Genomic DNA, 70,334 nt, shown 5'->3' on the forward strand with positions numbered 1-70,334 from the left:
CCCAATGCCTCTGAATAGTGTAATTCTATATCAGGTTCTTCACAAGGTTACTGAAGTAGTCAGTCATCCAAAACACCATATCAAGACCTTTCTGATTCCCTTCTAGTGTATGTTGATCAAGAAGGACCCCTGAATCTGTACACAACAACAACTGAAGCATCAGAAATCACAACAACTGATGAAACCTAAGGTGACTTTTCAGTTCTAGATACACAATGTGGCTTCGAAAAACTGATGGAACAAATTGAGGGAGAACAACGATACCTTGTAGATGGTGTGGTACGGCGACCATGCCTCGGTCAGCTGTTCGTACGAGTCGAACATCGTATCGGGATACGTCGAGAGGTAGCCTGTGCTCATTTTCTTCCGGCAGTGGTAGAGGACGTCCACCACCCTCGTCATCCTCTCCCCGAGGGTGTCGTTGTGCTCAGGTGGTGGACAATGGAGAATTGGAGATCGAAGCAGAGGGAAAGAAAGAACGATTGATCGCCGGACGAGACGGCTGTCACACCCATGTTCTCAGGAAAAATAAATAAATAAATTATTTTTTCTCTCTCCCTCTCCTTCTCTCCCCCCTTGACCTGACGCTGCCCCTGCCTTGCACCGCGCCGCACCACCGCGCGTCGTAGGCGGACTTCGCGCCCCGCGCCTCGGCTCGCGCCCCGCACAGCGCTGACGCCCCTATAAAAAGGTGAATAATGCCCTATCTTCTTCCCCGTCCGCACTGTACCACCCTCCCTCTCCTTCACCCTTCGTCGTCTCCCTCTCTTCCTCTCCAAGTGCCACCGCCACCGCTAGTGAGCTCCATCATCTCTCTCTCTTCCTTTCCCCCAGAGGAGCGTACCTTAGCTTTCTTCTTCGTTGCCGGCCACCGCTTTTTCGTCGCCGGCCGACGACCTCGCCCCCCTCTCCACCGGCTAGATCCACCTCACCGAGCTGGATTCAGCCACCGTCGCCTCGATCCGTCGGTCGGCGGAGCCCGCCACTGACCTCCGTCTGCGTGCCGCTGCCCCGTCACCTCTCTCTCTCCCTCCCTCTCGCCCTCTCGCTCTCCCCGACAAAATCCAGGCCAGCTCCCCTCTCCCCTTCTGTTTCTCTCTCGCCACTGCTGAGCCGAGCCATCGAGCCGAGCCGCTGAGCCGAGGTGCCGAGCTGATTCAAAAATTGGAATATTACAGGAATATTCTCTCTTTGCTTTTTTTTTATTTTCTCTCCCGGCAAAACTTACGAAGCCCGTTTCTCCTCCGTCCTAACTCCGTTTTCAACGATTATTCCACCGATATTCATCTAAATTCGGGATCTACCCAATCATGTCGATTTCATAATTTTTGTAATTTATTTAGTTTTTAATATAATCATTTGATTGATTATTTATGTGTGCGCTTTGGTTGTATGTTGCGATTGTTAGAGGAAGACGCGTTCGAGGAAGACCCAGAGGATCCGGAGCTTGAAGGAGTGGACGAGGACTTCAACGAAGGCAAGTCCTACACCATTGATCATATGTTTCTAAATACAACCCGTAGAGCCATTGTTTCAAACTATGTGCTTTGAGTATCCTGGACTGTGTGTCCACTGACAAAAGAAGTGTGAGAACTGGTGGGATGGAAGTATCTCCCCCAGGGCCGACAACCCCTATAAGCTCGACTTATGTGTTACCCTAAGAAATGCTTTTAAGATAGTCATTGCAAATTGAACCTTGCATTAAAAACTAGCTTTCTGCAAAACCTAAAGACTCTACAGTCTTATCCTTGGTCTACCTATATGCATCTAATGTCTCCCCTTGAGGTAGGGCTTGCTGAGTACCTTATGTACTCACACTTGCTATTTGTGGACCCAGATGATTCAGAGGCCGACTTCATTGAAGGAGAAGATGAAGAATAGAGAAGCTGGTTTCGTCTGCACTCAAGTTGCCGGAAGGGCATGAGCCGCTTTTGCGTTATTTCTGTTGGGCTGTGAGGGTTTATTTAATTATGCCTACGGGCCCTTATTGTAATGACTATGTGTTGTCACATAATATCGTACTTAATCGTTGTATGCTGTGATGTCTACTTCTGTTGGAAATATGTGCGTATCAGCTACTGATCCAAGGACTGGTATGAGTTGCACAAGGTGACCTGAAGGAGGGGTACGACAACGACCAGGTCTGGACCCACCTACGAAATGGCCGCAGAGTTGACCACCCGGTGCCTCCCACCTGTCGTAGGGATCCCAGACGGTCTGAGGGCCGTCATGTTGCCAGAAGGTCCACGTGAGGCGGTCAGGGTCGAGGTACAGCTGGTACTCGAGGTTGGCCTGCTACGCCTGCCAGTACATGGAGGACCCGCCGGGGACGTCGTCGTCGAGGTGGACATCGTGCATGGACACCGGTGCTGATGCAGCGTAGGCGCATGCGCGACTGGTGGCTGAGGCGATGGCGGTGGATTCGGCTAGACAGGAGGGTGGCTCACGACCGGTGCCGCAACGGGAAGGGCGTGGATATTCTGCTGCGGAGACGACGCAAGGGCGTGGGGTGGTGGCTGCTGCTGTGGCGGTGGTGGCGGGGGCTGCTACCGGTGGTGGTGGTGGTGCTGCGGGGGCGGGGGATGCTGAGGCGGCGGCAGTGCGTGGGAGGAGCTAAGGAAGCTTTCCTACGCATAGGGTTTGGGGAGGGGCGCGGGATCGGGATTGGATGGATGGTTGGGACACTGTTAGGGACAAAGGGGGAGGAGGAGTTGCAGGATGTTTGTCTGGTCTGGCGATCGCTATATTCTCTTAAGTAGTTGATAAGTAGAGATAGAGATAAAAAAATTCTTACTGCTTGCTCTACGCTTAAAAAAAGTTTTAATTTAAAGTAAATTTTATAGACCATATTTAAAAACAATATTACAAGACCTCATCTATATTATTTATCTTGTGATTTAATAGCTGAGTTAAAAAAAAAGAAAGTGAACATATATTATCACATAAAAATGGTCTTCTTCCGGTATAAATAGTGGCGAAACGATGGTGTCGTTGTGCAGAGGTCCCTTACCAATTTACCATCAGTGAGCACTGAGCACTGTGCAGCAGCGCTCGGTTTGCATCGTACGGTTTAGATCACAGGCCAATGCACTGACGACGCCGTCCAGCTCCTCCCTGACAAAGTGACAGTGCCAGGTACGTAGATCAACTATAGGCGCCTGCTGTTTATTGTGAAAGTTTTTTAAACAAGAAACAAGACGTCTGCATCAGTTCTTTGCCCGCCGGCTTGGCTGGTAATTTGCAAGAACATTCTGTTGAATTGGCCCCGTCAAGGATTTACCCGGCGCCGGCGTGAGATATCACATTATTGGAGAAACCTAGATGCTGTCGCATTAAAGAATTGTAACAATGGTGTTCTAGTGCGTTCCTTGTAGCCATCGAGATTAGTGCTTTGTTATCAACGCAGCATTACAGCCGTTATCCCACATGACACCCAGGTTAAGGCTCTAAAAACAGCACACGTCTTGCTTTGCTAATTGCTCCAGCACCTCGCTCCGGTTTGGACTTTGGAGGACTCCTCCCGAAAAACTACCGGCAGACAATAATTAGGACAGGGACACAGGGTACACGCTGCCAGTCTCCTTGCACGAGACGCCGCTGCGCTACGGCCTCGCCTCAACTTACATCTCGAGCTCTGCCTCGCCTTCTGTGTCCACCAGCCAGCCACCGACCCCCTCGTCCCCTGCCCGTACGCCACCGGCCGGGGGGCGAATGCGGGACGCCCGGGCGGCGCCGTCCAACCCATGAGGAAGCTGTCGCCGGCGCACCGCCTCAGGTGGATGCGCGCGCTGCTCCTCGCGCTCCCGCTCCTCTTGCTCCCCGTCCTCTACGCGGCGCTCGGTGCGTCGCGCTCCTCGTCCTCGACGGCCTCTGCGCCGCGCCAGCGGGGAAGGCTCGGGGGCAGGCCGCCCGAGCCGCCGCCAAGGCTGGCGTACCTCATATCGGGCGCCGGCCCCGGCGACGGCCCGCGGATCCGGAGGTTGCTGCGGGCGCTCTACCACCCCTGGAACTGCTACCTCGTCAGGGTCGCGGGGGAGGAGGACCGCGCGGATCTTGAGGCCTTCGTGCGCGGCCAGGAGGCGCCGCGCCGGTACGGCAACGTGCGAGTGGCCGCGGCGGGGGAGTGGGGCGCCGTCACGCGGAGGGGGCCCACCGAGCTGGCCGCCACGCTCCACGCCGCCGCCGTGCTGCTCCGGGAGTTCGACGGGTGGAGCTGGTTCATCAATCTCAGCGCCTCCGATTACCCGCTCATGCCCCAAGATGGTAAATTCAGCCCCCAAGATTGTTTTGGTACTTGCAACTACATATGCGTTTATGTTTCAGCATATAGCATCGTAGCGTCATGCTAAATTAGCTATATCACTCATTTTTAGTTGACGTAGGCTACAAAACGGACAATTTTAGTTTCCTTATGTTTTTTATGTGCCATCTGATTTAGAGTACGTTATCAAGTTGTTCTCATATCCTATGATGGTAATTTGATATATTTGAGTGCCATAAATTTTGTTACATGCTCTGTCAAAAAAGGCTGTTGAATACTTGCCGAAGTGTTTACTATGTAAGTTCTAGTTGAAGGAGTTTACTGTCAAAAAAGGAGTTCTGTTCATTTTAGGAACTTTTGGGTTGTGCAATTTCATAGTGAACTATACACTTTAATTTATGTGTTCTCTCTATTACCTATCTGTCCACCATGGCTGGGGTCTGTTAGCTGGTTCTCTATGGTAATCTGTTGCAATTTATGTTATGTTAGTGGCCTCAAACGTATCTCTGCAAGGTGGCAGGTTTTGAATTGCTATACGTCAGATTATTGTGGGGTATTGAACTGTGCTTATGATTCCTCCTTTAATGTGACCCAGATATATTGAGAACAAGTTCAGACTAGAGAGATAGGATAAAATACGGACAGTGCTGGGGTTGCCAGCTTTTCTAGTTCCCATACAGGTTCTTTATGCAACAGACAACATAAATATACAGATAAACTGAAAATAAGCTGTTCTCTGAATTCTGGAAATATCTTATCTAACAAGCAGATTTAGCATCATCAAATTCAGCTCCTTTTTGTCATTTTAACAGTTCCGTGAACCCTCTTCACATCGCTTATTCAATATTGAATATTATCCCTTATAATCCTGCAACAGTGCTTACAACTATGTCAAGTAAATCAACTGATACTTCATAAGACGAATGCAGCAGTTTGTTTCTAAAACCGTACTATTCTTAGCACACCACAGCTATGCCAAACTTAATAATCAGTAAGGTACATAATAATCCATCTAATGTGGAACATGATTCAAGTCAAAGTCATTTCCTTCATCAAATCTAGAACAGTAAATGCTTGATCTCATATATTATTAATACCATTGTGAGTTTGTAGGACTGGATGCTAAAAGGAAAGTTGTTTAAGCTTCTGGATTTGCTTAAAATTCTTGAGGTCTCTCATCTCTATGCATAATTATTCCAAAAAATTACTGATGTGTGCCTAATATGTTGATTGGTAGCACTAGTACAATAATTTTTTGAGTGGTCCACTGAAATATCTGATTCTGTCTAATCCTTGAAACTAATGTTCATGTGGTTGTCCGCATATTGACAGACATCCTTCATATCTTCTCATATATTCCAAGAGATCTGAATTTTATTGAGCACACAAGCAATATTGGTTGGAAAGAGTAAGCATATGCTTTCTCTGTTCATTTGTGATTCTTAATTCTTAACCTGATTTCTGTTCTTTATTGTGATTCTTGGGTTGCATGTGCAGGTATCAAAGGGCAAGACCAATCATTGTAGATCCAGCATTGCAGGTCCCAAATAAAACTGAGGTTGTAACAACAAAGGAGAAAAGGAGTATGCCATCAGCTTTCAAAATATTTGTAGGTATTGTCTGATGTCTGTACCGAATCTTTATTTGACTGATCATATGGACACGGTCCATTCCAAAGCCCTGCAACTGCAACATTTCGCTGTTGCAATGTTGCCTAGTTGCCTTTTGTGCACTCCAGAAGAATCTCTTTGAGCAAACGTTTTTTAGAGATGCTGTTCATGTTACTATGATGCTGCCAAAAACATAAATAAGCCTCCAGCCCCTCAAATTGTGTTCCATCTATTAGACAATATGGATGGCATGGCAATGTTTACTTAGGTGGTCGTGAAATTATCAGTTATAAGTCTGCCTAATTCTTACAGAGAAGTTATTAAGTAGTTGTGGATTAGTTTTATAATAGAAATACCATAAAGTCGGACATAAAAAAAGATGCTTCTAAAAGCTTTTAAAAAGAAATAACTGCTTGGAGCCAGGTTGGTAGCAAAAGACTTGACCAAATCACCTAGCTCAGTGTCTATCAAGGAAAACTGCATCCTTCAGCTAGATGATTTTTGGTGTAACATGTATAGCTTTTGTAGCTTCCTTCCTTTAGAATGCCTGATGATCTTTACAACGTTGATTGGATGTCCAGTCTTTGTTTTACCTGCAATTTTGACACCTGACATCATCAGTGCTCTGTCAGGTACTAGTTTGTGGTTGAGGAAAAGAAAGGGATAATTAGATGGTTTTATTTGTTGGGTATTTTCCTCCTTTGTAGAATTATAGAATTTCTCCTCAGTGCATGTATTCTCTTGATCAAAATTTAGTTAAGATCCTTTCTAGTGTGAATAGCCCAGTGCTCTTTTATTGTCTGTAAATTTTACTTCTAATGAAGATCTTATGCCCTTGATGCAGGTTCTTCTTGGGTAGTACTTAGCCGATCATTCCTGGAGTTTTGCTTATTGGGATGGGACAACCTTCCTCGCACATTACTAATGTATTTCACCAACTTCCTCTCGTCCTCAGAAGGCTACTTCCACACAGTGATCTGCAACTCGAAATACTACCAGAACACCACCATCAACAATGATCTGCGTTTCATGGCATGGGATAACCCCCCTCGGACGCACCCTGTTAACCTGACAACAGAGCATTTCGACGCAATGGCAAACAGCGGGGCACCATTTGCACACTCCTTTGCAAATGACAATCATGTCCTGGATATGATCGACGCCAAGCTGTTGGGGCGAGCACCGGACCGCTTCACACCGGGTGGATGGTGCTTGGGTAGCTCGGTAGGCGGGAAAGACCCGTGTACCTTCTTGGGAAGGTCCTTTGTTCTCCAGCCAACAAAAGGCTCGACAAAGCTAGAGAAATTGTTGTTGAAACTTTTGGAACCTGATAACTTCAGGCCTAAACAGTGTAAATAACACTCATCTTACATGTAGCCAGTTTTATAGTTTTTGGTAGTGATCAGAGGCCAAAATGCTGATGAAATAGTTCTGATTGTTGCGGCAGTAGGCACACAGGCGTTGTTATTGTATGCTTGCAACTGGAAAGCTCAACTCAAAAGCTATCGAAATCATACATGTACACTTGCTGTTCCGTTTCTTCCATGATGTGCAAGAACTGACTATAGTCGACAACCAGAGAATTCTGCAGTGGGCAGGAAGACCGACTGTCTGATAGGGAGCTTGCCCGTGTTATACTGAGAAGTGATACCAGGTTGAGGCCCTGCCCTGTCTGGGGCGTAGCTAGGATGCAAGTTTTAAACTTTTTGGGTTATTAGGTCTATTTAAAACTAAAAAATAAATTAAGATCTACTTCCACCTAATTAAGTTAAAAAAACTAAATAATAACTCATAACTATCTCTTAGGTACCCACTTTGCATCCCTACTTCCCTGGGCCTAGCCATATTTCGATTGATTCGGGGAAATTCTTGCAAAAATTATGTAAAATTCTGCAAAATACCTGGATACTGAAACAGCATTTTTACCCGTTTCACTGCTAATAATCTGCATGTTTTTATGCCTGACGGCTGACGCCCTGATCGGTGATCACGCTAACGATCTCGAATCCGGGCTTCTTGTTCGGGAGACAGCTTGTTCCTGCGATGGATGGGCCGTAGAAATAGCTTCCCCGTACGCACTTCAGCCCTGCTCCTAAAGGAAGGCCCACTTGAGTTACGCCGGTTAAAATGGCCCAACTGCACACCCACCCGCTTTCCGGAAACTACCCGTACGATCTCAGGGCACCCCTTCCCATCGGCGCGCCGGCTGCGCCCCCGTCCGCCCGTCGGCGTCTCCATCTCAAGGTACGCGTCTCCGTCCCTTCACCTCCCATCCCTCCCTCCCTCACGGCTTGCCCCTCCAGCCCGGTGCGGGCTTCCCCGCTGCGGTAAGAACCCCCCCCCCCCCCCACCCACGGGTTGCGGTTGCCACTCGATAGATCTGACCCGCCTGTCAACCTTAGCCTGCCGTGAGCCAGGAGTCACCTCTGCGCCAGGGGGTTATTCCTCCCCGCCGCTCGGCCGCCGCGTTGATGTGTTGTCGCCCGTCGGGACAGCTTTGCCAGCGCCCGCAACCTGTTCGAGCGAATGCTTCTGCGAAGGAGATTAGGCTCACCTAGCCGTATCGAAGCTGCGTGCTATCGTTCAGTTTAATGCTCGCGTTTCTCTTCAACTGTTCCCCGATTGGGAGTTGCTACTTACATCTTAGACATACCTCAGTAGGAAAAGTGTCTCTGTGAGAATCACGTTGCCCTGATGCTTTGATTGCTTTCTGCTTCACATTAGTATGCTTAAACTGGATAATATAAGGTGTGCCATTTCTTTCAGAGATTTTTTGTGTGCATTTGACAGATATTCAAGGCTGATACATGAAGGTTATAGCCCATAGCTAGTAAACACCTATTTACCACAAATGTCTTAAAGCACCATTGTTGTACTATCAACCAGGTGTTTTGTTCGAACATTTCATTTCCTACATTGATTTATTGCTCTTTTGTGTGTGTTTGTGGTGTTGTGGGATTGGGGGCTATTGCATTACTCGATGCGGAGCTAATCTGACATATTGATCACATATGAAGGTGAAGCAGCAGAATGGGTCGGAAGGCTGGCACGTTGTACATAAACCCAAAGAAGTTTGGTGCTGTTGCGAAGCCTTGCATGCCAGAAATGTTGGCCTTCCTCAACTGCCTGGCCTTAAACAAACAGAACGATGACAAGTGTGTGAGGCAGAAAGATCTCTTGGTTGCTTGTACTCAGACTCAGGTTATGATCTACATCACTATTTGGCTTTTTGCATATTTCGGCATTGTTTATTCAAAGCATTAAGCCAGCAATTATTCTGCTCCTGACGCCTGCTTGTGATGTGATCTCAGAAAGGGAGGCCAAAGAATGCAGCAAAGACCATCAATTACCATCTTCAGCGACTTGGGCGAGACAAGTTCCTCTAGATACAATGATTTTGAGACCATTTTCCCATCAAGCTTCCTACCTTGTATTGAGGGTTGTAAGACAACTATTTTTTCTAAGTAGCTTTGCTGAAATGGGGGCAGTAATGTGGTGTTTAGCTTGGACAATGATCAGCTAATAATTCTATGTCAAACAGTAAGATATCAGCAGTATATGGACATGGTTTTGTTCTCATGGTATAAAGGCACTTTGCTGCTGTGTGTTTTCGGTATACTGCCAGTTTGGAACTGTTTTGACTGTTGTCTCAGTTGTACTGCTGCTTGCCAGTTTCTGAATTGTGGTTTGGGTCCAGTTCCAGTTCTGGTTGTTTGATGGGTTTCGGCCATGTAATGAGCATTATCCTTTTTTAATGATGTAACAATCACTTTAGGTGCGCCATTTTGACATCAGATAAACTGTACGCGGAACACTGAAACTATTGCCAACCAAAAATTAGTTTGTCAGATGCTGAGATGCAAGACATCCAACAGAATGGCCAGCTTCGCGTTTCTTGATACGATCCCCTTGTACTTCTCAGCCTCCAGCATCACAAAGGCACATTGCTGCTATGTGCTTGCCGTATACTGCCAGTTTGGTTTCAGTGGTTTTGACTGTTGTGCCAGTTGCAGTCCTGCTTATGGATTGCGGTTTGAGTTCAGTTCGACTACTTCTGGTTGCATAATGGGTTTCAGCCATGTAATAAGCATTTTCCTTTTTCAAATGATGCAATAATCATTTTTGGTGCGCCGTATTTTGACAACAGAAAGTTCGATGTCGAAGGTGACAGCGATAAGCAGATTGTTGGATGCCTTCTAGCTCGAACTTGCCGAGCAAATTGTTGTCCTTCGTGCTCGCGCTCTCGCCCTCGCCCTCGTACACCTGGATGAACACGCTGACCTGGTTGCCGTACATGGTGGTAAAGCCCTCCTTCTTCCTGGTGGGAATGGCTGTGTTCCGCAGGATCACCACGCTCATCACATCATATATCCTCCTCTCCATCTCAACCGTCATGGAGTTGATCCCAAGCGAGAGCGTCGTGACGTTGAGCAGAAGCATATCACCCATCGTACCATCGCCGGTTTCGCCGCTGAGGATGGAGGCCTGGATGGCGGTGCCGTACGCGACGGCCTCATCAGGGTTGATGCTCCGGCAGAGCTCCTTCCTGTCGAAGAAGTCCCGGAGCATGCTCTGCACCTTGGGGATGCAGGTGGAGCCGCCCACGAGGACGACGTCGTGGACGCTGCTCTTGTCCACCTTGGCGTCGTGGAGGCACTCCATGCACTTGCTGAAAAGGTCTTTGTTTGCTCCTCAAAGCTGCAACGAGTGATGGTCGCGTAGAAGTCGATGCCGTCATGTACCGAGTCAACCTCAATGGTTCGTGCCGTGGAAGACAAGAAGCCTCTTCGCCCTCTCGCAGGCAGTCAGCCGCCGGAGCGCCCTCCGGTTGCTTCTGATGTCTATCTTCCTGTGTTTCCTTATGAACTCACGCAGAAAGAATTTCACCATCTCGTTGTCAAAATCCGTCCCGCCAAGGCGAGTGTCACCGGCGACAGCCTTCACCTCGAAGAGACCCATATCTATGTCGATGCCCGGATCAATGTTGAGGAGGGAGACATCAAAGGTACCACCGCCAAGATCAAAGACAAGCACCGTCCTCCCTTCGCTGCTGACGGGCATCTTGTCAAGACTGTAGGCGATGGCGGCTGCGGTGGGCTCGTTGATGATGCGCATGACATTGAGGCCGGCAATGGCGCCGGCGTCAATGGTGGCCTGGCGCTGGGAGTTGTTGAAGTAGACAGGGACGGTGACGACGGCCTTCTTGACCGTAGTGGCGAGATAGACCTCGGCGGTCTCCTTCATCTTGGCGAGCACGGAGCACCATGGAGGAGATCTCCTGAGCCGTGAACTGCCTCTCGTTGCCTTCATACTGCGCCACGATTTGAAAGGCCACAACTTATCTTCTTGTACAGACTCGTCACTGAATCGGAGACCGATCAGTCGCTTCACTTCTGTAAGAATTTAGTCATGTAATCAATTGAGTGAACCATAAATAGCTTAGTTCCAGTAAATTGATTTGCAACTCCTGCCATTTCCGTTAAAAAAATTCTTGTAAAAGAATAATAATTTGATTTGCTACAAGTGACTGTTTAAACCGATTCGCATATAGCCTTTGACATTTGGTTAATTGATATATATTCCAGTTAAAAAATGATTTCGAGACTGGAAATTAGCTAGTTCGAATCTGTTCCACTTGTTCCTTTTTTTTTTTCATTCTGAACTTTGAAGGCTACATACTCTTAATTGTCAAATTTTGGCCTTGGTAGTTGCTCCCGTTTGCATGCAAGGATTCAATGGGTCATTGAACGAGGGGTTTGCATGGATGGAGTATTTACTAGGAGTGCTTAGGAGAAGTAAACAGCAGCGTAGAAGACGAAAAGGTACTCCACTAAAACAAAGGCACGCAGTAAAAAATGGCAGAAATATGAACAGGCAGCTAGAGAAATTCATGAGACCTTTAGCATGCAACGGTACGAACGTGCTAGTGCTGAAATGATCGATCGACATTGCGAGAGTTGGTGGCGGAGAGGCAAACAGCCACTACGTAAAAACCAGATAAAGAAAGTATAAAATAAGTGATAATAAGTTATATATAATATGATCTGTTATTAATAATAAAAGTGAAGGATATATATATATAATAAATGGTGGATCATTCTAGGTTAATCATAAGTAATAAATCATAGTTGTGACGACCCGTCACCTATTATGATTTATAAATGACGGATTATCCTAGCCAGTCATTGATGACGGGTTATAACTGGATCCGTCACCAATAACTAACTCATCAGTGACGGATCATCCTACTCAAGTGTTAATAATAAGTAAAATTGTGACCCATCATCAATGACTTGATCAATACATAGAACTATCATTTAATGTATTGTGTATATATACCCTAGGTATTCATATACTTAGGTTTATGTATATATATACATAAAATTTATGGTTGTTTTTATAGATATACATGATCGATATATAGAGCTGTCATTTCATGTTGTGCAAAAGTGCATGTACTCTTGGTTTATGCATGTGTGTGTATATATATGTATAGTAGTATAAATATATACTCAGATATATGTGTATTCTATGTTATTTTTCCCTATTTATCAAGTGTGTGTGTATATATATATAATACAACTTTGGATATATATATATATATGTATATGATACTAAAAAATTTTATTTTTTATTTTTTCTCACCTCAACAGCACTAGAATATAAATTATTATACAATTTTACTCAAGTTTGATGTAATGGATTGCGGCTATGGATACAAACACACGTTTCGAAAACGGTGTAGAAACTTTCAGGGGCGAGAACTCAATCTTCCAAGCCGTTTTTGGTCTCAAAAAATTCTCTAAACCCGATAAAGTTAGGGAGAAACGGATGTAACTTTTTTATGCAAAAGTTATACCCTTTTTTACTAAAAGCACTCCGGATCAATATTTTGGGAAAAATATCATCGGTGATGGGTTATAACTATGACCTGTCACTTATATAAGTCATAAAAATCGGTTATGTTATCCTTTTAACCTTCGTTGTCGAATGTCGAATGTCATCATTCGACAACGAAGGTTAAAAATTCGACAACGAAGGTTAAAAGGATAACATAACCGATTTCTATCACAAGCACGTGATATCTGAGGTGGTAAGAGAGTCGTGTGCGAGGTCTTGAGCGTGGATTCGAGTCCCATGAAATGCAAAAACCGAAATTTGTTTAAAAATAATGTGGATTGGGCATATGTGATGTGCACTGTATTAGGGTGGCTCTCGAGTAAAAAAAATATTTTTTAAACTTTTTTCGTATCTAAAAAACATGAAACAAATTCATCAGTCATAAATAACGGGTCATTGTTAAGACCCGTATGCTACGTAAGAAACTATCAAATGAGACAAGTTATTAGTGAGAGTTGCTCAGTACGCGTCACTAATGCACGTGATTGTCCCATCAAGAAACGGGCTAAGGTTGACACAGATATCCATTATGTATATCATGATGATTTATGTTGTGATTTTTTAGAACATCTATTCCAACCTGTTCAATTTTAGGTTCAGTTTTTCTGTTGTCCTTTGAGACCCAGTAGAAAGGCATTGGCGATGGTTCTTAATTATTTTGATTACATTTCTATTGTTTTTAATTTTGTTTCTTTCATTTTAATTTGGTGAACCAGTTAGCCACTACCTTGTGCTCCATTATAAATTGATCTCATGTGTCAATATATTTACTACAAATAAGTTGCTGTTTTGAATCAAAAAATTTCTCTTTGCCCTGTAACAATTTAACTAAAAATAGTCAACTATCTGGTTCAGGCTAGGAACTGGGGACAATAGAAGAGTAGATTGAGAGGACAATAGGATGGTGGACAAACAAGAAAGAATGCATAACTAGGGAGACAGTCTAAAACCTCATGGGATTTTTCCTTTTATTTAACTGCACTAGGTCACTATTATTGCGGTGTAGATTGCAATGAACAGTAGACAATAGAGATATATAGTGAAAATATTGTATTCATTGATGTCATGAAGTGTACTATATATAGAATCCAAAGGGACAGGTTTTCAACCATTGGAGTGTCAACGAGTGCCTCTTCAGGATGCAACTGCCTAATGCAGTTATTGGTTAATTATAGACAGTTACATGATAATTGAGCACATACTATTATTTACAACACCCCCCCTTAATCAATTATCCTTAATTGTAAATTTCTTGTTGAAACTCCTTCAAAAACCTTGTGGAAAAATATGAGAAAATAATATGTTGATATACCATTAAAACTCCTTTAAAACCCAATGAGAAAGGAGAAAATTATATGGCATATATTGGTTATTACCTCATTGTAATCTCATATGAGAAACCTAGGTAGGAATATCTCATTGGTGAGCTTAGAGAACAACAATTATGATCTATGAATCGTATTAAAACCTCTAGAAAACCACTTGGAAAAATAGGAGGAATAAGGTAGATATTGCCTCATTAAAAATCTAATATGAAAAACCGTATAGAAAAAACTCATAAAGGAAAAGAGTGCAATATAATACGAATAGTTTATTAATTAGGGATCAACTTCCCTTAAACCTTGCAAATCCTATAGTCGTCACATATTAATTTTGTGAATACATTTTTAGAATGCGGAATTTGGTAAGGACTTAGTGAATAAATATATAAGATTATCACATGTTTGTCTCTCTACAATTACTTGCAATTCATGATGATAGAACAATTTAGGGACAATATGTTTGATTATATTGCTCTTTATATAACCTGTTTGCATCTGAGCAACACAAGTAGTATTATTTTTGTACATAATGGTTGATGATTCAATGGAACAAATATCATATGACTATTGTATGTGATTGATCATTCTGCGAAGCCATACACATGTATGTGAATTTTCAAAATGATAGGTGCAAGTAGCCAATAGAATCTATTTTGATGACTCCTATGAGAATGTTATATCACCATGAAATCAATCCGTGACCTTGCGTTATAGGGATTAATTATATAAACAGAATCTGGATATCACACTACGATCATATCTTGATTTTTCTGATAGAAAAACCTAGATCTTTGGTGCTATAAAGATATCTGTGGATATCCTCTTTGACTCCTGGCTAATGACATTGTTAGAGCCGCGCTACTAAAGATAGCAAGTTATCTACAAATGCAATATCATGCCTGTTACGATTTGCAAGATACAGGAGCGCTTTGATGGCATTAAGATAGAACTTTAGGTTCAATATCTTTTCATTGTCAACCCAAGATATGAGTGGATCTTGATTCATATTTAGGGACTGAATGACCATAAGTGTTTTGATGGATATTATCGGAGGATTAACTCCTGTCGGAGGGATCCCGAGAGACCCCTTTTTAGAGATTCGGCCGGGGGGATGATCCTGAATAAGTTCGTAGGAGAAATAAATGGGAATGAATGCAACGGCCAGTAGTGGGGGTGATCGACCTAGTGCAAGGAGAAGTAAATGCACCGGAATTTAGACAGGTTCGGACCGCACGGGGGCGTAATACCCTACTCCTGTATGGATGCTATAACTATCCTGAGGAAGTCTCTCAAGGATGTTGCTGGTTACAAGAATGTTGGCCTAACTAAGAGCTTAAGGCTCCTTGTTCTTCGGATGGAACTATGCTCTACCTTGATCACAGTGTCTACTAGCGCCTGTGTTCTTCGTTCTTAGTGCTGTGTTTGGTCTTCTCCGAAAGAGCTTGAGTTCGTATTCGAGTCCAGAGAGATCTCCCTCCTGCTTCTGTGTTGCCGGCTATTTTAAGTACCTGCCGGCCGAGACATGCCCCGAAGAGGAAGGAGGGGGCACAAGTTCCAAGACGCCATGACTGGAAAAGGCGTCATCATTTCTTCTGGGTGAAGTGACCGGGGGTGGAAAATGCGTCGCACGCCCGGTCACCTGTCACCATAAACGCCCTGGCAACGGGCGCCGCGGAGAGGGCCCACCGGGCAGTCGCAGAACAACCTGGCGTGCCCGCCCTGTCTTGTTCCTCTGCCACAGCAGTGCGGCAGACGGAACGCCTTGACCCTCGCGATGTTATCCCAAGACAAACCGGATGACACGGGACGGGACCCGTGCAATTAATGACCCCACGCCTCTCTGCCAAAACATGGCAGGAACTGACGCTGCGGCGGGAGCAGTTGGAGGTGTCAGGCCACGCACGCTCATTAAATGCGGCCTCGGACCTCTAACTGATTGGCACCTCATCGGCGGGCCCCTCGGGGGCCTCTCTGGGTCGTCGGGGCACCGAGTGCTCGGGGGTATTGTTCATCCCCGAGCACTCTCTCCCGAGCACGCCTATTCTCGTCCTCGGGATACCGGGTGCTCGGGGGTACTGTTCACCTCCCCGAGCACTATCTCCCGAGCACTCTTGCACGATCCTTCGGGGAACCGAGTGCTCAGGGGCTGCCACGTGCAGCCCTGAGCACTCTCTCCCGAGCACTCTTATACGGATCCTCGGGGAACCGAGCGCTCGGGAGCTGCCGCACGCAGTCTCGAGCACTCTCTCCCGGAACTTAGCTCTTCTGATTGTCGGGGGACTAGGGTGCTCGGGGGTGACCGGGCACCTCCCCGAGCACTTTCTTCCCGGTACTTAGACTCTGTAGATCATCGGGGAACTGGGGTGCTCGGGGACCACTAACTGTAGCCCCGAGCACCTTCTCTCGGGACTTGAGCTTTTCTCATCCCACAGGAGGGACCTCGCGGAATGGCGCCATGTGGCGGATGGCTGGCCTGGCCTCGGGACTCAGGGACCCCCGGTTCTTGATACACCGACAGATATGATTATCCAATATCATTTGGATATTGGTGGACTGATGGATAAATATTCCTGAAGGAATATGCTCAAGTTGTAGACTTAGCAAAATTTAGTTTTATCTAAATCATTCATCTCAAATTCTGTCTTAAGAAGACTACATACTTTGTCATGTGTGGTTTGGAGATGATACAAAATCTAATTAGGTTTTCATTATGAACACACATATGCAATCATCGTGGTTAGAGTAACCCTTCTGTGGAAGGAACTCATTTAGTTAATTGTATCACAATCAACTTAACTACTTGAAGTCATGGAGTGACTTAAGTTGTACACAATATATATTGTGATTTGTATTTATATTAAGAATGTGAAGTCCATTAGGGACTTATATGTGTAAATCTATCCAATTCATTTGATTTGCCAATGATATAGAATATGAGAACATAATTGTCGGAGGGTGAACTCCTCAAGCAGGGATCCGGAGGGACCCCTTTTGAGATTCGGCCGGGGGATGATTCTGAATCTGTTTTGCGGGTGAAATAAATGGGCGTAAATGCGATGCAGGTGGAATGGAATGATCGGATGCAGAAGTAGTAAATGCACAGGAGGTTTTTAGACAGGTTCGGGCCATACTGAGCGTAACACCCTACTCCTGTGTGTATGCTATAAATGCCCTGAGAATGTCTCTCAGAGATGTTGCTGGTTACAAGAATATTTGTCTAGCCTAGAGCTTCGGGCTCCTTGTTCTTTGGTGATCGGAGCTTCTGTGCTTATCTTCCTTGCTGTTGTCTTCGACTTGTCCTGGCTGTTGTTCCGTAACTTCACTTTTTTTCTCCGGGGAGCCCGCCCCGCCTTAAATACTCGCCGGGGTGGTAGCGTGCCCAGAAAGGGAGGGTGCGAGTTCCGAGGCACCATAAATGGAAAGCAACCATCATGGGATGTTGCGCGAAGTGACGGGGAGGGTTGAAAACGTGCCCCCGTTCGGTCTTATTCGTCATCACGCCGTTCTTCAATGGGCACCGCGGGGAGGGCCCACTGGGCGGCCACCGAGCAGCCCGGTGTACCCGCTTGGTCAGAGCGAGCCTGACACAGCAAGTCGGCAGGCGGGGTGCCTTGGGTCTCGCGATGTTATCCTGAGGCACGCCGGATGTCCCGCGATGGGACCCGTTGATTAAATATCCCCACGCCTCCCTGCCAGGCCATGGCAGTGACTGACAGAAAGCGTGGGGGGAGCAGTTGGAAGTGACAGGCCACGCGCCCTCTTAAATGCAGCATCGGACCTTTCACTGGTTGACACCTCACCGCTGAACCTCTGTGGGGGCCACCGGTGAAGGACTTCTTATGCCCTCGGGGAACCGAGTGCTCGGGGACCACTGTTCATGGCCCCGAGCACTCTCTCCCGGAACTGGCCTTTCTTGATCCTCGGGGAACCGAGTGCTCGGGGGCCACTGTTCATGGCCCCGAGCACTCTCTCCCGAAACTGACTTCTCTTGGGTCCTCGGGGTGCTCGGGGGCCACTGTTCGCAGCCCCGAGCACCCTCTTCCCGGTACTTGGCTTTTCTGGTCATCGGGGGACTTGAGTGCTCGGGAGCCACTGTTCACGGCCCCTAGCACTCTCTTCCCAGCACTTGGTCTTCTCGGGTCATCGGGGAACTCGGGTACTCAGGGACCACTGTTTATGGCCCCGAGCACCCTCTCCCGGGACTTAGTCTTCTCGCACCTCGGGGAGATGATCCCCGCGGGAGAGCGCCACGTGGCAAACTGCTGATCTGGCCTCGGGACTCGGGGACCCCTGGTTCCTGTGTCACTGACAATAATTTTCACACATACTATGGAGTATGTAGCATCGTAATTGATGACAGGTCTATACGTGAACCCTTATGCTACAAGCCTCGCTATTTCACCACTTTATGGAATAAAAATACATTTTGTTTCTATAGGGAAGATATTGTGTTGTTGAGCGAAATCAATTCTCCTTAATTACCACCTTTGGTTTAACCAAGTTGAGTGCTTGCTTCTAACTAGGACATTTGGTCCGAATCCAATTGAAGGTGTATGGCCATTTTGAGGAGAAATATATGTCGATAATTTGTAGTCTTTAGTATGATTGATTCTATGGAATCAATATAGTTTGTAGAAATATTACCCTATTTAACACCATTTATTTCCCAAAACAATGAAGTTAGGGTGTTCCTCTGACCCAGTACTTGAATTTGTGTACACATATGTGCTAGGCATTTAGATGTTGAACATCCATAGATGTTTGGATAGTGAATATCCATAAGGTGTCTATCAACTTGATATTGATTTGTATTTACTGTCTTGCATGATGTTCTTCCCCTATTTCCAAGGATATTTGCAAAAAGTTGTATCCCTTATGACCATACTTCTCCCCCTCTTATTTTGGTTTGGAAGTTAAGTGGTGTTGTTAGGTACTTCCACTCTTTCTGGCATATTAATAGCGGGAATCAGATTTGATGACACCTTTTATGGCGAGTAAACGCTTATGGCAAATTATTTGTAATATGATGCAAATACAAGATGTTCTACATAAGAATTCAGATTTTTGGTACGTGGATATGAGGATTGAATGTGAACGTGTATGATATTCTATTATGATTTCTAGCATTTTTTGTGGTATTAATCTCCCTTTAATATCAAAAATTATCCTCAAAATGTTATAACCATACGAGCAATGAATAAGTTCCTTCTAAGGAACTTGAGGTATTATATGATTAACGGATAATTATATCTTATATAGACCCCAATGCCTTTTGATGTATGTTGTAGGGTGGTGATATCGGTACATGCAAAACATAACTGATTCGCAGATGGAGAATACTTGGCTGAGGCCAAATTTCTAAGTTTTAACTGCAACAGAGGGAGTCGTATGATTGTAGTTGGATTAATTTAGTTTAATGATGTGATGTGTAAAGCCGCATGTCACAAACAAAATGTTGGCAAATTGTAATTCTATGGTTAGTCATGTAAATGATTTGATTCTCTTTATGAAAGATTCAGGTAGACCATTATGAATGTGCACATAGGGTATTTAATGTAGTAATGTCTAAAACCAAACAATAATTGAATGCACGTTAAGGAATGGCATTATCCATGTGAATGGATTTGATCCTGCGTCATGGATAATCTGCTCAAATTTGTGATTATTTGAGCAATGAGTTTGGTAAAAGTGTGGTGCCTTATGTATAAGGGACACATATGATACTATTTTATAGATGCATCAATCAGCATTGTAGAGTACCTATATGATCCATAAAATTGCTAAATAGAGCCATATGTATGTTATTGAATGCGTTCAAGAAATGGGTGGTGCGTTATGAATTTTAAGGTAAGAGAACCTTAAAATTAAATTTCTTGTGACACCTGTGGCGCACACAAATCTAAAGATTTGGGAATTGATATTGTGACCAATACAATTGTTAATAATTTTTCTTATCATCTCTAAGGTAAAGTGACCAAGGCAATCATGACAAGTCTTGATTTGATCAAGATAGAAAAATTATTTTGTACACAATATGTGCTACAGGATTTGATGTATGTATAGTACAATCCAGATAGTATATAGAAAAGCTTGTCATATCCATTTTTTTTTGTTAAGAGGAGAAATTCCTCTTTGTTGTTATCATGGGTTTCAATATGGAAACCACTCTGACAGTATCTTAATAACTTAGTAAGATATGGGTCGAATCAGGATACAATAGAGCATCATCAATTGTGACTTGTGTACCCATAGGGAGAGTAATTATGGCATGATCAGAGCCAACAATCACTGCATCACGTCTAGCAATTTTCAAAATATTTTCTTGTCTCTTAGTAAGAATTTGAAAATATTTTAGTTCACTATAGTATAGAGTTTGTGGTACAACTGTCCACAAGGCATATTTCCTCTTCTATCGGATTGACTCATGTAAAAATCTATATATAGAATTAAAGAATTTGATATGAAATTCTTAATCAGATATATAGAATGCATCCAAACTTTATTTGGTACCATAAGTGCTAAATAAAATATTTTATTACAACACTTAATGGGACGTAGATAACATGATACCTAAGGAATTGGGAGACTTGTTAAGATCTCCAAACATGCTGTGTGAAGCAAATTTGACAAAGATGTTTTCCGTGCTCATTAGATCTTCTGGCTGCAGAAGAGTCTGTTTGTTACTTGGTTCTTGTAGAACTTGCTGTAAACAACTAGCCTTCTTGGGGGAGTCAGTTTAAAGATTGAAGTGTGCTTCAAATCTTTGCCCTTGAGCAGGTCAGTTACGTCCCACAGATTGTAAATATATATCAATTAAATATATTGGGGTGGGGTATTTCTTTGTGGTGTGCTTGTAGCATCCACTCTTGTGACAAACTATACATTTGTCAAGTTTGGGTTTAGAAATACCTTTTATCCTAATCCGGTGTAAGGGCTTCTGCTTCTTGTTGCGTTTGTGTTTACCATTGAAGTTATTTGGATGGCGTCTAAAAGAGCCATCAAACTTGTTGTTATTCTGAACATTAGTGTGTACTTCAGGTAAAGGAGCAGCATCGAGTGGACACTGATGATGATGAATTAGAAGGAGTTCATCAAGTTTTTTAGCCTGACATAATACATGTATTAAGTCAGAATAAACTTGGTATTCTTTTGCACTATATCGTTGCTATAAGATCCTATTAGTGGGAAGCATAGTAGATAAAGTGTTCTCTATCTTTTCCGCATTTGTAGTTTATTATTCGCAAAAATACAATTTTGAGCAGATTTTATGAACAGACTGGTTGTAATCTCTGACGGGTTTTAAATCCTGGAGTTGGAGATGTGTCCATTCATAACTTTCATCAGACATAAGGACTGCCTACGACTGTCCATATTTTGAGAGGTAGCCATAAAGTGCTCGGATTCTCTTCCATCAGATACTCAGATTTAAGATCCAAATGGATATAATGCCTTATTATGTATAAAGCTCTATATTTTACTTGATCTGGTAGCGGTGGATCTCACTCTTGGGGAGGTTGGAGTGCTGCTACTATTCTGCGAGACGCAAGGCTGACCTTGACGTTCATAATCCATTTTTGGATAGTTATGACCATCGAGTTTGAGTTCATTGAACTCTTTACCAGTCATTGTATCCTATATGGATTTGACCATAGATTTGATTAGTTTATTATAGGTAAATTAAAAATCATCATGGTAATATTATAATAATGATGTAAGATTTGTAAAGTCAAGTTGATACTTGAATTGCATATTGTAGATCTCAAATTATATAGCTAACATGTTGAAGATAATCATCAAATGTGGTGTAGATCTCGTCGTAGTAAGAGACATGACATTTGTCAGTAGATGTCTATATTCCTATTACATTATGTTATGCTAAGTAGAATGTTTGGAAGAACACCTTAAAGGTAGTCATTAAGTCAAGATGACAAAATGTAGACCTCACAGTAATGGTGGATAGTCTGCAAATATGCAGTAGATGACATAGTTCAATTACCTTGTGTTTCTCAAATATTAAATATAGGTAATCACTTAAAATTCTGTATTTTAATTCTGCTTGAATTAAGCATTATTGGGTATAAAAGCACTTTGGGTTTAATTAAGGTGAATTAATGAATAATCTTGCAAGAAAATGAATCTCAATTGCAAAATTAAAGTGGTTGTAATCATAATAGCATGTTATAAGGATTGCATGAAGCAAACACATTGAACATTACATAATATTCCAAAAAAACAGGGTCTGGAATATTAAATTACAATAGTAAATAGTATTGAATACAATTATAGTAAACACTGAGGGCCTAAATATAAAAAGTACTTAATACAAAATACTTGTAGTTGAACCATCTTGCAATTTTTCAATAAGCTTGGGGTTTATCTGCAAAATAGCCTTAGGCACGGGTGACTACAGTCCAGTCGAACATTAGGCCCATTGGCCCATGTGGGTGAGGCATGAGAGGAAGAGGCAAGCCGGTAACCTGGGCTTCAGCCCAAACAAGCGCCCCCTCACCCTCATTGTGCGTCGCCACCGCTAAGGCGGTTCGCATCGTTGCCTACTGGATTCAAGCCATGCCGCCACGTTGAAGCCGTGCGGGAGCGTCGCCGGTTGTCTTTGGGTGCCGCGGACCAGCGGATTGAGGCCATGTTGCGGCTTTGGGCGAGTGGGGCCAGAGCAGGCGCGTCACCATGCCGCGTTGGGGGCCGCGGCTGGAGAGCCACCGACCGCCGATGGGGTCGTCAGCCATGAGGGTGTTGTTCCCCCCTCCTCCTTGCATGCACACGCACATTGGCGCACTTAGGCGCCATCGGAGGGGAGGGACTGCCGCTATTGGCGGCATGGTGATGGTGCAGCTGCCGGCTGGAGGACAAGCGCTGCCACTATGTGGGCAAGCACCATCGCGGGTGTGTCGTGCCTTGAGGGTAGTGCGCAGTCACCGTGTTGCACTGGTCGCCGCCGAATCTACGTGTCACGTGGCTAGTCATCGGCCACCACCGGCATATGGCCGGGCTCCCCAAAGGGGGTTTGCCGCCTCTGTTGAGGCTGTTGTCTTTGGATCCGGTGGACCGAGCCGATGCTAGAGGACGTGTGTGGTCGTCGAAGGAGCGCATGACGACGCTCGTGGTGAAGTCGTCGGTGTGGTCATGGAGGACCACACCTTGGTCATTGGGGACCAAACAGAGGAAGAACGAGACGTCATTCTTCTCCAGCGCCATGTTCAAGGTATGAACATCTTTGATTAGAAGATGATGCCTTGGTGCTTACCGTGTGTCGATGGCTTGGTGCTTACTGATGATTTGACAGAGACAGGAGATGGAGAACGGCGTCTTATGGAAGCCAGTCGTGTCTGCCGTCGGCGTTGCATTACTTGTCTACATTGCTAGCCTCTCTTCTACACCACCATCGAGTGGCTTCTCGTTGTGTTCTGGGCACCGCCTTCATGCGGTTTGCCGATTTGCCGTCGTGCTTAGATTCGATCATGCTGATAACGTATTGCGGTGTAGATTGCAATGAATAGTAGACAATAGAGATAGAGAGTGAAAATATTGTATTGATTGATGCCATGAAGTGTACAATATATAGAATCCAAAGGGATAGGTTTTCAACCATTGGAGTGTCAATGGGTGCCTCTTCAGAATGCAACTGCCAAATGTAGTTATTGGTTAATTACAGACAGTTACATGATAATTGAGCACATGCTATTATTTACAACAACTAGGATCAAGTTATCAGCTTCACAGGCATTCAGAGGTCACAAAAAATATATTAGCTGATACACGTTTAGAGTTTAATTTGAACTGTACATCACTGGAATTTATCAGAAAATTTGTTTTAGTTTCACCCAATGAACTATATTATCTCGTGAAAAATTTAGCTCCTATTACAACACACGGGAATTCAACTAGTGTAGGGATTAGTGATGTCCTAAGAGGGGTGGTGAATTAGGACACTTCGAAACTAAATCGGCTCCAAAACTACATAAGATAAACCTATATCAATTTCTTTCTAAATGTGCTCTACGTTTATCTAGTGTGTCTACTCTACTGTTCACAAGAGATTGCAACTTATCCAAGAAGGTAAATTGCAAGAATGTAAATACGGAAGCATAAATAAGGTAGAGAGAGCAAACTCGGCATAAGAGATTTTTATCCTATAGTATCAATGGCATAAATACTACCCCTAGTCCACGTTGGAGCTCCACAAAGGATATGCTCCCGGTCGGCACCCGGTCACGGCCCTTGAGTCACTAAGGCCTCAAGCCAGATAAGCCACAAAACCACCTAGGCAAGGTCTCACCATAAGCCTCTCTTCTGGTCACTTGCCGCTATGATCACTTCGGATCTTGAGCCACCAAGGCAAGGGTTTTTCGTCCCCGTACACGTGTCTTGCTGACGCTCAACACCAAGTCGGAGGGTCAATAAGGTGTCGGCGAGTCACCAGTAGCTTCCTGATTTTCTCCGCCGCCTCCTCGTTCTTCAGGTGAGACTCCGGCAGCACGCTGTCCGGAGTCCTGTCACGGCGGCCTCCCCCGGCTCTCGGCATCTCGACGGGAGGGGAGGTTGTCTGGTGGTGGAGGGGAAGGAGGAGAAGCGCTCCGATCGCCTGAAGGGTTTCTAAGGGCTCCGGAGCATGAAGGAGACAAGAGCAAGATCGCAAGAAGGCGTAAAGAGGGGGCCGATCGATCCCCTCCCCCTTTTGTATCTCAGAGAATTCAAACGTATCCTGCCCACGATGCATTCGGCGGGACGGTTTCCTCGGTCGACGCAACTGCCAAGCGAATCTCCCGCTGGTCGTGCGGCGTCAGCGGCTGCCAGGCGTATTTTCCTCGATCTGCGTGGCAGCCGCGCGTGCCGCCCTCCCCGTTGTCATGCCCTTCGGGAATTGAGTGGACGTGCGTCCGCTCGTCTCCCCGTTGGGCCGTACCAGAGGCCCGGGTCTGAAGGGCCACCTCTTGAAAGCTTGCCATGTGGCGTCTACGCCAGCCTCGGCCTCGTTCGCGACGAAGGGCCAATCCGCAGTCTCCGTGCCATCGCCTGCCAATGGGCCCGGGGGCTACTGTCGGTGTATCAGGAACCGGGGGTCCCTGAGTCCCGAGGCCAGGCCAGCCATCCGCCACGTGTCACCATCCCGCGAGGTCCCTCCTGCGGGGTGAGGAAAGTCCAAGTTCCGGGAGAAGGTGCTCGGGGCCACAGTCTTTGGTTTCCGAGCACCCCAGTTCCCCGACGATCCGCGGAGTCTAAGTACCGGGAAGAAAAGTGCTCGGGCCGGTGCCAAGTCATCCCTGAGCGCCCTAGTTCCCCGATGACCAGAAGAGCTAAAGTTCCGGGAGAGAGTGCTCGGGGCTGCGAGTGGCAGTCCCGAGCGCTCGGTTCCCTGAAGGTTCCACACAAAGAGTGCTCGGGAGAGAATGCTCGGGGCTGCGCGTGGCGGCCCCCGAGCGTTCGGTTCCCCGAAGGATCGGGCAAGAGTGCTCGGGGAGGTGAACAGTACCCCCGAGCACTCGGTTCCCCGACGACCCAGAAAGGCTCCCGAGGGGCCCACCGATGAGGTGTCCGCCAGTCAGAGGCCAAAGCCGCATTCAATGAGCGTGCGTGGTCTGACACATCCAACTGCTCCCACCGCAGTGTCAGTCCCTGCCATGCTTTGGCAGGGGGGCGTGGGGCTATTAATTGCACGGGTCCCGTCCCGTATCATCCGGTGCGTCTCGGGATAACATTGCCAGGATCAAGGCGTTCCGCCTGCCGCCCTGCCGTGGCAGAGGAACAAGACAGGGCGGGCACGCCGGGTGCCTCTGTGGCTGCCCGGTGGGCCCTCTCAACGGCGCCCGTCGCCAGGGCATCCACAGTGACGAGTGACCGAACGCGCGCCGCGTTTTTCCACTGCCCCAGTCATTTCACCCAGAGGAAATGATGACGCTTTTTTCAGTCATGGCATCTTGGAACTTGTACCCCTTCCTTCCCGTTCGGGGTATGTCGTGGCCGACGAGTGCATAAAAGAGTCGGCACACCGGAGGAAAAAAAAAACCCAGACGAAGAAGACAAACCCCACAACGAACCAAGCCAACAGACGAAGACATTGTAAGCAAGCTTGAGCAGAGCTCCTGCCGAAGAACAAGGAACCTCAAGCTCTTAGTTAGACACTATATTCTTGTAACCAGATACATCCTCAGGGGACATCCCTCAGGACAGTTATTGCATCCATACAGGAGTAGGGTATTATGCCCCCGTGCGGCCCGAACCTGTCTAAACCCCGGTGCATTTATTTCTCTTTGCACTAGGTCAATCATCCCCCACCACTGGCCGTCGCATTTATGTTCACTTTCATTTATTTCTCCGACGAACTTATTCAGGATCATCCCTCCGGCCGAATCTCTAAAAAAGGGTCTCTCGGGATCCTTGCGATAGGAGTTAATCCTCCAACACACACCTTCAAATGATTGAGTGAAGGTGTATTTATAGCCTTAAACCCACCAATTATCCGTTGCCCCAACGGCTCAAAAAAACTGTGAACACCGGATGATCTGGTGATAACAGTAGTACAAGCACCGAATCATCCGGTAAGTACAACAGAAGAAACTAGCCGTTGGAACCCACTCAAACTCATATGTGAATACCGGATTATCCTGTGATGACTCACTGAACGACAAACAAATGCACTGGATTATCCTATGTGCATATGTTCATTTTGGAGCTCTCTGGAAATAATAGTCCGATGTGTACATTTTGTGAACACCGGATCATCCGGTGAGGCAAAAGACTCCGCTCCAAACTTTCTGTGAACACCGAACTATTTTTCATTATTCTCACTGGATTATCTGGTGTAGCACCGGACTAATTTTGATGTGAGCATCGGATTATCCAGTCAGACAATTTTTAGTATAACAACGTTATATATTTTGGGCATAACGTTTTGCTCCGAACTCCAATTTTGATGATCTTGGGCTCTATATAAAGCTTGTGAATAGCTCTATATTATTATACAGAAATCCATCCTATTTGATCACATCAAAATTTATAGAACAAATCAATTTATTTCTCTCTTTGTTCTGGCTTCAGTGACTTCTCTTTTGTTGTATCCATGAGCCCTACTGAAGCATATACTTGACAAACATGTTAGTCTCATTAACTATGTTATTATTAATCACCAAAATCACATATATGCCCTAAAATATTTCTCTACAATCTTTCCAAGGGCATGTTCACTACAATTAGTAATATAAAAGTTTGTGTCCACTAGACAGTAGTACTTGAGTCAATGGTTTGCGATCATACCATGAATCGTTTACACATTCAGCAACTATCGTGCATGGTTGATAAACACTTCTCTGTCTGATATCATTTAAATTTTACTCATTTGATAGTCGATATGTTATGGTTCTTCACACTAATGTGCGACGGGTTACTTTTAGGGATAACTAATATCAAATCGAATCCTAGTCCATGCCTGGTGGCAATCATTACAGTGCAATCCCCTTGACCTCCACCATGTGCTTGATCTCCTCCTTGCTCGGCTTGCCCATACCGCTGGAGATGGTTATCTCGTTCTTTTATCATGTTTCCATATCCTCCGCTGACACGTTCAGGATGCCATTCTCGTCGATGTCGAAGGTAACGTTGATCCAGGGTGCCGCCGTGGGCGCCAGGGCGATGTCGGAGAGCTCGAACTTGCTGAGTAGGTTATTGTCCTCAGTGTTCGCCTGCTCACCCTCGTACACCCTAATGAGCATGCTCTCCTAGTTGGTTGCACAGGTAGAGAAGATCTGCTCCTTCTTGGCGGGGACGGTGGTGTTCCTCGGGATCAGCATAGTCATGGCACCTCCAATCATCTCCACCCCAAGCGAGGGCGGCGTGACGTCGAGCAGCATCAAGTCCCACACCTTCTTACTACCAGCCTCGCTGCTGATGACAACAACCTCGATGGTAGCTCTGTGCACAACAGCCTAGTCGGCTTTGATACTCCTACAGAGCTCCTTCCCGTCGAAGAAGTCCCAGAGCATACTCTACACCTTAGGGATGCGGGTGGAGCTACCTATGAGGACAACGTCATGGATGCTGCTCTTATCCATATCAGTGTCATGGAGGCACTTCTCCTCGGCCTCCATGCACTTGCTGAAGAGGTCTTTGTTGAGCTCCTCGAAGCAGGAGCGGGTGATGGTGGCATAGAAGTCGATGCCGTTGTGGAGAGGGTTGACCTCAATGGTGGTTTCCGCCGTGAAAGATAACATTCTCTTCGTCCTTTCGCAGGAGGTCCTCAGCCGCCGAAGTGCCCCCAGGTTGCTTCTAATGTCCATCTTCTTGTATTTCCTTATGAATTCCCACAGAAAGTATTTCACCATCTCGTTGTCGAAATCCGCCCCACTAAAGTGTGTGTCACCGGTGATGGCCTTCACATCGAATAGACTCGTATCTATGTCGAGGCCAAGATCAATGTTGAGGAGGGAGACATCCAAGGTACCACTGTCGAGATCAAAGATGAGCATCGTCCTCTCTCCATCGCTGCTTGGCATCTTGTCTAGACCGTATGTGATGGCGGCCGTGGTGGGTTCGTTGATGATGCGCACGACGTTCAGGCCAGCGATGATGCCGGCATCAATGGTGGCTTGGCATTGAGAGTTGTTGAAGTAGTCCGGGATGGTGATGGCAGCGTTCTTGACAATCGTCTCGAGGTAGACCTTGGCAGTCTTGGCGAGCACCATGGCGAAGATCTCCTCGGGCGCGAACTGGCTCTCCTCACCCTTGTATTGCACCACGATCGTTGGTCAATCTTTGCAACCTGTGACAACTTTGAAAGGCCACAGCTCGATATATTCTTGTACAGACTCATCACTGAACCGACGACCGATCAGTCTCTTCACATCTGTAAGAAACAAGTCTCATCAATTGATTAGTGCACAAGTCACACCACAACTAGCCATACTGCCTTAAGATATTGAGATGGTAAATTGTTTCAAGTTGACATGTTCTCACTACAACAGAATTGGTCATCCATGTCGGGTCTTTAGTACCGGCTAGGCTAGAACCTGCACTGATGAAGTATCAGTGCTGGTTTGTAATATCCCGCACTCGATCAATGATTAAGCTGGGGTGAACCGATACTGATACATAGTATCAATGTTGGATGGTAACCATGAACCGGTGCCGAAACTTTAGTACCGGCTGCTAACTATGAACCGGCACTGATACTCATTATTAGTGTCGATTCATGTTACGAATCGACACTGAATATTGGATTGGACCCGAGACTTGTATTAACTCCGGCTTTGGCTCATGTTTTGAGGTCCGGCTCGATCCCTCTCCATCTCTTCCGCATGGTTCCTCTCTCCCCCTTATCTCTTCAGTTCCTCTCTCACCGACTCACCGCTACAGCACCCCGCGGCACCTGACCTCCTCCCACTCCTCCCTTACGCATTGCTCCGCTGCGCAACCCTGCCATGCAACACCACGCTCAACCCCTTCTCCCGTGTGCACCACGGCTTCGCTCGCTGGTCTTGCCCCTTCTGTGGCCCCGTCACCAACCCGTTCCCGCGCTGCCTCACGCCTGCATGCTCCTCGCCGAGCTATTCCCCACGCACTATAGTGTCGAGTACACACTACCCCCGGACCCCACCGGGACCACCCGCCCTCATGTTCGTGGTGGACGCGACCACCGCGGCTAGGGAGCTTGTTGTGCTCAAGGCCGAGGTGTGCATCGTTCAGGGGCTGCCAAAGGGCGTCAGGGTGGTGCTCGTCACCTTCGCCACGTTGGTGTGGGTGCACAATCTTGGATTCGAGGGGTGCGCCCAAGTGGTCGTGATCAATGGTGAGCATGATCTTGAGTCCGACAAGGTTTGTGAATTAGATATTTGGTCCTTAGAATGTAGAATGGTGGTTCTGGGCTAATTGATGTAACTGATTAGCACTGTAGTTTGGCAAGTTTGTGTGATCTGATGCCGCCATTAGCACTAGTCATCACATTTGTAAATTTGGCTAGTTGATCTTTTAAACTTGTAATGATGGTTGGGATGTCTCTAGTTGTTTGATATGCTAGTTTGTTTGTTAAATATTTAAATGCAGGTCCAAGATTTTTGGTCTAATGATCTAATCTAATGTGACATAATTTTTGGTTTACAATAGTGATGATGTCGTGTTTATGCCAATCTTGTTCCGTTCTTGTATCACATGCTAGCATTTATGTGTTCTTATTCCATTATGCAATTTGATCGGCAACTCGTCGGATCGGGACAATGGTGGCAGCGACGGCAAGCCGACTCTTTTTTTTTTCCTAACTGGAACCTTTTCAATACCAGTTGGTAACCATAAACTGGCACTAATACTTAGACTATCAGTGCCGGTTGTTTCTTATGGACCGGCATTGATACTCATTATAAGTGTCGATTCATAAACCGACACTGATAGTCCAAAACTATTAGTAACGAGTAATCAATATCAGTTTAAAAACTACTACTGATAGCGATTTTAAGCCAGCACTAATAATAGTAGTGTCTTATTTGTTTTTTATTTTTGAATTTGAAAAGACTACCTTCTCAAGTCTTGACCTTGGTACTTGCTCCGTTTGCATGCAATAATTCAATGAGATGTATTGGAGGAACGGTTTGCAATGCATGGCCAGGAGTTAAATACGGGTGCTTAGGGAAACTAAACAGTCGCGTACGTAGAAGATGAAAAGGTACCCACTTAAAACCTCTGGGTAATTGTTTTGTTAAAGAAAACTGTGGGTAACTTGTTCAAAAAAATGGCAGAAATCTGAACATGCAGCTAGAGAAAAGAAGCCGGTAGAATGCACCGGAACGAACGTTCTCGTCCGATAGCCCGTCGGTGTTGGGCAGCCGTCGTATAACTCTACTGGGAGAAACACGATTGAGCGAGCTAGCTAGCTACACTACACTAAAACATCATCAATATCGGTTTCAAAACCTCACCAGTACCGGTTTCAAAACCGATACTTCATAAGTGACACTAATGGTTAGAGACCATTAGTACCGATTTTAGAATCAGCATTGATGAGGTTTTCCACAAACAAAAAAAAAAAAGAGAAAAAGGCCAATCATACGAGCCGGCTTGATGCATTGAGCCGAGCCCGCTGCCAGCTCCACATGATGAGCTCATTGTCGCCGAGGACGTCGCCACCGTGGATCCTTGCTCTGTCCTAAACACAATACGGAACACGAAGGCCGCCGCCACAAAAACCGCGGGGTACAAAGGTTGCCGCCAAAGAAACCGTTGAAGCCCTTGGTGGCTGTTGTCGGCGTCGCTCCTGCTCCACTTGGTCGTGCTCAGCCACGAATGTGCGACACCGCTGCTCGACCACGTGCAGCTTCCCAGCCCTAGGCCGCCGGCGAGCTCGGCCCGTCCCCCTCCGATCGATCTCTTTTCCTGACTCCTCTCTCGCCTCCTCCACCCTTCTCTCCATCTTTGTGAGCCAGACGGCCCGAGGCCCTCCGGCCCCCTCTCTTCGGCTCCTCTCTCATCTCCTCCGCCCCTCTCCATCTCCATGAGCCAAGCGGCCCATGGCCCTTCGGCTGGTCTCTCTCCCCGGCTCCTCTCTCGCCTCCTCTGCCCCTCTCTCCATCTTCGTGAGCCAGGCGACCCAAGGCCCTCCGACCCCCTCGCTCCCCAGCTCCTCTCGCCTCCTTCACCCCTCTCTCCATCTCCATGAGCCAGGCGTTATGGGGCCCTCCGGCCCCCTCTCTCCCCAACTCCTCTCTTGCCTCCTCCACCCCTCTCTCCATCTCTGTGAGCTAGGCGATCCGGGGCTCTCCGAGTCAGAAGAGATAAGGTTGCGCTAAAATTGAGAGAGATGGAGGGGATGAGGAAGAGATAAGATAGAGAGAGGGAGGGGATCGATGAGAGCTGTGCAAGTGCGATGGACTTGAACCGGATGAGCCAAAAATACCGTCCATAAATATTTCGGGTCCGATCCTTATCAATACCGGTTGTAGATGGAACCGACTGATAGTTTTTTTTAGTACTGGTTCTTAACGACTTACTTATTTTTCGCACGGGAAAGATTAAAAATAGTTACTGATATATTTTCAGGCACAATTTTTACAGAACCATCATTGATATGGCGCTATATGCAGTAGTACTAGTATCTGAATAGAAAACGTTATCGCTGATCGAGCCGGTGACATAGCGGCAAAGAGCATAGCACGCCACGGCTGTGCTTGCTTCTTCCCGCTACCATCACGCGAAAACCTCGGCGACTCTATGCGTTCGTCTACGTGACGACAGATCGATTCTGTGAGACGTGACGCAGATGGCCGCGTGAAAGCACGTATAGAAAAGAACGAAGCCCAATGAAGAACAACAGAGTTTCTCACCGTGGACTGTGTTGGCGGGGTTCAGGGCGGCCTGGTTCACGGCCGCGTCGCCGACGAGCCTTGCGGCATCCGTGAACGCCACGCAGGACGACGTAAGGAGGTTGCCCTGGCCGTTGGCGATGACCTCGCCGCGGTCGCCCCGCCACACGGCCACGCACGAGTACGTCGTCCCGAGGTCGATGCCGACCGCCGGCCCGTCGCCCTTCGATGCCGCCATCTCCATTCTCAGATGCCAAGGCGTGGAAAGTACCAGTACCGCCGTAGAGGTAGGTATGCGCGCGAGCGTACGTGTTAACCTTGGGAAGTGGCTTGGGACATATATAGCGCTACGAATCGCGATGGCCATTGAAGTTGCATCTTGGTTCGTGCATAGTTTGTATTTCCAAGTATATGAACATGGTTTTTCCGACCATGAAGAAATTTAAACTTTGTTCAAAGTATCTACACATTTGTTATACCGATACGTCGAGACACGGTTGGGCAGGCTGCACGTCTGAACCGGGCTAGATCCCTTTTTTTTTTCTGAGCGAAGACTGAACTGGGCTAGAATGCGGCAATGCATCGCCAGACACCTGGGCGAAGGCCTGCTTCCAAGCAACAGAGCGGCCTAGCAGCCCACTGACCCGAGTAAATACATCTTTGATCTTCGTCCTCCAACCGGACCGTCCCGCTGTCGCATTGATCCCCTTCCCAGCCGCACGCTCGCCCCTGACGGTGCCGGCGCGTCTAACCCACCCAGATATCCATCGACGGCGGCGAAATTGGGCCTGCGACTACTAGAGGTTTCACTTCACAGCTTGACCAAAAGGCCAGTCCAGTTGGAGAAGGCGCCGCCACTTCCAATCGCCCGAGCTCTCTCCACGCCCCCGCGCCCACAAACATTCCGTCGAGCGGTTGGTGCGCGCGCGGCGCAGAGACAGAGAGGGAGCCATGGCGGCAGCGAAGGCCAGATCCGCCGCCCTCTCCGTCACCCACAAGTGCCGGGTACTGCTCGCCTGCCCCATCAGCGCCCGCTCCTTCTTACTACTGTTCTTGCTCTGACTTCACTCGCCCTTGGCAGAACATCTTGGCCGCCGGCTGGGAAGCCCACCTCAACACCATCAAGGCCGACGCCAGGGGAAGGTGAGTACACCAGTTCCTTACACCCCTCTTGATTCATAAGCTCGTATTATATTATATCATCCGTATGCTTGTGCGAATAACGCCTGAAAGAGCAAGATTTTTTTGGTGTGATTGGTCCTTGTTGGGGGGCGTTTGGGCAGCAAGGGGGAGATTTACACGTCGAGGGTGCACTACATGGTCCAGAAGGGCACGCCCTACTTGATCGTCCCCGAGAACCACATGCACAACATTGTAAAATTCTAGTACCGATTCTCCTTTTTACTTGCGATGGTTGATTTACAGCGGGTTCTATCATGATTAAATTGTGTATTGTTTCTGTGGAATCTTGTGTTGGATAGAACATTGTAATTGACGAGCGGGGGTCTCTCGCGGTGTCCAGTCCGATCCGGGGTCGGGTTGCGAGCTTGCTGAAATCACTCAAAAAGGTTCTTCTCTATGAATTTCAACTTCAGGCCACCAAAGTTGTTGTACGGTTACTTAATTCCTATTACTTGTGTAAGTTTTATTACCTTCTTTGATTATTGGGTGCAGTTGCCTCCTCGTGTTGCTATGACCGGTGATGTGCTGCGCATGAAAGACACAAAGGTAAACCTGTTCTGAATTATCCAACAGGGATGAAAATACTTTATTGCTTGATATAGTTGTTAAGGTGATGGTAATTATTCTTCATATGTTGTGCTTAAGGTTCCAGTCATTGCTGATAGCCTGAAGAAAGCTATTCTGAAGGAACACAAAGCTGCTAGTGAAGCTAGTCATGGAGTGTCAGCAATATTGTCTTCTGCAGGTGCTACCTGCAAGTCACGGAGTGAAGGCCTCCTTGGTCTACTCAATGAAGAGAGCTCCTACAGTATCTTCAAATTTGACATTGGGTCTGTAATCTATGCTTATTGATTTTCGGATGTTCAGTGTCTTCTCTTATTACCTAACTCAGCACAACTGAATTTTAATAGTCATCAAAGCTAGTACATTCAAATAGCTATTTGTGATTGTGGGACTATCTTCCTTGCAGTTCATGTGTCTACATAGATTCCTCTGGGGGCAGCCATAATATTGAGCTGGACACTTTTGAACCACCAAGAGCAGATCTGCTAAGTAAGCTTTTGTCTTGATTTATTTTCAGCAGTGCATCTCTACATGTGTTCCTTCCAATGAGAGATAGATGTAGATTCCACATGTTTAGATAGAGATTTGTCACTAGGGTGCTACCCGTTGATTGCTTTCAGCAATTATATCCATTTGCACCTTCTCATTTTGCACTACCATGTTCATTTTCTAAATATACATTCTCTTTTCTAGTGCCATTCTCTGCAAAGCTTATTGATGGTATCAACCGGAGTGAGTCCAGAAGGAGAGCACTCATCCTTTTCTGTCTCGAGTATTTTAATGTGACCGCAAGAGTAAGTTATTCTTATGCATCTTGGCATATTGCAACATACGATAGCATGCTCATGTAGTTTCTGAGTGAAGCTTTTTCCTTGTGGTCCAAACTAAGACCCTTTTGCTGTTGTGATATTATTAACTATCATCCTGTCTTCGCTTGAAGAACGCAGTCATGGTTTCTATTGACCACCACGGTTTTGATGTGCTCGCCAAAGTCCCTGAAAGAGCTGCCCCGCTTGATGCCCCTCAACAATACCATTGGAAGGAGTTCAGGTTCACATTCAAGGAAGCAGCCAAAGATGTTGAGGATTTCTGCCGCATGTTGGTTGAGTTAGAGGAAGAAGCTATACAGAGCATAAAGAGCTACAGCGGTTTAGGATGACAGCCCACTTGCCACTATCTGAATCAATGACGAACAAGATCTGATATTGAGATTGTGATCCTCTCGTCTTTTCTTGTGGGACCTATGGTTTGAAGTTACAATATTTTTGGAGAGTTTGAAGTGAGGTTAGGAGTGGATGGTTTGCAAGAATTCACCTTGTTTTCACATGGAGCTGCAAACTGAATCTGATTGAATGGATCTACGTATAAATTGCAAACGGTGAAACCTTGGTTTACATCTTCAAATTTTGTATTTCAGACATTTTTTTCAGCTTGTATGGTTGACATCACCGTCTTATTTTGAGATCGGAAATTTCCTCAGCTGAACGTTCAGGTGCTCCTGTTGTTAAGAACGCGCAACTGTAGTTCGTCAGGATACATTATAGGCTTCTCAAGATCTTAACAATTTTACTAACAATATTAGAAGATGCAAAATACCCAACAGATGCAGAGAATGGAAGAATTAAGTATACTCCATCAATCACTGATCCGCGACAGATTATTTAAGTAGAACTAGCGCGCTCAAAATCCCCTCATTTAGTCGACTTCCTCAATCTTGGGTCCAGCGCCACTGCCACCGGCCGCGGGAGCATCCTCGGCCATGTCAGGACCTGCTGCGCCCTGGTACATCTTAGCGATGATGGGGTTGCAGATGCCCTCCAGCTCCTTCATCTTGTCCTCGAACTCGTCGACCTCGGCGAGCTGGTTGTTGTCGAGCCAGTGGATGGCCCCCTCGATGGCGTCATCTATCTTCTTCTTGTCGGCCTCCGGGAGCTTGGAGGCGATCTTCTCGTCCCTGATGGTGTTGCGCATATTGTAGGCGTAGTTCTCGAGCGAATTCTTGGCGTCCACCTTCTTCTTGTGCTCCTCGTCCTCGGCCTTGTACTTCTCAGCCTCCTGCACCATCTTCTCGATCTCCTCCTTGCTCAGCCGGCCCTTGTCGTTGGTGATGGTGATCTTGTTCTTCTGACCGGTGGTCTTGTCCTCGGCAGATACGTTCAGGATGCCGTTGGCGTCCATGTCGAAGCACACAGTGATCTGGGGGACGCCTCTGGGGGCCGGTGGGATGCCGGAGAGCTCGAACTTGCCGAGCAGGTTGTTGTCCTTGGTCCTTGCCCTCTCACCCTCGTACACCTGGATAAGCACACCGGGCTGGTTATCGGAGTAGGTGGAGAAGACCTGCTCCTTCTTGGTCGGGATGGTGGTGTTCCTCGGGATCAGCACAGTCATGACGCCTCCGGCAGTCTCCAGCCCGAGCGATAGCGGCGAGACGTCGAGCAGGAGCAGGTCCTGCACCTTCTCGTTACCCTCGCCGGTGAGAATGGCGCCCTGGACGGCGGCGCCGTACGCGACGGCCTCGTCGGGGTTGATGCTCTTACAGAGCTCCTTGCCGTTGAAGAAGTCCTGGAGCAGCTGCTGCACGCGAGGGATGCGGGTGGAGCCGCCCACGAGCACAACGTCGTGCACGGTGCTCTTGTCCATCTTGGCGTCGCGGAGGCACTTCTCGACGGGCTCCATGCACTTGCGGAAGAGGTCCATGTTTAACTCCTCGAACCTGGCGCGGGTGATGGTCGTGTAGAAGTCGATGCCCTCGTAGAGCGAGTCGATCTCAATGGTGGTCTGCGCGGTGGAGGAAAGCGTCCTCTTCGCCCTCTCGCAGGCTGTCCTCAGCCGCCGGAGCGCCCTCGGATTGCCGGTGATGTCCTTCTTGTTTTTCCTCTTGAACTCTTGCACAAAGTGGTTCACCAACCGGCTGTCGAAGTCCTCGCCTCCCAGGTGGGTGTCGCCGGCGGTGGCCTTGACCTCGAAGATGCCCTCCTCGATGGTGAGGAGCGAGACATCGAAGGTGCCGCCACCGAGGTCGAAGATGAGCACGTTCTTCTCGCCGTCGCTGCTCGACTTCTTGTCGAGGCCGTAGGCGATGGCGGCGGCGGTGGGCTCGTTGATGATGCGCATGACGTTGAGACCGGAGATTACGCCGGCGTCCTTGGTGGCCTGGCGCTGGGAGTCGTTGAAGTAGGCGGGGACGGTGACGACGGCGTTCTTGATCGTCGTGCCAAGATAGGCCTCGGCCGTCTCCTTCATCTTGTTGAGCACCATGGAGGATATCTCCTCGGCCGAGAACTGCTTCTCCTCGCCCCTGAACTGCACCCCGATCATGGGCTTGTCGGCGGGGCCCGGGGTCACCTTGAACGGCCACAGCTTCATGTCGCTCTGCACGGAGGCGTCCGAGAACCGCCGGCCGATGAGCCGCTTCGCATCTGCAACAAATCACGGAACGTCTCAGATCCACACACTCCACGGATCGAGCAACAAAAAACGTGTGACAGATCGATCTGCGTGTACTTACCGAAGACGGTGTTGATGGGGTTCATGGCGACCTGGTTCTTGGCGGCGTCGCCGACTAGCCTCTCGGTGTCGGTGAAGGCGACGTACGACGGCGTGGTGCGGTTGCCCTGGTCGTTGGCGATGATCTCGACGCGGTCATGCTGCCACACCCCGACGCACGAGTAGGTCGTGCCGAGGTCGATGCCGATCGCCGGCCCGTCTCCCTTCCCGGCCATGGCGATCTCGTCGAGAGAAGCGGGAAGCAAAAAAAAATCTAGTCCTAGCAGAGTTGCCGGGTCAGCGCACGCACGCGTGGAGGGAGAGAGGAAACACAAGAATCGGTGGACGAGAAAGAGGCAGTTGGCGGTAGGATTTATATGTTTGTGGCAGGGGAGAGGGATTCTAGAACTTTCCAACGCGTCGCGACCGTCCCTTGCGATCTGGACGGTGATGGGTGTGGGAACGCGCACGTCGTGGGGAACTTGGACACCGCTATAGCTCGGCCACGCCGCGTGTCGCCGATTCAAGGGCGGATTTCTAGAGAGTACCGGAAGGTTCTGGAGACTGCACATATTCCTTTCGTGGCGTGATATCGTGGCTGATTAGCGGCTGATGGGTTCATTCGGCGAGTTGGGTTCAGACGCCGGGTTTGACCGGGGAGAGATTTGCAGATTTGCTAATTTTAGAATAGAGTGATAGCTAATTTGTTATCTGATCTAATTGTATAGACTCAGTTTAGCTCACATATTAGTCGTAGCTAATTAGTATTTATTAAGAGTATAAATGAGCAATTTTTTTAAGGTAAAAGATAGTTTGGGGGTGTTGGATCTTGAGCAATAACTATCCTAGTTTTGATAGGTAAGATTAGTTATTTGGTGAGGTAGAAAAAACCGTTTTTTTAAGGCAAGCTAGCCTACAGCAACCAGAAAAGCCTCACTCGGACGGGAGATCGGCTCTCCTATCGACAGCAAGCGAGCAGTTGCATCAGTAGAGATCCAAACGCACCCGTTCTTGCCTATCTGGCGGCGTGGCTGCTTTTGGTTTCAAATTTCCACCATGGTGAATAGATTTTTATATTTTTATATTTCAAACCAAAAAAAATATGAAAAAGACTTTTGTTTGAAAAAATTATAAAACATGACCATTATCGATCGTCCGTTAAAAAGATGGCATATTTTATAATATATCCTTCCAACATGTAACGGATTTTTAAAAATATGTGTTTCATTGCTATCAAAATTCAAAACACCATTAAAAATTGATAGTGTAGAGAATACTATAATCTAGGTTCTGAAAAAGTTCCAACAGGCAACAGTAGTCCAGTTCTTTTATTCTTTTCAAATGAACGCCTATTTTTACATTTTTTGATTTTCGAAATCTAAAAATAAAAAGGTCGACTGTGAGAAGAGCTGGGCCACTTGGGAAGCCCAAGAGGAATCAAAAGTTTCTGGTCCAGGTTAAGACCGTCCGATGTTCTTCCGGGCCTGGTTGTGTCCCAAGCTTCAGTCCAGGTCGGTTTTGCTCAGGTCCAGTAACATGTTGCAGAAAGAATTGGACCGAACTGGGCCTCAGCAGGGGAGGAGCAGCTACGAGCTACGGTGTCGCTATTGGGCCCAGCAACTAGTTCACCAAAACGGGGCCCATACCTACATCATACAGAGACGTTTTCCCCCCACGACCCGCACGCAGGGTCGTGCGGTTTTAGCTACGGGCGCGCGCGGCCGGTGGCGCTACGCGACAGGGACGGCGTTGCTATCTGCTTCGCTCCATCTTTGGCGTTGCTATCTGCTTCGCTCCATCTTTGCCTTTTGGCGATCTGGGGAAGGAGAACCTGTTCGTCGATGGCGATCGATCCATCGAGCCCTCAAGACCTGCACTCGGTGATGGCCATTCGATCGTCGCCTCAGCACACCGCGGAGCCTGAATAAAACGCTAAGCGCTGGGGCCGGCCACCATACTCCTAGCTGAAGAAAAACAACCCTCTAAATTGTTCCGGAGACAGCAAGATATCAGCATCAATCGCGCAGGTAAATGGTCTCGTTTCAGTTGCTGCGCTTCAGATCGCTGTCTGTGACCCTGGCAGGCACACCTTTGTTCTGTGCAGTATCAAGGGGTGAAACTTTAGTCGAAATAATCTTAATGCTATTTCATTGTACATCTAATAACGTACACAGATTTATATGGCCGATACGAACAAATTATTAGTAAAAAAAATTCTTCATTCTGATACCAACTCATCATCCAAACTACGTGCAACTTCACCCCTGGGAGCCTCCACAGCAGAGTACTAACCCAGATTAGTTACCCCACCAAACCCTACTACCTGTCTCCGGCTTTGTTAGTTGGGAAGATCTGTCCCCACGCATCCTGATCGCACAAACAAAACTGTTGTTTTCCTCCACTGTGCGGCAACAGTAAATTAACCCCATCCCCATGGATATTCCCTGCAACTTTAGCTCTCTCCTTTAAGCATGATCCGTGTAGATGCGTAGGGTCCAGGAAAGCTCAGGAAAAAAAATCAGAGGATTTCATTCATGGAGATCAATAAATAAATGCGCCGAGACATTTACTAGTTGGATGATACTCCCACCATGCAGCAATGTCTCCTCGTCTGATAGCATGGCCAGCTTCACAAAGCATGATTTATTTTCTTTTTCCTTCAGCGAGTTTGTTGTTTAGTGATCCGAATTCTGATGCTTTTGTCACGAGAGTGAAGATACAAACCATCCCATAAACCAATCCTTAATTTTCGGAAGGGAAATTTACACATACGCATACATAACTATATACAAATATACTTATTATGATTTCAGTTACATATATTTTTTAATGATTATGAGATAGAATGATATCTAAGGTTATTTATAGATGTTCATATGTGTATGTCAAGTTATATTTTGCTTATAAAAGTTATTTAATCTTATGATCTACTCCTTTCTAATGACTCAATACATAATCTTTGGAGTTGAGTTATTTATATGTACTCATTATAGATTAAGTTTTGTGAGTATCTTTCTACTCACGCTACTCTTTCAGGTTCTACCAGTGAGAAGGAGTTTATATTTGGCTATTTCACACCTGCCGATGTATGTGACAAGAATTAGTAGTGCAAGCTAATTGTGTGGTGAGGCTTTTGGTGGAGTCTAAGGGTATATAGCTTCACCTCGCTTTTGTTGGGTCATAGATGTTAATCTTATCCTGCGTGATTTGTAGTTTTGGTTAGGTGGTAATCGGTTCTTTATCCTCCTATTTTTTTTATGTAAATTATTGTAAATGGTTGAATACTTAAGAACTTATAATATAATTTAATTACTTATTTTTTTAAAGCTTTGTTGTGATGTTATATGTTGAAAAGATATGTGTTTCAATCTTAGGTACAAAACACGTATCGGGATTACCGGGATGATATTCCGGTTAATCACTGTGATCATAATTTAGCAAATGATCATCCTGATGATTAATTGAAAAATTATTTTAACGGTTCCTCACATTTTTCTAAGTTCATTTCATCGATCAACTCTTAGCATATGAAAGAATACTGTAATGTGCACTCAATTACTTGATACTGTTCACAAGGATAACATAAATTACATAATGTCGTGGCTAACTATTAGATGTTGAGCTAGAATATATGCTTGGCTATGTGCTTACGCAATATCTGGAATCTGCATTTATGTATTGCCTGTACAATGAATATGCATCCAGACATATTGTTTATCTTGAAATCCTTTAAGCCAACGCCCTAAGGCGTTTTTGTATTTTTCACTGTAGATCTATCTATCAATGCCTTCATGAACCATACATACCTCAAAAATAAGTTGAAAGTGCCGTCGCTACGAGAATGCAGGGGAATATTTTTTTTCCCAACTCTATAGTCTCTGTATGGATAGACAACCTTTTACTTTGCTCAGAGATGGCTATCACTAGCTACTAACTGGACTCTATAGACCAAATACTAGCATAAGAGTGCGTGTTGGTCTTCAACGAACTAACATATCTAGATACTTTCTTCATGATGCAGGAATTCCCAATCATGCAATTTCCATGGATGGATGTACTTTTTGTGCTTTCCTAAGTGATCTTTGGAGAAGTGGCTACAAAACCTGCTATAAGCGCGCTGATAATTAATTAAGACCATATGTTCTTTATGCTTTGTACTATTGTATTTTAAGAACAAAATATTCTGCTTGATACTTCATTATTTTGTTTCGAGGAACTCTATGACGGACACTTCATTGTTTCCCAATCTCTGGATTATATCTGAACAGATTCTAGAACTGGGTTGCATAAAATGACAAATAAAATGATCAAATAGTGTGATAAACGATGCGCATGTTCGGTCAACCTTCATCTAACAAGCCCACGTTGAGCTAATTTTGTGCTTATTAATGTTAGAAATATTATTTGCTTCTCTTGTGACACTACAGTGTATTTGTCATTTTAGGTAAAAGAAAAGTTTAACTTCTGTCTGCAAAAGGAATTTTTAGTCCCAGCTCTTTGTGGTCTGGAGAGGTCTGCCCACATGGACTAATGCGGCAGTTCTATACAAGTGTAACCTGATGATATTATGACTATTTTCCCTTAACCTTACATGTTGCATGCGGTCTCCATATTTTTGCTTACTATACTGGAAAGTTGCCGCTGGGAGAGGGTAAGGAGCTCTTTGGTTATGAATTATGGTAGTTTATGTTATTTCCCATGTATGTACTATTTAGATTGCTAATTTATAAATATTTAGGTACCCATTGATGGCGCATCAGGGAGTTTGATCTCAGATCGAATTTGGGGATATCTGAAATGTAAATTGGTAGGGCTCCCAGTGCTCCACCATAATTTATAAACCCTTAGGAGCGGCCCCAGCTTTTAATGGCTATGCTCGTTCAAAAGATTGGCCATTTTATTGACTGTTCTCTATGTAATTAATATGGTGTGTATTATTCTTTTATATCGTCAATGTATAGTCCTTACAATTTGAGACAAGACATAACTATAGTACATACCATACGGATCAGGATCAGGCTAAACCCATTCGTCCAAAAAAACAAAAGAAAAAGAAACACTCATGTTTATCTTATATTCTACCAGCACAACATAATTATGTGAAATCAGAACTTCTATAATAGAATACTAAATGATATATTACTGTTCTTAACCCTGTTTTTTTACTAGCGTCATTCTCTACTAGCGACGTACGAGGACACACCGGTCTCCACTAAGTATATATTCAACCTCTATAGCTTCACAAGATGGACAAGTCATGGTACGACGGCCGGGCTAGGGCCAGCAGTCACGCCGGGCTAGGGCCAGTAGTTATTGTTAGCCCTGAAGTTTGCCAGCCCAAGCCCCTGGCCAGCCAGGCCTACTTCGATCGCCATGCATGATTCCCGGGCTCCGGGTTTGCACAACAACTACTGCCTACCTCCCACCCTCCCTTACCTACTGTGTGTCCTCGATCTGCTGTCACGCACGACACAATCCAATCCATGGATTGGAGCTTTCCATCTCTGACAGCAAGACAACATTGTACGTACCAAGCAAGGAGTACTTGATAGGCTGTAGCCATAGCCAGTACCGAGCTAGCGGCCATGGTGACCGCACGGGGAGACAGACAGCACGGCGCCCCGGCAAGCTCTAGGTGCCATAGCAACGTCGTCTCATCTGTTGGGTTGGCTCACACACTTCGGCCGGCCCGGTCAGGTTGCGTCGATAGAGCTTTTCCATCGACCTCGATCCATCAGTACGTGATCGATCGCCTGCTGCGCCAAGAGCGGAGGAGCTGACCTCGGCTGGGCTTTTCAACGGAGGGAGCCACACCACGGGAAGGTAGAGCATTTTTTTTTTACTTAAGGTGTTTGATTTGTTGGGTTAATTACATTGACTAACAGACTAGGGGCAAAAGACATAGATCCTGTGCCAACGTATCTAGGGATCAAATAGAGTTGGGTTTATTGATCTATATGTTTTTTCAGCTATTGATAGTTAAAGATAAAAAGTTTGACTTAGCAAAACCTAAATAGAGTTATATTTGAGATCAGAGGGAGTAAAAATTTGGAAACAAACTTGAACAAGGTTGATGAATCAAGGCCTTCGGTTTGTGTCATTCACCTCTACTGCCTAGAACTGGAAACATGCGAGTGGTGTAGATATCTCTCTCGATTAATGTTTATAAATTTAAATAATGAAAAGAATCAAATGCACCTTACATATATAGTACTAGCCGCTCCAGTTACGCGGAAACCATTGTTAGTGTTTAAGATTTATCTGGACTTGATTCCAAAAATAATATCTCAGTGTTTAATCAGAAAAATGAATTGCTGTGATTCCATGGGCATAAATCAAACACGATATCTGTCTTACCACTAGTATGATTTTCTTGGCGTTTGACCATTATTTGCTCTAAGGATAAAAAAAATTGTTTTTTGATGGAACTATAATACGAAAAAACTATGAATGATGAATTCATTAACTGACAAAGTTTTGAAAGTCTCAACATCTTGTTTGGACCGCCGTGGTAGTATGTACTATTCCCTCCATCTCAAAATATATGGCGTATTAAGATTTTGAAAAGTCTTTGAAAGTATACTTTGATTATTAATTTATTTTGCAATATATTATCAATTGCTACAAAATCAATATCGTATTAAAAGATCTATAAAATATGGATCTATTGATATAACTTTTGTACATTAAAATATGCATATAATTTGATTAATTGTTGATCAAAATTTATTAAGTTTGACTTAAACCTAATACGTCCTATATTTTGGGATGGAGGGAGTAATATTTTTGGAAATGAGAGGCACTGGTATGGAGTACATAGACACTACCATAGAATCATTAAAAGCAGATGGTATGTTACAGGCGATTTCTTAGAACCTGTCACTGACAGAATATCTTCAGACGATTGCTAATATAGACATGTCTATAACAAGACAACCATCTAAGCGTGATTGAACTCACAAACGATTTTTATAATCTGTATGTTTCTATCATATAGACATATACAACGTTTAGAAAAATCCACCTGTGATATTATCACATACAATTTCTTGTAAAATCCATCTTTTTCTATACAATAGACACAGATGGATTTTATAAGCATCTATCTGTATTTAAAGACCCACGAACGCTTTCAAATTTGACCGCTCATCTCCACTTGCTCTTTTGGCTTCCCACGCACATAATCTGCTCGTCTCCCCGTGCTTTTTTGGCTTCCCACACACAACCCGTTTGCCTCCCTTCAATATAAAACGAAGAGGAGTGTTTTTCTTCCTCACTCGCCATATCATATGTTCCACTGCATTGAGAAAGAATCATCCTCACTCGTCATCAGTGTCGGAGAAGTGAGATCCCAATCGGGGCTGAATCCCTTTTACTATACCGATGCGAGTATCATATGGTTCTTTGTATAGTTTTCATTGCTTCGATCTGTGTAACTGAAGACAGAGCCTTATTTTCATCGTAGATATGTAATGGCGCAATTAACGAGAATCAAGAGGTGGTAGGATGAGGTTATCCCTATGACGGTTTCGATGGTGCAGATGCTTAGCGTCGACTTCGGCTAGGTGGACTTTATCTTCTTCGCTGCTATGAAGGCCCTCTATGTCAATCCTATATATGCTGTCAATCGCATTCTTCATTCTGTTCTTTTGAATGAAAATTTTTCCATTGTTATTCGTCACAATGGAGACATGTTCGTCAACTGTAATGCAAGCTTGAACGTGCATTTCTTGCTGAACCATGGCTAATGATTTGGCAACAACATAGTCTGGTTCTGACTCATACGTGAGATAGTCAAGGTGCAACCAGTAAACCAGATCCGTATGATTGCAAGCTGCTCATTGAAGATAATGTTTGGGTTGATGTTGCTGAAATGCAGGAGGCTGAGATAATGTCTATCATCTCGTCTTTTTTAATGACAACATTGCTCGACCCAAGTTTGTCAATTACTTTTCATCTTTCTGGAAGATGGCATCGCAATGATGTCAATCATTTCATTTATTTGGAAGACGGCGGCGATCGACCAATGATATATAGCTAGGGATTGTGTTTAGCTAGCTATGTTTATGTGTTCTGAACAATGTGTGATGTGTAATCTGTATGATGTTCTTAACCTTTGTGATATGTAAATATCTATGTTTTGTGTTCTGAACAATATATGGTCAATATTCTGAATAATGTGTCAATGTATTTAATTTGTAAATCAAGATGTGTCCATCTGTGTGACCATTTCCCTCTTATAAGAAAATTTGTTTCCTAGCTACGAATCAAGATGTATGTATCTGTGTGACCATTTCCCCCGTATAAACAAATTTGCTTTCTGGCTATGCAGTTAGGAAGCAAATTTTCTTATAGGGGAAAGGGTGTCATAGACAGTTTTTTTTAAAAAAAACTCCGTCTACGATAATTAACGCAGACGGATTTCAACAAAAACCGTATGTGTCTCGTACTACTCACATACAGGTTTCAACAATAATCGTCTACAAACAATTTTTCAGAAAATCCGTCTGTGTGTAAGTTTATTATAATAATTTTAAAACTATCTATAATAAGATCAATATCACATATACTTTTATATAGACGAAACTATTTGCGATAGAGTTTAAAATCCATCTTGTATTAACCCGTTTTGATGCTGTGAGAGTCGTATTTAAGTAATTTCCATGCGGGGAGAAGGCTCACCTTTTCTCTCTTCACCCCTTTGGAACCAGGATATGCATATGCAAAGTTATACTAGAGCCTCTAAACCTTTAAGCGAGCGCTTTGGACTTGGGTAAAATATTAATCGCAGTTTGACAAGAAAATAACAAAACTGACACAATGGAGGACCCCACAGCAAAACATTTATATAGAAAAAGAAACTTCCTCAAAATCCTCTGACTCTTGTCGTGGGACGCACTTCCATGTTTCTATGTACATCGATCGTTTCATCAATCATAATAGTAGTAGCAAGTAGCTACTACGGCTATAAACTTATGGGTACCGTGTTAGCGTTTCAGAATGAATTCGGAACTTTCCCATGCAAGAAACGCATCAAGATTAATATCCTTATTCTCTCATTAGTCAGTACTCGGTGGTTGCAAGTAGCATAATTACAACTTCATGCCTTCTTAGTTCTTACTCTGTACTAGCTTAAGATCTCATTGCTTCCAGTTCTTCAGCTTAGCACACTGCTAAATGAGGTCAATCTTGACAATTAAGCAACCTTTAATTGCTTTCCCTCAAACATTATGATCAACTGGACCCCACGCAGGAAAGCAAATATTAGAAATATAAAAGCCACCATGCTCATAAAAGGAGAAGATAAATTCATGCTTTTGCCCACTCCTTTCTCTTTCCTAGCTTTCTCTTCCTCTCTCCTCCTTCATCCCTCTCTATCTCATTGCTGTCTTCTCTCCAACTGCTGGATGTGATTCTCCACCACCTCCGAGCTAGCCAGAGGACTCCACCTCTTTCTTCTTCGCTAACTTCCTTTTCTTTGCAAACACAAATCCACAACAAAGAAAGTGCAAATTATACATAAAACATCAGAATTCAAAGCAGCAGAAAAGCTAGCTAGAAGAGTGGAGAGAGAGAGAGAGAGAGAGAGAGAGAAACTATATCTCAGCCGTACTAACTGGCCTCCATGGTGTTCCCTTCAGTGCCTGCCTACCTAGATCCACCTTATTGGAATAACCAGGTACGGCTGCTTGAGCTTCTCTATTCCATCTCTCTCTAGCCTGTTTGTTTCTTGATCCATCCATACGCACACTGCTTCTTCATGGCAAAAGAATTTGGTAAAAAGATATTCTCCTCTTGATGAATATTCATAGACAATTCTGATCTTCTCCTTTCCCTACTCTTTTGATTTGTAACCTGCTTGCGTATATGTGTAGCAGCAAGGTCAGCAGCCTAGAGCGAGCGGGGGAGGCGATGCACCTCTCGTTCCCGTGGGTCCAGCGGTTCCCGCGGCCAGTGGCTTGCCGAGCAGCTCATCGGCGGCCAGTGGTTCCGTGGCCGCGCACGCGCGGCCCAACTCGATGGCTGAGCGCGCGCGGCTGGCGCGCGTGCCGCAGCCGGAGCCGGCGCTCAAGTGCCCACGCTGCGACTCCACCAACACCAAGTTCTGCTACTACAACAACTACTCCCTCTCCCAGCCCCGCCACTTCTGCAAGACGTGCCGCCGCTACTGGACGCGCGGCGGCTCCCTCCGCAACGTCCCCGTCGGCGGAGGCTGCCGCCGCAACAAGCGCTCGTCCAAGTCCTCGTCCACCGCTGCCGCGTCTTCCTCCTCAAAACCATCCTCCTCGGCTAGGCAGCTGCCCGGAGCGTCCACCCCCGGCGCCACCGGAGGGATCATCCCTCCGGGCCTCAGCTCCTTGTCGCACCACCTGCCGTTCTTGGGCTCGATGCACCCACCAGGGCCCAACCTAGGGCTAGCCTTCCCCGCCGGCCTCCCGCCGATCGGCATGCAGCAGCACCTTGACACGGTAGATCAGTTCCCGGTGGCAAGCGGTGGCGGCAGCACCATTGGCTCATCGCTGGAGCAGTGGAGACATCAGCAGTTCCCCTTCTTGGCAGGAGGAGTACTAGAGCTTCCGCCGCGGCCACCGCCGATGTACCAGTTGGGTTTGGAAGCTAACCGAGGAGGAAGCGGCTCAGCTGCAGCGGCGTTCACGTTAGGGCAGACTAGTGCTACCACGGCAAGGCAGGACAGCCAGGAAGGGTCAATGAAGCTGGACGACAGTAAAGGGCAAGAGATGAGCTTACAGAGGCAGTACATGGCTGCTCTACGCTACGGATCAGAGGGCGTCTGGGATGGGAATGCTGGAGGCAGTGGTAGCTATGGCGGCGGCAATGGCGGTGCCAGTTGGCCAATGAACAGTCCTGGATTCCATTCTTCGTCCACCAGCCGCGGCAATGGCGGTGGCCTGTTGTAGGAGTACACTAGTACTCCTGATTGGTATTTTCTATATGCATGGTTAAGTTTGAGCAAATGCAACGAAGGAGGGACAGGAGACACGGTCGATCGGCGCCCGGCCGGTTCAACTTCTGTTCTTCATCAACTGTAGAAGTACTGCTAGCTCATGATGCTCTCTCACAGGTATGGGGTTTAAGTTGCCCTTTGGTTACCCCTTTTCCTGCCATTTGGTTTTGAATTCAAAGGTGTGCCTGCGTTGTGCCACTTTCTACTTTTCACACTATCTCACAGGGATTAATTATTCAAACTTGGTGCATGGACTATACTACTATTTCATAAGGTATATTTGACATGGAGACTGATCAAATTGTTTCATTACTTATGTGAAAATTGCATGAAATTAATCCATGATTTTTGTTTCCAGTTTATTTTGTACGTATATATTTGTTTCTATCCTATGCTTTATTTTGGGTGTTTGACGATTAATTAACGACATTGTGCAATTACAGTGCAACCACGTATGTACTGTAGGAGCAGTAAGGTCCTAATCGCATGCATTTGGTGTTAATTAGAAGAGCACAACAGTTCATCCATCAATGAACTTAGCCTAGTGTTGCACTACTCTATTTTCTAGAACAAAATCTCCTTATGCACATTATTATATCGGTCAACTAATTTATTCATTTATATAGTCGCTCTTGGTCAATATGAGAGTATGTGAGTGTATGGTTGTGTGGTGCTGAGAAAAATTCAAATAAATTAAGGATTTTTCATGATTTTTGGATCAGTAGTGATCATCACGACGATATATATAATTTAAGGTTAACCTTTTTGTCCATTTAAACAGAGATTATTTGAAGTCTATGCATGGTACATGGCCTTCCATTCGATTTTATTTCGAATATGAGTGAAAAATATGTCGTGTGCATAATGAAACAAGAGTATTTGTATGCTAGCTAGCTAGCTAGCTCTTCTGTTCTATGAAGAATATACAAATCCTAAAGCTGGTTTTAAGAAAAATGGTTGTGAAGAAGAAAATCCTAGTATGATCTAGATAGACTAGATGCTACAAAACTAGCTATCTGAATCATTGGTGCAGAGGCGGTTTTTATGTTTCTACTTTTCGGCACAAAGCACTCTTCTCACCTGCTACCTCCTCAAGTAATAAGAAAATTGTTGCCCTGCAATACATGGAGCAAAACCTTATTAATTTCTGTCGAAGGTGTTTTATAAAATATGTAGTTTTGATATATGAAAAATGGTACGAGCAAACTTGTTTTAAACAAATATTTCATAATATTATAATTTTATAACTATATTTGTATATAGCTGTACAAAATCCTTGCCGGTAAAAGTGACATGCATCTAATTGGCTTTAAAGAGCAAAATTGTCAGCTTTTTTTTTTCCCCGCTGGAGGGAGTGAAAATATAGTGGGAAGAACTAACTACATTTTTCTGGCTGTTATAAGAATTTTCCTTTGCTATGCCTTTGATCATTCTCTTTGAGTTTCCTGGCATTGGATCTCCTGTATTTTCAGAAAGCACCATCTTTTATCCCCTTTATATGCTGCATTAATTATTTTTCGATTAGATTAATCAATTAATTATGAGTGCACCAATTGTATTTGAGGGAACATAGGTACCTGGACCAATTATTCATTCAGATGATCACTAAGGACATGTTTTCGTACAGTGGATTTTTATCGAATCCATAGGATTTAGTGACTCCTCAAATTGTACGTGAAGCCGGTGCATGCTCCCTTGCATGTGCATGTGTGCATGCAAGCTTTTTATCAGTTTCGCAGTATCGTGAGTGAACAACACGATGTTACCCTGGTCAGGTCACTAGTGTCCGTAGAACCATGCATGATTGCGTTATGATCGGAAGTGATGGGTTTTCCATATTGGAGCTTCGCGCTGATCATTAAGCTATATATATAGTGAGGCATAATTTTCTTCAGTTTGTGTGTCTATATCGGAGTAGTTTTTATATAGGAGTATGTACTATGTTAAAAGCACCTTTGCCAGTTTTCAAGCAATCAAAATGGCAAAGTGATTATGAGGGGTTAACTGATCAATTGTGCAACACCCATCGTTCACTAAACAGTGCTTTGGAATCCGAGCTATCTACTTCAGGAAGAGTACGAGCAAATACGCCATTTTTGGATGCACAATTTTTTAATTCTTACCATCTTCCGCTTAATCAACTGTGATATCGCAAAATATAGGTACGACCCATGGATAGCTAGGGATCCTCACCTGAACCCGGCCCTGTCTGCTCTTTGGAGCACTTACAGTACTATCCCGGAGAAAGCTCAATGGTATGCGTGGCTAGATCAGGAAAAATCTTATCGATAAAGAAAACTTACCAGAGGTCATCGGTAAATCTGATTTACTAGAGTTTTTTGAACAAATTCAAACAAATTTAAGCAAAATTCAAATAAACAAAATTGAAGATTACCGATAATAAGTGGTCTTTTATCGTGGTCCAATCTTTTTGAGAATGTAGAGACGTTTATGAGAGATGGCTTCAAATTCGAAATTTAGATTAGTCACTTAGGATTTTAAGAAAAAAGAAATCAATAGAGGGGGAGGGATTCGAACAAGTGATGCATTCTACTAATTTGTTAGATGTTAATTTGTGCAATATTCTATAACTTTAATATTATCTACATTTTAAAACTCAAATTAATTTAAAAAAAATTGACCGATTTTTTTTTATCCACTGGTAAACCGATAAACTAGGTTTACCGTCAGTTTTTAAAGTGAACCTTGGGCTAGATTGCGATTAGATATATAGCTAGCAAAGTTGCAAGTGATATGGCAATCTTTCAGTAGGCTGGCTAGGCCAGCAGCTGGGTAGCTTTGAGAAAAAAGAAATGGTGCCTTTTGACCAACCTGCACACCATGTTTCATCGATCCCATTCATGTCTGTGAATGAGTCGACGATCGGCCTGTGCAAACAACTAATACATCTGGTCCATGTGTCCTTGTTTCTTTTACCAATGCTATATACTAACGGTGGGAGACTTCGCGCACTCTCCACACCGTGAGCACTTTAGACTATCTGTTAGGGTTTCCTTTCGGGGTTCAAATTCCCTTCACGACGGGATTTTCGTTCCTTTCAGCGCTTCAACGGTTTTCTTTTACTGTTCTCGTCACAAAGGGATTCTTAAGGTCATTCCCTCCAGGACAGGATTCTCTCTCCTTTCCCTTCGTGATTCCTCTCGAAAGGAAGTTGTTGGAGATGAGAGAAAATAAAAGGAATGAGAACGGGGAAGGGAATGAAATGAAGGGAATATGGTTGGAGATGGTTTTAGCTCCTGTAGACATGCCTATGCCAAGTGGGTTTCGCATGTCATTGTAGCCACCGTTCGCTCATGTTGTCTTCTCCGATACGCGTTGGAGGCTTCTCGAGCTGCCACCATTAACCCAGTGTTCACCACATACGTACTGGCTTAGCTGTTGCCGTCCTCAAAGCTTGCGTGATATTTAACTAAAATATATATTGATATATATATAGAGAGAGAGAGAGAGAGAAAATACAATATCTTAGCTATTTATTTTCTCATACATGAACGTCTAGATAAAATTCATCTTTTTCCTCAGAAACTTTAGTCGTCAATGGAAACTTCAGTCGCCTTAATCCATTCTTTAAAAAAAGGCCATGAGTTCAGCCAAACACCAAAAATATAAAAAAAAAACACACTGGAGGTACTGTATCACACTGCCGATGTCACCAAATATTGTAAGAGAAAACACTTTGCCACACTGTAACTAATGTTCCCAGATATTCAACAAAAAAAAAATCCATTCTAAAAGAACAAAATATCTCGTTCCATTTATTTCCTCACATGTACGTTGTCGGTGATATGGGAACCGGGGGTTCTCGAGTCCCGAGGCTAGGACAGCAGAGTGCCACGTGGTGCCATCCCTCGGGGACCATCTCCTCGAGGGCCCGAGAAAAGACAGTTCCGGGAGGGGGTGCTCGGGCCAAGAACAGTTGGTCTCTGAGTACCCTGAGTTCCCCGAAGGACCCGAGAAGAACCAGATCCGGGAGGGGGTTCTCGGGGCCATGAACAGTTGGTCCCCGAGTACTCAGAGTTCCCCGAGGACCCGAGAGGAGCCAGGCCCGGGAGGGGGTGCTCGGGGCCAAGAACAGTGGGTGTCCCGAGTACCTAGAGTTCCCTAAGGACTTGAGAAGCCCCTTGCCGGTGGACCCCACAAGGGCTCCACAGCGAGGTGTCATTCGGTAGGAAGCCCGATGCTGCATTTAAAGGGGAGTATGGCCGGTCACATCCAACGACTCCCCCTCATGCCTGACGTACTGAGTATGTCAGTCCCTGCCACCCGCCTGACAAAAAGGCGTGGGGACAATTAATGCGATGGGTCCCATCGTACGTCACTCTGCGGGGCCCATAAAGGAAGACAGCTTGAAGATATCATCGATGGGCTCGAGGCGTATCGCTTGTCGCCCTGCCACGTCAGATCGTGTTAGACCTGCTTTGACCGAATGGGCATACGGGGATATTCAGTGGCTGGTCGGTGGGCCCCCTACACCTGCTAAAGTTGGGGCGTAATAACCGACGGGACCGACCGAAGGGCGCATTTTCAACCCTTGCAATATCAAACTGTAGATCTATAATGGTTGCTTTCCATTTATGGCTTACGGAAACTTGTGCCTCCGTTCTGGGCACGCCAAGCCTCCCCCCGATAGGATAAAGGGGGGGGGGAGCACTTCGTAGAAAGACAGGTGAATAAGTTGAGGCTCAATTGAGGCTAAGTTAGAACTTCAGCAAGTTCAAAGAGACCGGCACTTGAAGACCGAAGCTCGAGACTTGATAGGTAGACTAAAAAACCTTGTAAGATAGAAATCCAGAGAAAGGCATTCCAAGAGCATTAATAGCACATCAGACACACATGAGTAGTGTATTACGCTCCGTGGGGCCCGAACCTGCCTAAATCCCTTGTGCATTTACTCCTACTAACCGACAATCATCCGTCCTGTCTAAGTCCCATACATTCGCATTAACCCCACGTACGAGGTAGATCCAGAATCAGCCCCAGGGGGTCCCTAGAGATCCCCGCTTGCAATGTTCATCCACCGACAGCTGGCGCGCCATGTAGGGGGGTTGCATCCCTGAATCCATTTCATTTTTTGCACGAAAAATGGCGGACGGACATCGTCTTCAACGCACTGGCTCAAACTCGAGCGAAGAAATAGACAACGTGGCCCAGGAGGCCCCGGCTCCTACTGACCCTCAGCCGCGTCAGCAGTTGGCTCGTATGGCGCCTCCCTACACCGGGGACAATGACACTGGGCCCAGCAGGGCTGAGGCTGCCGCAGGCGGGCCGCCAAACCCACATTAAGAGGCAATCGTCCCTGCCGCAAGGTCGGCATCCGGGCAACGCCGGGTGCCATTACGGCGTAAACTCACCTTCGATGACGCCAGCCCTAGGAGTTGCTTTGCTTGCGGCGCCTGGCCTCCGCCTGGGCGCTCGTCCCGGTCGGAACCTTTGAAGAAAGGCTCACACGGCCATCCGTCCTGCCTGCTGACTAGGATGAAGGGGAACCCTCGAGCTTAGTCGGGGGGACCCATGCCACACACTCAGTGGGAGGTCCTGTTAGGGTGCCGCCGCCCGGCGAGTGCGCTGCACTTGCCGGTAGTCCTCAAGAATCCTCGTGGATCGACGAGATCCGAGGGTACTTGAAAGAAAATATCCTTCCCGGGGACGATGCCTCTGCAGAGAGGATTGCACGGCAGTCCAAACGCTATGCCATTGTAGATAGGGATCTCTACCGGCGTGGCACGGACGATGTCCTCCTGAAATGCATCACCCGGGCAGAAGGTAGTAAGCTACTCACTGAGATCCACGAGGGCGAGTGCGGTGGCCATGCATCGTTCCGCACGCTGGTCGGAAAGGCCTTTCGGCAAGGCTTCTACTGGCCAACAGCCCTCCAGGGCGCTTCCAAGCTGGTTTTGCGCTGCAGGGCGTGCCAGTTCCACACAAAGCAGATTCACCAGCCAGCTCAGGCTCTTCATACCATCCCCTTGTCTTGGCCCTTCGCGGTCTGGGGGCTGGACATATTGGGTCCATTTTCCCGAGCAATCAGGTGCTATGAGTACCTCTACGTCGCCATCGACAAATTCACCAAGTGGCCGGAGGCGGTCCCAGTTGTCAAGGTCACCAAGAACACGGCGGTCCAATTCATCCGCGGTATCACAAGTCGCTTCGGCGTCCCGAACAGAATCATCACCGACAATGGCACCCAGTTCACAAGTGCTTTGTTCGGGGAATACTGCGAGGACCTTGGGATCAAGCTTTGCTTCACCTCTGTTGCTCATCCTCGTAGCAACGGGCAAGTCGAGCGCGTAAATGCCGAGATATTGAAGGGGCTCAAAACCCGGACCTACGACGTGCTGGCAAAGCATGGGAAAGGGTGGATCGATGAGCTACCTGCTGTGTTATGGGCCAACCGGACCACGTCAAGCCGGACCACCGGGGAGACACCTTTCTTTCTCGTCTACGACGCCGAGGCGGTCCTCCCCTCCGAGCTTACGCTCGGCTCGCCTCGGGTGGATGCATACTCAGAGGGCGAACAGGAACAACGAAGACGCGACGACGTCAAGCACTTGGAGGAGCGTTGGCGACGAGCCGCCGTCTGAGCCGCCAGATATCAGCAGAGCCTGAGGTGCTATCATCAGCGCCACGTCTGGGCCCGGTCACTCGAGGTTGAGGATCTAGTTCTCCGACGCGCTCAGATGCGCGAAGGAAAGAATAAACTCTCCCCCATATGGGAAGGCCCCTTCATCGTGACCGATGCCCCACGGCAAGACTAGTTTCGGCTGGCCATAGAGGACGGGCAGCCGCTCCCAAACGCATGGAACATCGAGCATCTACGCAAGTTTTATCCATATGTGAGCTTGTTTGTGCTCGGGCCAACCAGGTCAAGGGCCTTCCCCCTGCCCAAATTGGCCGGGGGCTACCACCAACCATGTAAGTTAGCACTTGCTATTCATTTTCGTCACTTCTGTATAAATCATTAATATACGCCCATATTACTCTTATTCCGACTTTTTCCTCTGGAATCCATATGTTTAATCTGCTTGGTGAGATGCTCGACTGGTGCGAGAAAAGCACGCTCTCTCATTTTTCCCGCTGATAAGAACGGATGCCGGTCGGTATGCGGTGCAGGCAGTGATTGCTGACCTAAGTCTGTTGTAGTAGGCTGTGGTGCCTGGCTGCCTGGTAGTACCCCGAGCACTACCGAGCCTCTGGGGTTCTCGGGTAATCCTACCGTTCGAACATGAGTAGTCGGGATCGCCTAGACCCCAGGGGCGGGCTGTCAGTGCTCGGCCTAGTCAGTCCTACCCCGGGAACCACCGAACCATTGGACCTCTTGGTTATGTCTCTGTCTGTACACTTCACTGGTCTGGGCATTCGAGAGGTCTCGGGTCAAAAACGAGAGCAGGCTATAATGAGTACCGCACTGACAGAGCGCACCAAGCAAAGAATCTTTGCTTATTTTTCAAGCTTACAGATAAATGCTCGAGAACCAAGCAGCCCAACCACAAGGGCCTCAGTGCCCAGGGCGCTACTCGAGCTTCTGGGGTCCTCGGGTAATCCTAATGCTCGGACATGAGTGATCGGGACCGCCTAGCCCCTGGTTTCATTACCGGGTTTGCAGTGCTCGGGTGCTAAAAGGATGTCCTGGGGGCTTAAGCGCTCTGCACAAGGGAACCCATGTTCCCGGACGCCCCGAGCTCAGGGCATCTACCCTTTCTTGGCCTGGCCGGTCGAAAGGCTGATACCTACTCGGTGAGTCACTCAAGTCATATGAATTTCCTTTCATACATACGCAATAAACTATTGTTCCCAAGTCATTCTCGGGACCCTCGTATGCTAATCTATTCGGTGAGGCAGTCTCCTCACGCGCAAAACCCCGCCCTCGTGTTCGCTTTTCCGGAACGACAAAGACAAACAGTAGTCGGTGTACCGTACAGGCGGCGATTGCTGACCTAGGTCCTTTATGGTGGCCGTGGTGCTCGGCCGGCTTGGCAGTACCCCGAGCACTACCGAGCCTCTGGGGTTCTCAGGTAATCTTACCGCTTGAACATGAGTGGTTGGGACCGCCTAGACCCCAGGGGCGGGCTGTCGGTGCTCGGCCCGGTTAGTCGTACCCCGAACACCACCAAACCGTGGGGACTCTTGGTTGCATTTCCGCCTGCGCGCGTCTTCAGTCTATTTGTTTGAGAAGTCGCAGGGCGAAAAGCGTTCACTGGTCGTGGCGTGTACCGTGCCAGGTGGACTCGACTCCTGAGCAAAGAAGTTTGTGTCTGTCTGTGTCTCTTTGACTCAACAGCTGTGCACTCACGAGGGCTCGGGGGCTGGACGCTCGGGTGGTCCCATTGCTCGAACATGAGTGGCCGGGGCAACCTAACTTCTCAAGGGTAGACTACCGGGCTCTGCCCGACCAGTTCCTCTCGGGACATCAAGGAAGAACAAACAACATCAAGAACAAGCACAGAACGGAGTTCAATTCCAAGGATGGCTTCTATTACACTGAAAAGAACCATTCAGGAGGGAATCACTCCCATATTTACAACATTCAAAAAGAACAAAACCCCTAACTTTTTACAGGCTAAGGAGGAGGGCACGCATCGCCACTGTTGTCACTGCTCGGGCTCAGCTCCCGTACAAAAGATTCTGCCACCTCGGTGGCGACATCGCGGATGGCCGCCCGGGCGGCGGCCTCCTCTGTCTCAACCACACCCTGCCGAGCTGGCTCCAGTGGGAAGGCGGGGTCTCGGTTGCGGTAGCAGGTGAGAACGTGCTCGGCCACACCTTGGGCCAGCGCACACCCCTCCCGGGTCGCCAGCTCCTGGACAGCGGCAGGGACTATCTCAACCACACCCTGCCGAGCTGGCTCCAGTGGGAATGCAGGGTCTCGGTTGCGGTAGCAGGTGAGAACGTGCTCGGCCACACCTTGGGCCAGCGCACACCCCTCCCAGGTCACTAGCTCCTGGACAACGGCAGAGAGAGCCACTCGGTGGAGAAGATCGGCGCGTTCGCTCTCGAGATCGTCGGCTAAGGTCCGCATGTGCAGACTGCATGGTTTCCTCCCGCTTGCCGACTGCCCCCTCCCGTGTGGCAACTTGCTGCTCGCGCACGGGCAAGTTGCTCCTCGCGAGCGGCCAGCTCACTAGCGCACTTCCTCGATGCTTAGTCGCGCTCCGCCGCGAGCCATCCCAGGCGGTTGGCTTTCTCCTTTACGGCGACGGCCTCATCGCGTGCCTCCTCTAGTGCCTCCCGCTCCACGGCCAGCTCCTGCATGGACCTTTCATAGGCCGAGCGAGCCGTGGCCACGCGGGTCTCCAGCAACTTGCAGACCTCCTCCAGCCGGCCCCTTTTGTCGACTAGGGCGGCGCGCTCTTTCTCGAGCTCGGCCCGCTCCGCCGCAACGGCCGCCTCGAGCCACCCGATGACCTCCCGGGCGCTTCCCAGCACCTCCGGGAGGGGTTCCAGGGCCTGGCCAGGGGATGGCCGAGGGCGGGGTCCCCTGCGAGCCCTCTCAGCAGATGCGCTCGGGGTTCCCGACAGCAACCGCGCCAGCACCACCCTTGTCGTGACAACCTCCCCTGCAACCGGTTGCTCCTCCCCAGTCGGAGGACTCGGGGTAGCCCCGGCCGGGGCTCTCGGCTTAGAGCCGGCCGGGGCCCTCGACTCAGAGCCGGCCGGGCTCTCGAATCAGAGCCAGCCGGGGCTCTCTGCTCAGAGGCAGGGGAGGGCCTCGGTTGTTCTGGGGATGTCCGACCTTCTGCAGGATCCTTGGGCGGCCTGAAACAAAAACAGGTTAACCTCCAGCAAAGACACGGGCAAAACGTGCTCGAGAAAGGAAAGGGAGCTTACATGGTTTTGGGCCTGCGGTACCGCCATCGGGACTGCGGGATCCGGAACTCGGGGGCCTGCGGCCTGGGCTCCGGCCTGCTCCTCTTCGGGGGCGGGCTCTGGCCCCTGGGCCGCTGTGAGTTGGACCCAGCTTCCGCCCCCGAACCTGCTCCCGAAGACTCTCCAATTCGGCCGCCAGCCGTCGCGCTGCCTGCCCTCGACCGTGGTCCTCGGCACGGGGATCACGGAGGTGACGGTAATGAAGAGGATGAGGACGGTTGGGAGATAGACTCCCGGGGACACTTCCCCTTGTCGCCCCGTTTCGGCGGCCTACTGTCGTCGTTGGCAGTGCCCCGCCCTCCATTGCCGTCCGCCCCGGGGATGTGCAGAGTCCCGGGGTCTCGTCGCCCCAAGCGGTCAACTGGCCCCTGGGCGTCAAAGGCCAGCATCGACTCTTGCAGAGCCGCCCAACCCGGGTCTGTGCAAAGCGCCAGCTCCTCGCGTGGCAGGACCACCCGGGCAAGGTCGTCAACGCCGGTCGCCACCTTAAGAAGCGTCTCCAGGGCCCCCTCCTCGAAGTCCCCATCCTCGCCTATGCAGGTCCTCGTCAAGTCACGAGGCCCGGTGTACATCCAGGTGAAGCAGGCACGTTCGCTCAGGCGGGCCAGACGGCGGTGCAGGAAGTCGGCGACCACCATGAGTGAGGTAATTCCCGCCCGGCGCAGGTATTCAATACGGTTCAGCACCGAGCCTAGGCGAGCATCCTCCGCGAGGGTAGCCTCCCAGACCAGTTTGTTGGGCTCTGCCGGCGATCGGGGCAGCGTGAGGTAGTCGTGGGGACGTCGACGTAGACCCAGTCCCGGCACTAGTCATCCCACTTGCCACGCAACACCTGTAGGATGTAGGTGTTGCCGAATCTCTCCCGCAGGCGGAAGTTGCAGCAGCCCACGACCTCTACGTCGTCCGACCCCTTCTTCTTCCCGGCCGCTCGAAGGATGAAGAAATGCCGAAAGAGCGCGACTGACGGCGGCACCCCCACGAACATCTCGCAAAGGTGGGCGAAGACCGCCAGGATGACCACTGAGTTTGGACTCAGACCGGCACTTGAAGACCGGCTCGAGACTTGATAGATAGACCAAAAAACCTTGTAACACAGAGATCCAGAGAAAGGCATTCCAAGAGTATTAATAGCACATTAGAAACACATGAGTAGGGTATTACGCTCCGTGCAGTCCGAACCTGTCTAAATCCCTTGTGCATTTACTCCTACTAACCGAAACTTTTCTCTAGAAACTTTAGTCGCCACGGAAACTTTTGTTGCCTTATTCCATTCTAAAATATATATATATATATATATATATCTCGCTCATTTATTTCCTCATACACGTACGCCCAGATAAAATCCAACGTTTCCCTCCAAAACTTTAATCGGTGGCAAAAAGAAAACTAGCGAACTCATTTTCAAATTAGTACTCCTCTCATTTATCCCCTCATACACGTGGAACCAAATAAAATCTAGTGTTTCCCTCCGAAAACTCCAGTCACCGGCCTAAAAAATCCTGACAACCTTATTTTTCCAAATTAATACTTCTTACACATTTCTCTCTCCACCCTAACTCCTGCCCTGCGTGAGTCCAGAGACACTTACTTTTGCCGAGCAGCAAAGTCAAAGAACCGATTAGCTAGGTGTGCTTGTCGTCAGCTCTCTCACCAGCTGTACGGACTTCCACCCTACAAGCGCAATAAAGTTTTTTTTGGGCAAATTCTTCAGGTCAAAATTCAGGATTTGCTTCCCTCATCGTTGACGATTCATACTTAAAAATGGCAATGATAAAAAAGTACAAATTAGATAAAAAAAAATACAATACTGTCAGTTTATCAGCTTTGCACATAAATGCCTGATTGAAGGAGAATATATAATTGATTCATAGGCCCTGACGTATTAAATAAAAGCTACAATCACAACATTTCAATGAGTATAATTGTAAAAAAATAAAAATAATACCGATTTTATTCTTCAAATTACAACCTATAAATTATAATACATTTAAATATTACATTTATTCGAGACGGACGCAACAACGCGTGTCATTGTACCTAGTTTCCATCTATCTTCCACCACCCACATGTCGTGCTATGTATCTAGCTAGCTAGGCTGCTAGGATTTATTTCATGCACGGGTCAGATCTCTGTTGTAAGCTAGTTCTGGCAGATCAAGAGCTTCAAATTTTGTTGTCAAATTAAGCCGTTGAGTTTACCTTCCAGTCTTTATGGCTTTGGATACAAGGTTGTTACGTTGCAGAAGATACGTAGTAGTGGTACTGTACAGCTACCTGGTGGTACAAGCAGTACTAAAATAAATGTGTGGCCGTGCATCTAGTCCGATATTCTTCGCATCATATCCTACTTGCTCTCGATCGCGTCTAGCTTAGCTAGACCTCTCCTTTCACTTTGATGCCCACACGCTGATCTCCGAAGGAACACGCGTGCAGCAAGCCGTACTACTACATAGCTGATTTTTTTAGGTGGATTACAGTTGGATTTTTAGAACCGACGGCAAAATAAAACTCCTATAGTCAATTAGATAGTTCAGATCGATTGAAATTGACCGTCTAGCCAAAAACTGATTATAATAGTTGCCTATTACAGCCAATTCATATCATAAACTGACTATAATATAATCCATTCCAAATAAAAACGTACAGAAATATGTTACAGTCGGTTCATACATCCAGCTGATTATAGTTAGTGTATTAGTACAATCCGTTTCTTATATGAACCTACTATCTCATAACAGGTTATTATAGATGAATTTTAAATCTTATCATAGATAGTTATAGGTTTCGTCTCTGTAAAAGAGCATGTGATATCAACCTTGTTACATACGGTTTCAGAAACGTTTGCAATAGAGTTACACACAGCTGAATTTTCTGTAAAACCGTATGTGTATAATAAGAACCACATATTGATTTTAACACAAAACTGTCTGTGAGTAGTTAGAGTCACATACAGTTTTGTTTAAACCTGTTTGTGTTAATTGTCACATATAGAGTTTTTTTTAAAAACCATCTGTGTGACCCTTTCATCCATATAAGCAAATTTGATTCATGGCTACCCTCATGATATGGCTAGCATACACACTTCATAATTCACAAATTAAACAACATATTAACATATTGTTAAGAATATCAATCAAACATTATTTATAACACATATCACACATTGTTCAAAATATAAAAAATAGTCATTTACATATCACAAGGGTTATGAACATCACACAGGTGCACACATTGTTCAGAACACATAAACCTATCTAGCTAAATATAATCCCTAACTATACATCATTGCTGACGCTGTCTTTCGAAAAGACGAGATGATAGACATCATGGTCACGCCGTCTTTCAAAAATACGAAAAGTGATCGAAAAACTTGGATCGATCGACTTTGTTTTTCAAAAATATGTGATGATAGATAACATTTCAGCACACCGTCTGCACAAGTCATTCGAATCAGGCTCCACCTTGATTAGATCATGCATGAGTCAGAACTAGACTACGTTGCTGTCAAACCATCAACCATGGTTTAGCAAAAAAAATGCACGTTCAAGTCTGTCTTGTAGTTGATAAAAATATCTCCATTGTGAAGAACAATAATAGAGAAATTACCATATGAAAGAACAAAATGGAGAACACATTCACAATGTACACAGGGTCCACGGAGGGAGCCTTCACAGCAGCGAATAAGATGGAGTCCACCCGTCTGAAGTCGACGCCAAGCATCTACACAGTCAAAGCAGCCATAGAGACAACCCATCCTACCACCGCCTGATTACCATGAACTACGCCATTGCAGATCTTTGACAAAAATAAGGTTTTGCCATCAGTTACATAAATGAAAGCAATTACAACCTAATAGACCCTAACTAAACTGCGATGGGAACCATATGGTACTCACCTCAGTGTAGTGAAAATGATTTGGTCCCGAGATCTCCGACACTGATGGCGAGTGAGGATGATGGTTCTCAATGCGGTGGAAGATATGAACACTAGGATGACGAGTGAGGAAGAAGAACACTCCTTGTCGATTTATATTGAGGGGAGACGAGTGAGTTGTGTGTGTGAAAAAACAAAAGAGACTGGGGAGATGAGTTGGTTGTGAGTGTGGGAAGCCAAAAGAGCCTCTGGAGACAAGCGATCAAATTTAAAAATGTTTGTGGGTCTTTAAATATAGAGTGGTTTTCATAAAATCTATTTGTGTCTCTCGTATAGACACATACGAATCTTACAAGGAACCGTCTGTGTTTGTATGATAGAAACAGATAGATTTATAAAAATTGTCTGTGAGTTCATTCACATCTAGACGGTTGTCTTATTATAAACACGTCAATCTTAGCATCCGTCTAAGGAAATTTTGTCATGACGGATCTAAAAAACCGTCTGTGACACATTCTCTATTTTTATTGATTCGGTGGTAGTGACTAACTACACTACATCTACATGGATCATCAACTCGAGCAGTTGCGCGCAGTTTAGACTGAGCAGCGTTGTCTGAATCCATTTTCGGTGTGGCAAGTTAAGTAGTTTAGTTTAGGGTTTTAGAAATGTTTAAATATTTTTTTGGATTAGAGGACGTTCAAGTCTGAATGAATTCAAACCAGCAAAAAAGAGCCAACATGCATCATGGTGAAGTTTGTGCGTGTTTCAAAATTTTAGCAATTTAAATTCAATGAGTATTTGGGATACATTGCCATATTTAATTCTTATTTAATGTGATTTTGTTGAAAATTTGAAATTTTTTGAGTTTTTAGTGAAATTTGTTAAATGGTAAGAACATAGGGTGTTATAGTGGCGACTGGTGATGGATTTGACAGCAGGAGCACTCCCCACTGGAGCAGTGGAGGACTGTTGGTGGGTGGTGAAGGACGGCAGAGGTGTCGCACGTCATTGTGGTTAGCAAGGTGACAGCCCGTGGCGTTGGATCCACCAGCTGGACTTGCCAGAGACGAGGCGGAAAGTAGGACAAGGCAGGGGAGCCCACCAGAGTTGAAGAATAATGGGCTGCTGGAGAAGAAGGAGAGAGAAGACGTGCCGGGGGAGGGAGAAGTACTACGTGAAAAAAAGTCATTAGTGACGGGTGATAACCAGCATTAGTGATGGGTCCTGTACCCGTCACTCCTATCGCATCACTAATGATAAGTCATTAGTGACGGGTGATAACCGGCATTAGTAATGGGTCATGTATCCGTCACTCTTATCGCATCACTAATATTAAGTCATTAGTGATAGGTTATAACCGTGATCTGTCACTAATGTTCAGTTATTAGTGACAGATCGTAACCGTGACCCGTCACTATTTACTAAACATTAGTGATAGGTTGTAATCTTGACCCGTCATAATGACCGATGAACAGTTTTTGTATTTTTTTTGACATAAAAAAAGTCACAAAAAAAAATTCATCTGAGCCATCCTAACGTAAACCCATCCCATATGCCTCGTAAGCCACACTTTTTTCACATTATTTTCAAGTTTGCGTTCCATGGGAATCGAACCCATGACCTTCTCATGTGTGTAGCCACCTTACCACCTCTGCTATCACGTAGTTATAATAAAAATCATATATTTTAACCTTTTAACCTTCTTTGCCGAAGGTCATTAATGATGCATCGTAACTATAACCCGTCACTAATGACTAATTTTGCCAAATTTCATCGAGGGTTATAATTTGATAGGTGACTCAGAGTGCATTTGATTAAATGGGTATAACTTTTGTATACGGACTCCGATTTCGACGTTTTTTTGACTCTATGGACATCTGCAAAAATAGTTACATCCATTTCTCCTTGACAACGTCGGGTTCGAAGAATTTTTCGAGGACAAAAATGGCTTGGAAGATTGAGTTCTCGCCCTCAGAAGTTTCTGCACCATTTTCGGGACGTACGTTTGTGTCCATAGCCATCGCACCTTACATCAAACTTGAGCAAAAATATACAATGGTTCCTATTCTAGTGCCTATGTAATCAGTGGCAGATCACAACTTGATCTGTCACTAATGACTGGCCTAGGACGACCCGTCACTGATGACATTATCATTAGTGACGGGTCACAACTTGACCCGTCACTAATGACTAGCCTAGGACGACCCGTCACTGATGATATTATCATTAGTGACAGGTCACAGCTTGACTTGTCACTAATGACTAGCCTAGGACGACCAATCACTGTCATTAGTGACGAGTCACAACTTGACCCGTCTATTATCATTAGTGACGGGTTATGTTACGACCCATCACTAATGACCACTCATTAATGACGGGTCTATATCTGGTCCTGATCAGAAAGAATATTAGTGACGCGTCTTTATTGGACTCGTCGCTAATAGGATATTAGTGACGCGTGTTGAGTATCCGTCACTAATATGGTGTCTTCTCTACTGGTTTCTTACGTAGTGAAGGTGCGTCAACAGGCCTCATCTACTCCGGGGACAGACGGTGCCGGTGAGGTGGTGTGGGGAGGGGAATGGCCGGCTGGAGGCGTGCCTCAGGGTCAGCAAAGAAAAAAAAAAACAGGAGAGAGACCGGTCTGGACGGTTAGATCTAGTTCCCACGGTTAAAAAAAAAAGACTATAACAAATGCAAGATATTAGGCAACTGAGAAGGAGACAAACCCATATAATTATATATACCAGCAGATGGTGGTGGCGATTTAATAAAGTTCATGGGCTGCGCGCTTATGATCAGTAGATCCTGCTTGGTTATTTATCATGATCCGCCTTTCGCCATGCATTCCTTTTCCCCTTTAATTTATACCTCTGGCCACCCGGCCCCCACGAAAATTTTTCTGTGTGTTTATGCCCTGCATGCACGCATCGCGCAGCGTCAGAAAGTTGAATCAAACAGTACGGTTATGATTAAAGATCAACATGGAGCCGATTTAGATGCAACATCAGCGCTGCTGTCAGTGGGATCGATAGCTGAAGAGTGCGCCACCAAAGTTCAGCTGATGAGAAGTTAAGCATTCTTAGGTACAATTTAACATCCTTTTCTTCTGACCGGTATCACAGCTAACTATACACAATGCAAAGCAATATATGGGAAATAATTCCGCAAGCATCTGTTGGCGAAATTAGCATTATTGCGCATATTTAACATAAAATATACTAACAAATCTAATTTTATCCATTTGAATTAATATGACTTAACAATATCTATCTTTCATTCATGTTCTAATTATTTTGGATGTTTAATGATCCAACAGCAACTAGATCCTCCAAGATTTCCGACGTAGCTAGAGGAAGAAATAAATACCTTGGTGAACCCTAAAAAAAGTAGATTAAAATTGTAATCTAGGGGGGGGGGGGGGAATTAAAAAAGACCTCGGTGAACCCTACAAACAAAATACAACAATATTTTTAGCCTAGAAAAAAATTAAACTTTGTAAACCCTACAAAAGCTTAGAAATTTGCATAAAGTACTTAAGGATAGCAAACTTTAAGTAGCCTATTAAAACTAGAGAATCCATTGAATTAAAGATCAGGTTCCTCACATGAAAAGCCAACCATGCACGCGCGGTATATTCGTAGAGCAATGCGTACAGTTTTGACCACACAAATTATACAGTCGGCGTGCATCAACATCACACAGACACACATCAAGATGATCCATATCCCATAGCCAGCAGGGGAGACGGAGACGAATGCTAGAAAAGGTATCGATATGGTCCAGGGTACACGGCTTTGGTATCTTTTGCATGCCTACTTGGTCCTTTACAACTGTTATTTAACAATGGACATCATCAACACATATGCATACACTAAGAATCAAAAGGAGAGCGGGAAAAGGACAAGGCCAAAGCGGAGAGTGTGCGAGGGGCTGCGTCCGAGCAAGGTCTTGTTTAAGTTTTTGGTTTTGGTTTTTTCTGTCATAAGCTAGAAATACAAACAAATAGAATTATTGAAAAATAATTTTTGAAAAATTAGAAATTTGTTTCTAAAAATTAAAATAGAAACTAAAAAGCTGGTTGAAAATAGTTTTTCTGAGAAATGGTGTACGGAGGAGTTAAAAATTTATTATAAAAACTAATAACTAAAATTCAAAAATAGTTTTTCAAAAAAAATCAAAAACACATTTTTTAAAAAACACTAAAAATATAAGCCCAAATAAACATATCATAAAAGGAGAGCCAAAAGCAAGACTTGAAGAGAACCATGATTGGCTCCCTTCACTCTTGTGCCAGAGTGGAGAGGGTGCTACTGCTAGCTACCTCTATCAATAGATCTCGTAGCAGTAGCAGAGAAGAACCTTTCACTAGTCCCAAGGCATGTCCGTCTCTCTCTCTCTCATCCATCGCCAGAATAAAGGCACCCATGCGGCCATGCCTGTGTGTTATTGTACCGCAAAGAAGGGCTTGCAGTACAGTCCCGCCCAACTAGCTATGTGACTGGCTGACTGCTACCGTATCTGTGTCTAGTCAGCTTCACCGTACTAGGTCGTCAAAGACGGTGGTATGGTAGATACGAGAGATGAGAGGGAGGGAGGCGCAGCGTACTTACGTGTATGCGTTCATTTCTATATAGCGGCAAGCAGATGATCTGATCTAGCTTTCACTTTTGATTAAGCACGTAACAGTTGTGCATTTTTAAAGCCCAAGTGATTATATCACCCCACGTGTTGGTGTAAATTACGTAGTTTAACAGGACGTAGTACATGCTTGTTACTTCTACATACAAGCTACAGATGTACTTTGCTTGCGATATATACATGAACCTACACGTTTCCGCGTTACTACTCCATGGCCGGTAATTTCCGTCGGCGTGCATGATATATAGAAGGCAATGGTGTACACTTATCGACCGAAGCTAAAAGCAAGTTTCGTGCATGCTAAGGTAGCGTGCACAAGACAGCTCGATGGCGCGTCATCCCATTAAACAAACTTTCTATGTTGACCAGCCGACGTCGGAGATAGGTCGCCGCCACCTGAAAATTCCCCAGAGTTCATGTGGTTTCAGTCGACAGATCGTACGCCAGCTATGGCGACGACAACGACGCGTCCGATGAAGGCACTACACAGCTAGCGTTTTATTGTTAGACTTAATCTTATCTAATTGATATGAAGACCTAGCCCTAGACATTGAATACCCGTTATAGTGGAAGTGTTAGGTGACTGACCTGATCCTGAGAATGCCATTAGGGCTTTGGTGATGTCTTGAGCAGAACGGCAATGATAGACGTTCACTTGGTGAAGATGTTGCCAGTGTGGTGATAAGCTTAGTGCAGTGCTGGCGCGATACATGTGCAGATGGCGATGGCGCGGTGGCGGTCTTTGCTCCACTGCAGCGCCCCCGGTGATCGTTTTAGGTTTAGGTGCGCAGGAGTGTGCGTTGGTCTCATGTAAATCAATGATCCTTGAGACCCGGGCATTAGCCCCCTTTATATAGCGCCGTGTGGAACAGGACCATAACAAAATAGGTTGGTTGCGCCCCTGATTAGAGCACGAGGTGTGGACAGACTCCCCCTCATCCCTCAATCATGTTCAGTTAGGATGCATTAGGGATAGAGCTAAGATCAATTCTAACATTCTCCCTTTACAGTTTGCCTGATAGATTGAAGTGCATAACAAAATAGAAACACTCCTATGAAATTGCTAATCCTGCCACCATTACCTAAATAGTTGTTTTATGTTAACTACTTGACAAATTTGTACATACCTCCGTATTTTTCTTCAAGCTCTGTGATTATCACTTATGATGATCATATTATATTATTTCTATTTAATTATGCCCTATCCTACAAATGATAAAAAAAAGAGGAAAATGAGATGCAAAATCTAGCTTATCACGATGTATGTTATATTGATATGTAGTAATGTGGATAGTAATGATATAAATGGCTACTTAGCAGCGGTGAGATTGGCATGGCGGGAAATGGTGGCGCACAAGAGCACATATGTCAACACCAATTGATGGCATCGTTGGGAATGGAGGCAGCACAATATGGCTAAACTTGTTGGTTTCTTTTGATATAAACGTAGTTGATGCAACACTTATGTAAATTGTAGTGACTTAAGGTTGAAACTGAGTCGAAGGTTGAAATGTAGTGACTTTCATTGTTTCCTTATACGAAAAAAGGACTTGTACTGGATATTCATGTACATATAATGGTTTCCTTCGGCAAAGTTAATGTTATGGTTATGCTGGAATGAGAATTGTGTTGTACGTGTGCAGGAATGTAATATTCATACGCATCTGGTACTGAACAATTGTGATTTGTGGTTGGAAACCTTGTTGTACGTGTTGTAGGAATGTAATTATGTGTGGTAGGAATGAAATTCAATTTTGTGGTAGTGGAGGGGACATCAGTGCTGGCTCATGATATGGAACTGGCACTGATAGTCCATGACTATCAGTGTCGAGTAACCGGTGTCAGTTCAAAAACTGTCACTGATGACATTTTTGAGCCGGCACTAATGACCATTTCTGTGGTAGTGAATATTGGGTGTTAAGCCTTTAATGATCGGATCCAAAAGCATTGACTTAGTGCATATATGCTTGACACTGATTGTTTGATCCGAGATTTTATCTTTCACAATATGATACTTAATGTCAATGTGTTTGATAGCACCACTCGACTTATTGTTATTCATATAGAAAATTGACGGTTGATTATCACAATATAACGTAAGTGGCTTTGACATATTGTCTACCACTCTTAATTTCGGGATAAAGTTCTTTAGCCATACAGCCCGCCCGGTAGACTTTTAACATGCTACAAACTCAGCTTGCATTGCTGACGATGCCGTAAGTGTCTGCTTAGAGCTTTTCCACAAGATAGCTCCTCCTGCAAGAGTAAAGATACAACATGACGTGGATTTTTTAGTGTCCACACACCCCCGCTAAGTCTGCATCCAAATAATAAACAACTTCAAGATTTTCATATTTTCTAAATACAAGCATGTAGTGCTTAGTGCCTTGTAATAGCGAAGGACTTTCTTAATTGTTTTTTAGTGCTCCGGTCCTGAATTTGACTAATATATGCTAAGCATCCTGGTTACAAAAGCTAAAGCAGGGCGCGTACATACTTGAGCATGCATAATGCTTTCAATAGCTGAAGCATAAGGAACCGACGCTGATTAGCTTTATATTAGTTCCTCAGACATTGAAATACCCCAAACTTATCACCTTAACAATAGGAGTAGACAAGGTAGAGCACTTATGCATATTATATTTCTTCAGTACTCTATCAATATATGCCTTTTGAGATAAATCTAATACTCCTTTGGACCTATCTTGATGAATCTCAATGCCAAGAGCGTAGGAAGCTTCACTGAGATCTATAATATCAAAATTAGAGGAAAGAAATGTCTTGTCTCAAATAGCATATTCTTATCGTTGCTGGCCAATAAGATATCATCTACATAAAGAAATAAGATGGTGATTTTTTTCTCTTTAAACTTAACATAAATGCAGCTATCAACTTCATTTTCCTTGAAGCCAAAATTTATAATGACTTTATCAAACTTGAGATAACACTGCCTATATGCTTGCTTTAGACCATAAATTTATTTTTTAAGCTGACGTCCCATATGTTTCTTGCATTCCATGATAAAAACTTTTGGTTGAGCCATGTAAACATTTTCTTCCAAGTCACCATTAAAGAATGTCATTTTGACATCTATCTGATGCGGGTCTAAATCATAATGAGCCACAAGGACCATAATAATTCTGAAGGAATATTTACTTGATTTATAAGAGAAAGTTTCATTATTGTAGAGGTCGGTGATGTCCGAAGGGGGGGTGACTTGGGACACTTAAAAAATCTAAATGGCTCCAAAAACTTCACAAGATAAACCTATATCAATTTCTATCTAGATGTGCTTTAGGTTTATCTAGTGTGTCTACTCTGCTGTTCAAAAGATTTGTGACCTACT

The 70,334-nt window shown here is 45.8% G+C and overlaps 5 protein-coding genes and 2 pseudogenes across 8 annotated transcripts; 4 read left to right on the forward strand and 3 right to left on the reverse strand.

Moving 5' to 3' along the window:
* Nucleotides 1-3,540: 3,540 nt before the first annotated feature.
* Nucleotides 3,541-7,405, forward strand: LOC133916401 (beta-glucuronosyltransferase GlcAT14B-like). The gene is made up of 4 exons (XM_062360048.1): nt 3,541-4,263; nt 5,594-5,669; nt 5,759-5,874; nt 6,716-7,405. The coding sequence occupies exons 1-4, from the start codon at nt 3,744-3,746 to the stop codon at nt 7,228-7,230; spliced, it is 1,227 nt and encodes a 408-aa protein (XP_062216032.1). The 5' UTR covers nt 3,541-3,743; the 3' UTR covers nt 7,231-7,405.
* A 584-nt stretch (nt 7,406-7,989) lies between these two features.
* LOC133916404 (uncharacterized) lies at nt 7,990-9,487 on the forward strand. Of its 2 annotated transcripts, none has more exons than XM_062360052.1 (3): nt 7,990-8,115; nt 8,889-9,072; nt 9,183-9,487. In XM_062360052.1, the coding sequence occupies exons 2-3, from the start codon at nt 8,902-8,904 to the stop codon at nt 9,255-9,257; spliced, it is 246 nt and encodes an 81-aa protein (XP_062216036.1). In that variant the 5' UTR covers nt 7,990-8,115; nt 8,889-8,901; the 3' UTR covers nt 9,258-9,487. The 2 variants fall into 2 exon arrangements, with proteins under 2 accessions (XP_062216036.1, XP_062216037.1); XM_062360053.1 differs by having other exon boundaries at nt 8,115-8,198.
* A 500-nt stretch (nt 9,488-9,987) lies between these two features.
* On the reverse strand, nt 9,988-11,820 carry LOC133914772 (heat shock cognate 70 kDa protein-like; annotated as a pseudogene).
* Nucleotides 11,821-28,090: 16,270 nt separating this feature from the next.
* LOC133916402 (heat shock cognate 70 kDa protein-like) lies at nt 28,091-33,054 on the reverse strand (annotated as a pseudogene).
* A 30-nt stretch (nt 33,055-33,084) lies between these two features.
* On the forward strand, nt 33,085-35,529 carry LOC133916403 (uncharacterized). 2 transcript variants are annotated; one of them, XM_062360051.1, is made up of 9 exons: nt 33,085-33,394; nt 33,471-33,532; nt 33,673-33,763; nt 33,871-33,957; nt 34,064-34,117; nt 34,217-34,401; nt 34,542-34,624; nt 34,829-34,929; nt 35,083-35,529. In XM_062360051.1, exons 1-9 carry the CDS (start codon nt 33,341-33,343, stop codon nt 35,245-35,247), a joined length of 882 nt encoding a protein of 293 aa, XP_062216035.1. In that variant the 5' UTR covers nt 33,085-33,340; the 3' UTR covers nt 35,248-35,529. The 2 variants fall into 2 exon arrangements, with proteins under 2 accessions (XP_062216035.1, XP_062216034.1); XM_062360050.1 differs by having other exon boundaries at nt 33,090-33,394; nt 35,076-35,529.
* A 152-nt stretch (nt 35,530-35,681) lies between these two features.
* On the reverse strand, nt 35,682-37,977 carry LOC133916400 (heat shock cognate 70 kDa protein 2-like). The gene is made up of 2 exons (XM_062360047.1): nt 37,644-37,977; nt 35,682-37,554 (listed from the first exon to the last, which is right to left on the reverse strand). Exons 1-2 carry the CDS (start codon nt 37,855-37,857, stop codon nt 35,831-35,833), a joined length of 1,938 nt encoding a protein of 645 aa, XP_062216031.1. The 5' UTR covers nt 37,858-37,977; the 3' UTR covers nt 35,682-35,830.
* An 8,972-nt stretch (nt 37,978-46,949) lies between these two features.
* On the forward strand, nt 46,950-49,070 carry LOC133916405 (dof zinc finger protein DOF5.1-like). 2 transcript variants are annotated; one of them, XM_062360054.1, is made up of 2 exons: nt 46,950-47,300; nt 47,497-49,070. In XM_062360054.1, the coding sequence occupies exons 1-2, from the start codon at nt 47,247-47,249 to the stop codon at nt 48,538-48,540; spliced, it is 1,098 nt and encodes a 365-aa protein (XP_062216038.1). In that variant the 5' UTR covers nt 46,950-47,246; the 3' UTR covers nt 48,541-49,070. The 2 variants fall into 2 exon arrangements, with proteins under 2 accessions (XP_062216038.1, XP_062216039.1); XM_062360055.1 differs by having other exon boundaries at nt 47,500-49,069.
* Nucleotides 49,071-70,334: the final 21,264 nt, after the last annotated feature.

Source organism: Phragmites australis, chromosome 4 (genome assembly GCF_958298935.1).
Source record: "Phragmites australis chromosome 4, lpPhrAust1.1, whole genome shotgun sequence".
NCBI lineage: Eukaryota > Viridiplantae > Streptophyta > Magnoliopsida > Poales > Poaceae > Phragmites > Phragmites australis.

What these genes read in the sequence shown, in the direction of transcription:
- LOC133916404 (XM_062360052.1), top strand. Translation starts at nt 8,902, where the DNA reads ATGGGTCGGAAGGCTGGCACGTTGTACATAAACCCAAAGAAGTTTGGT. An exon ending in TTGCTTGTACTCAGACTCAG is followed by an intron (nt 9,073 to 9,182) that starts GTTATGATCTAC and finishes ATGTGATCTCAG; the next exon opens with AAAGGGAGGCCAAAGAATGC.
- LOC133916405 (XM_062360054.1), top strand. Translation starts at nt 47,247, where the DNA reads ATGGTGTTCCCTTCAGTGCCTGCCTACCTAGATCCACCTTATTGGAAT. An exon ending in CACCTTATTGGAATAACCAG is followed by an intron (nt 47,301 to 47,496) that starts GTACGGCTGCTT and finishes GTATATGTGTAG; the next exon opens with CAGCAAGGTCAGCAGCCTAG.
- LOC133916401 (XM_062360048.1), top strand. Translation starts at nt 3,744, where the DNA reads ATGAGGAAGCTGTCGCCGGCGCACCGCCTCAGGTGGATGCGCGCGCTG. An exon ending in CCCGCTCATGCCCCAAGATG is followed by an intron (nt 4,264 to 5,593) that starts GTAAATTCAGCC and finishes GCATATTGACAG; the next exon opens with ACATCCTTCATATCTTCTCA. An exon ending in AGCAATATTGGTTGGAAAGA is followed by an intron (nt 5,670 to 5,758) that starts GTAAGCATATGC and finishes TTGCATGTGCAG; the next exon opens with GTATCAAAGGGCAAGACCAA.
- LOC133916400 (XM_062360047.1), bottom strand. Translation starts at nt 37,857, where the DNA reads ATGGCCGGGAAGGGAGACGGGCCGGCGATCGGCATCGACCTCGGCACG. An exon ending in CCCCATCAACACCGTCTTCG is followed by an intron (nt 37,555 to 37,643) that starts GTAAGTACACGC and finishes GATTTGTTGCAG; the next exon opens with ATGCGAAGCGGCTCATCGGC.
- LOC133916403 (XM_062360050.1), top strand. Translation starts at nt 33,341, where the DNA reads ATGGCGGCAGCGAAGGCCAGATCCGCCGCCCTCTCCGTCACCCACAAG. An exon ending in CCGTCACCCACAAGTGCCGG is followed by an intron (nt 33,395 to 33,470) that starts GTACTGCTCGCC and finishes CGCCCTTGGCAG; the next exon opens with AACATCTTGGCCGCCGGCTG. An exon ending in ATCTTCAAATTTGACATTGG is followed by an intron (nt 34,402 to 34,541) that starts GTCTGTAATCTA and finishes TCTTCCTTGCAG; the next exon opens with TTCATGTGTCTACATAGATT.